The sequence below is a fragment of the Dendropsophus ebraccatus genome, chromosome 7 (assembly GCF_027789765.1).
Source record: "Dendropsophus ebraccatus isolate aDenEbr1 chromosome 7, aDenEbr1.pat, whole genome shotgun sequence".
NCBI classification, from domain to species: domain Eukaryota; kingdom Metazoa; phylum Chordata; class Amphibia; order Anura; family Hylidae; genus Dendropsophus; species Dendropsophus ebraccatus.
In genome coordinates, this window is record NC_091460.1 from 34,455,491 (window position 1) to 34,527,579 (window position 72,089).

Sequence of the window (72,089 nt, forward strand, 5' to 3'; positions counted from 1 at the left end):
CACACCTATGGCTGATACTAATGCTGCTAAGCCTATTTTAAAAAACCAACTTCAGGATGTTGGAATATGAGTTGATCAAGCCATATCGCCCCGTGTACCAACGTGCAGGTCTCCTGGTTCACAAGGGTCCCTACGCTAACTCCACATCGTATCGGTCAGTGACCGCCACCCCCGCAAAGCATGCACATGCAGGGAAGGGAGGCCATGGAGTGGCCCTGCAACCCCCATGTCACAGGACCAAACCCAAAGTGCCCCCCCCAAAAAGTCCCAGCCAGCACCACCGGCGAGGAAGGCTGCCCCCAAACAACACAAGTATGGATATGGTATTACACTCACCAAAAACTGCTGCAGACAGAGTGGGAAAAACATGGAGGTACTGTCGTGTGAGCACGGGTATATGCTCTGCTGACTTAGGTCACATGGGTCTTTCAAAGGGGAGTGCCAGCTGCCTAGAAAGGGGAGAAAAATACATAATCCGACATGGAGATAGAGGAGCGGCTGCACATCACACCTATGGCTGATACTAATGCTGCTAAGCCTATTTTAAAAAAACAACTTCAGGATGTTGGAATATGAATTGATCAAGCCATATCGCCCCGTGTACCAACGTGCAGGTCTCCTGGTTCACACAGGGCAGTGTGGCTTGATCAATTCATACACAAAATTCTGATGTTTTTTATGCAGCTGAGAGGCACTAGTGTCAGCCATAGGTGTGAGGTGCAGCACTCTTTTTCTTCCCTGAACCGTATTTTGTGTCTCTCTTTTCTCAGTGTTTTTGCACTCCTCCTGGTAAGACCCACATGACCGCAATTAGCAGGAGACACCTGAGTGCACATGCTTTTAAAGGACAACTCCGGCGAAATTATATAACTTTGTAATGTGGTTAAATACCCGGTCTGGCCCCCTTCCCCCACTTTCCGACCCCCGACCCCCCACCCCGGAAGTTAAAGAATGTATACATTACCTATTACGGTCGTCACGGTCCTCTTCTCTGGTGTCGGGTGATGTCAGAGCTGGGGGGCGGTCCGGGTCTTCTTCCTCTTCGGCGTCTTCATTGAGAGCCCTGATTGGCTGAGCTTGCTGGAAGCCATGTGATGCGCTCCAGCCAATGAAAAGGCTGCCGGTGCGCAAGCGCACTGGCAGCCTTTCCTCTCTCATGGACCCGGAAGCAAGAGACATCGCTGGACGGCAGACGCAGGTGACGGTGAGGCGGAGGGCGGGCGAATGGAGTGGCGATCGTCACCGGCGGGATGGTGAGTATGGTGTCTGTGTGTGTCTGTGGTTTTTTTTTGGGGGGGGGGGGGTCCCGCCGGAGTTGTCCTTTAATCCATCCTGTTTGTCCCATTCTATCTGCAGTAGCTATGGTGAGCGCAATACCTCATCCAGACTCGTGCTGTTTGGGGGCGACCTTCTCTGCCGGCGGTGCTGGCCAGGTTCTGGCGTGGCATTTTTGGGTCTCGTCCTGTGATATGGGGGTCGCAGGGCCGTTCCATGGCCTCCCTTCCCTGACTGTGCACGCCTGCGGGGGTGATGGCCATTGACCGGCACAGTGTGGACTTAGTGTAGGGACCCATGTGTATCAGATACCTGCACGCGGAACATGGGGCAGTGTGGCTTGATCAATTCATACACAAAATTCTGATGTTTTTTATGCAGCCGAGAGGCACTAGTGTCAGCCATAGGTGTAAGGTGCAGCGCTCTTTTCTCTCCGGTATTGCATTTTACTTCCACACCTAGAATTGCATTACTGTCATTACTCATACCAGGATCTCCTACTGCTATCAAAGACGGTCTGCTTCACCATTTCTTAAATCTAATCCATAGAACCACCTTCCAGTGCAGAATCGATTGCTGAATTAGGCTTCCTGTACCGCATGAAGTCCCTCATGGAAGAAAAACATGAGCAAGTGGACAAGTTAGAACAAACTTGATTCCCCTGGACCACCTAGAAAACTGAACCCCTCTTTTCTCAATGGCTAAATTGCCTCATACAGCTCAAAGATAACTGACCACTGTATACTCACCTCCTCCAACTCCCCTCACCACATGTTCCTTCATTCCACTTTTTTTTTCTTTTTCTTCCTCTTTACCTTTTCATCACCTCCAATTCACATTAGTTAAAGGGGTTATCAAGTGAAAAAAAAATTCTTTCAAATCAACCGGTGTCAGAAAGTTATATAGATTTGTAATTTACTTCTATTTAACCTCTTAAGGACGCATGACGTACCGGTACGTCATGTGTCCGCAAGAGGTGTTCAGAGCGGGGCTGCGCAAGTTGATTTGAAAGAAAAACATTTTTGCTGAACAACCCCTTTAAATGCCCATAGTGGCGACTCTTATTACAGATACTCATTGGTGAGAACATGTTAGACGTCTAGTCCTTGTTCAGAAACACAGATCACCTATAGACCTGGTGGCTTCTTGTCACACTCTTCACCAGGCTACTTGGATACAACAAGGGTCGCCTGGACCGAACATTACTATTCAAACCTATCCTGAAACACCTGTTGACTACCTAACTAATATGCTCATTGTTTGCTTATGCTTCCTTTATACCAATGTTACTCTTTGGGTTTTTGTTATATAAAAAAAAATATATATAGGGGGACATTTATGAAGTCCGGCGTTTTTTACGCCGGACTTATAAATGTCCCCGCATCTCCGGCGCTGACCGCCTCTACATAAATCCCGTGAGCGTCGGTGTGCACAGCCGAAAACCTACGCCACCTAAAAGGTGGAGTAGGTTTTCGGCGTATCATTGCGCCGAAAAAAATGATATATCGCGCGGGCTCTGAGTACGCGCCCCCCGTAACGCCCCCTCTACACCCCCTCCCTGCTCCCCGGCGTATTCGGCTGAAAGTGCCGATATGCGAATATTTTATTCGCAAATCGGCCATTTGCGAATAAAAAAAAGCGCAAATCGGCACTTTCCGCCGAAAATCATCCGTACGCCGGATGATACATGTCGCCCATAGTCTATAAAAATCCTTTTTTCCTCCTACGTTATCTATCAGAGCAGACAGTGGTCTACCAGTCCTACCGAAATGGTCAAGGTCAGCCGACACGTTTAGCCGATATGGGGTCCATAAGAACAATAGAAATTCTGCTATTGTAATGTGGGAGGCAGGTGGAAGTTCTCAGTCTGTAGTGTCACCGTCGCGTTTCACAATCATAAAGTTGTAACAAAGGAACAGAACAGCAATCAAGTAAAATAGACTGAGCGAGAACAAGGACACGCGGGAGAGACTAGACAAACCAGATGGTTCTTAGTTCTTAAAGTAAGCAGCTGCACCAGCAGAGCTATTTCTGAATGTGACAACTATACATAGTATATGCACTGGGGTAAGATGGGGACGTGATGATATTTAAAGCGTATGGTCACCTTTAAACATTATTTTATGGCATTGATATAACGCACCCTCTCCTGTCAGTTGTAATGGAAGAGATCCATGACCATACCAAGGCCTGACTACCTGAAAACATATTCTAATAATATTCACAACCTGTAGGATGCTATAAATTATAATACACACCACAGCTGCTGCAGAACATCATTTACTGACTGAATAACATGAATTATGCCAAACACTGCTATATAACACAATGAGCAGTGTCAAGCCCAATATACTCCTGCTGAGCGTCAGCCACAATGTCCTCTCTACAGTAACAGTCCCAGTTAGATATCACTTACAGATTCCCGTACAGAACAAGACACTAAAACCCGATTCCCTCCATGTTCGCTCGTTGTTTAATTCTACAAGACTGTGGAAAAAAATGATCATCATATACAGTATGAAAAGGTTTTTCCAGATCCCAGTACCCACTGCTAAAAAGCTCTCTATAATGGTGCCTGTTGGGAGGGGGAGTACTTACATTTAAAGGAGTCTAGCGGGGGGCAAATAAATAATTTTGGTCTGAGGCTGGGGGGCACACAATAAAGAAAGTATATTTATCTGCCCTGGTGCCAGCGCATAGTGCGTCACGCTTCTGGATTTCGCAGACAGCCTGCATGACTCCCCCTGCTCCTACATCATGACCTGGCTGAGAGATGCCCTGCTCAGCCAGTCAGTGACTGGGGTGGAATACTGCTGCAGTCACTGATTCACTGAGTAGGCTAAATCCCACCCTTCAGTGACGTAGCAACCAGGTCGTGATGCACCTCACAGCCGGAAGAAAATGGCATTCAGTGGAGTACGGGAGCCAGTCGGGGTGTCGGGGTGACAGGCTCCCGACCCCCCGTTACAGGCCCCTATACTCACCTGATCCCGCCGGGTCCCGCTTCCTGATCCGGTCGGGTCACGGAGATATGAGCGCCCGAAGCCCGGCGCGCTCACAGGAGAGTCCGATGCCCATAGAGAATGATGGAGCATCGAACTCCCCATTCATTCTCTATGAGCGTCGGACTCTCCTGTGAACGAGCGCGCGCCGGGTTTCAGGCGCTGAGATCTCCGTGATCCGACCGGATCAGGAAGCGGGACCCGGCGGGATCAGGTGAGTATAGGGGGCTTTAACGGGGGGTCGGTAGCCTGTCACCCCAGCACGGGGGTGACAGGTCTCCTTTAAAGTGTCACTGTAGTGAATTTTTTTTTTTGCAGGAATCAATAGTCCTGCAAAAATAGACGAAAAATTCATTTTTATCATGAAAAAGCAGTTTGAAGCTCTCCCCCCTGTCTTCATTGTTCTCCTATGGAGAGAGCTAAATAAAAGACCAAAACAGGAAAAAAAAGAGTTAACCTACAAATACCTCACCCGTTATCTCCTCTGACAGTCACCACTGACCTCTCTGAGCTCTGATTACAGCTGTCACCCAGCTCTGTGCCTGCAATCCTCTGTTATCTGCTTTCTGCTGTCGGCTAACTCCCTCCTCCCTCCTCCCCCCTCCCCTCTCTATAGAGCAGACTGGGTACGTCTGATGCAACAAGTCACAATTTCCTGATTTTTTGCAGTGGATGGAAAAGAGGAAGGAGGGGGGGAAACTGGGAAAAGGCTTTTTAAACGCAGATAATGGCAGATTTGGCTAAAAAACCCAATTACAACGTTTCTTAAAATCACCTGGACTATTGATTTCTGCAAAAAAAATAAAAATACGACAGTGACTCTTTAACACTTGTTTAGGTTAAAGGGGTTATCCAGTGTTTAAAAAATGTTTTTTAAACTGCTGGCCTGGTAAGTATAATAAACATGGGGACAATAGAAAATGGACAGGCGCTTCCTGGTGTGGTATGTGCTCATGCAGGCACAACTCTACAAAGCGCATGGATAAAGTGCGGTGCAGCTCTCCGAGGATCCACTACTGGCGATCCAGTCACCAGAGTATGTGCAAATCAAGCAGGGACATGGACCCGGACTAGGAAGATAAAAAAGGACTTCCTCATAAAATGAAAGCCCAACCAGCCAAAAATATATAATAAAAACGCACGTATGCCGCTAAATGTGAATAGGACATAAACATGCATAGCATAAGAATGAATTTAATAAAAAAACATGTTGGGGGACATTTATGAAAGCTGGGCAACTGACGTACACTAGAGATGATCGAACTGGGCCGAGGCCGAGACAGCCCGAGTATTGCCTGGAAACTGAGTATTGCCTGGAGGCGGTACTCGGGCTGTCTCCACCTTCCCCATGGAACGGGAAGGCAGCGGGAGTCAAATGCTGATGGTTCGGGTCCATGTGAACCTGAACCTCGGCCCTGTTCGATCATCTCTAACGTACACCAGGAAGAAGGCGCACATTTGCCCCTTCTCACTGGCGTACGCCATATCTGACGCTTGCCGATGGGTGAGCGGGATGGCACAGCAAGACAGGGAGGAGGTGTGGCCTTCTCCTGTGCCTGATTTACGTCTGCTCACAGCTCCCCTGGGCTGTCCCGTCTCAGCCAGTGATTGGCTGAGAGGGCTGTCACTCCCAAGACAAGTTTGTCTCTGAAGTAGCGGGGCGACAGACAGCAGGGGACCCCGGCGACACCGCTGGATACCCCCTTTACTATGCACTGTGTTGCTGATGGCTTCTTATAGTTATTGCCATTGTTCTTTTTAAAAATGTCTATTGATTGCTCAATAAATAGACATTCCTGTTTTACACAAGGTGCACCTAATAACCCCTGCATGCAGTCTGATAAATAGCCGCATGGTCTTAAACACTACCCAGAATGCAATGCACCAGAACAAGCCATGTGCAGACAGTGAGGCGGCAAGGAACGCAGGGAGATTACAGCTCTGAAGCCTATAAAATTGTGAATGCAGCTCCAGACTGTAAAACACAATGCGACACTGGCGGGTACACTTCAAAAAGAGCTAAAAAGATTATTCTGCAATTTTAATGGCGTCTTTCTGTAGGAAACCAGGGCTATCCACCAATAGACTGCGATTTAGTCACGACTAAGCAAAATTGCTATTCAGGAGCCTGGAAAAGTTGAGTCCAGACCCCTTAGAGCTGCGACTGAAGCTTTATAGTCACCCAGCTTATCCAGGACCAGATATAACTAGGAAACTACATTTTTTTAGCGGGGCAGTAAAGAAAACCCTATTAGCCTACATAGTAGATGAAGAGGTATTGTTATATTGCTTACTCCCCCTCAGTGATTTATTAACCACACTATTTATAGCTTCAGGTACAACAGAACTAAATTAGTAGCCAATTCACTAAAAAACTGAGCCATCATTTTTCCCCCTGCCCGCCCGCTCATCTTTTTATTAGTGAATATGAATTGCCACACACAATAATTAGCCAACGTTCTTATTGGCTGTCGCTCACAGGGCAACGAGCTCCCATTCGTCCGTTTAGCCGTCAGTATTAACTCTAACCCCGCCTACTTTTTCCGTCGGCATCACAAGTCTGTGGGGCGGGTCATTCAGAGCTATCGGGGATTCCTATTGGCTGGGAGAAATTCCTCCACAGAGCTCCTTTCACTGACAGCTGCTCTGAGGCGCCACGCCCACTTTCATTGTTACGTCAGAGAGTTTTACCTGGAGTGTCACACGGCGGAGCCTCGGATTGGAGCGCGCTCGGGAGCAGCCATTGGCTGGCGGATGCGTCAGTCACGCTTGGTGGGTGTGGCTAGGAGTGGGACGATCTGTAGGAGCAGGCGCTGAGCATTAATTGTTTTGCTGCTGAGCTGTCAAGTTGACAGTGTTCGTTTTGGTGCGCCCGCCCTGCGCGTTTTTCCTCTCCGATTATTTTCGCTATTGCTGTGTCACATATCTGGCTGCCCCCTCTATTACCCATGATGCCCAGGACTGTGGGCATGTAGCTTTCAGCTAGTGTTGCCAACCCCTCCCCCCTCCTCTCAGTCCAAGATGGCGGTCCAGGAATCAGCTGCTCAGCTCTCAATGGCTCTGAAGGTTCAGGAGTATCCAACTTTGAAGGTGTGTCATGCTGTCTCTGCTGTACAGGGTGCATGGGTGTCTGCTTGTCTCCTCTGTGCCCCCATACCAGGGCTGGACCTAACATGGGGGCATGTGTGGCTGCTTTGGCTAGTTAATGGTTGCTCACATTAGCCATTTTCCTTTAAAAGACTCTTTAAATAGTCCTAGTGTGGACGATACGCCGTATAACGTTCTGACCTGTTAGTCCAGATCACCAGTATACAGAAATGGCGCATTGCTTTGATTAACCCTACTTTATATTGTGGCCACGCCCCCCTTTTAGGTACATAAAGGCGTCACAAGTGGCGACAGTGACTCGCGGGTATACGTTTGTCTGGTGTGGCTGATTATTGCCGTTTGTAGCTGCAGTAAAATTGTTTCCGGCTGTTAAAACCGTTATCATGTGACCTATAGCGCTCGCCCGTCATGGGACCTATATCGCTCGCTCATCATGGGACCTATAGCGCTCGCTCATAATGGGACCTATAGCGCTCACCCGTCATGGGACCTATAGCGCTCGCCCGTCGTGGGACCTATAGCGCTCGCCCGTCGTGGGACCTATAGCGCTCGCCCGTCATTGGACCTATAGCGCTCGCCCGTCGTGGGACCTATAGCGCTCGCCCGTCAAGGGACCTATAGCGCTCGCCCGTCGTGGGACCTATAGCGCTCGCCCGTCGTGGGACCTATAGCGCTCGCCCATCGTGGGACCTATAGCGCTCGCCCGTCGTGGGACCTATAGCGCTCGCCCGTCGTGGGACCTATAGCGCTCGCCCGTCGTGGGACCTATAGCGCTCGCCCGTCGTGGGACCTATAGCGCTCGCCCGTCGTGGGACCTATAGCGCTCGCCCGTCGTGGGACCTATAGCGCTCGCCCGTCGTGGGACCTATAGCGCTCGCCCGTCATGTGATCCAGGCCCCAAGTGATGTCACTCTTTTCTGACATCATCAGAGAGGTTGTTTTTTTTTGTGTCTGACGCCCCACAGCGTAAAAAGGGGAAAGCTATATCGGTCCTTAACTCCGAAGTCTCCGCTTGCTGTCAGAGAATGAAAATTTTCTTATTAATTTTGAGTCGTATCCAGTTTAGAGCTAAACTACTTGACCCCTTTAAGCTTTACTTAAAATAAGCCAATATTATTTCCTACTGGTTTATCAACCAACTCATTTCAAAAGAGAAGTGATACTCACCTACCCTGATCCTGCACAGCTATGCTCTGATGCTTCTCTCTGGTTCCTGTGATGCGTTGTCCCTGCAGGAACTGACCCTCACAGCCAATCATTGTGTCCCGCCTCATTGGGGCAGTTCTTCTGGGGTCACTGAGGTCATGACGAGCGTAAACCAAAAGTATCAGGGAAGGTGAGTGTTACGTCTTTAGTTTAACACCACCCCAGCCATATATGTAAAACCATTTGTAGGGTTGGCTGATTTTTCTACTGTGTATAATGGCTCATCTCTTCCCTGATGGGGGAGAGAAGGACTGGGCATGTTGGTTTGATCATGTCTGATCCTTTGTTCTCAGGAGAGATTCTCTTCCACCAGAGAGTCTGGCAGCAGCTTTTTCTCCCCCCTCCTGAACATACATGCACATTATCCTGAAACAAGTGTGTATGGGGGGGATTCGGAGCAATAGCCGTCCTGTTGATAGTTGATATGTATATAGTCTACACGCACACCAGCAAGGTCCATCAGGGTATCCCTTGTATCTGATTGCAGTACTTCTCATGTATGATGTATATATTGTGACCACTCAATTATGTTTTTTTTTTTTTTTTTAATATATATTTTCCAGTAATCTTAATAGAATAGATGAGGATATCCCTGGTGTCCTAGAGGTTTAAAGAATCTCTGACTTAGACCCTGTGCTCATCTAATGCAAAGGTGACAAGCTTGTGGCCCTGCAGCTGTTGCAAAACTACAATTCTCATCATGCCTGGACCGCCAAAGCTTTAGCATTTAGGCATGATGGGAATTGTAATTTTGCAACAGCTGGAGGGCCACAAGTTTGACACCCCTGGTCTAATGTATATAGAGAGCTAGGTGACAGGAGAATCAGTTCCCTGCAGCTGCCCATCTCCCAGTAAGTGGCAGCTGCTGGCAGCACTAATGAAGTGTGACTTCCGGCATATTGTGACATCTCTAACTGCTGGCAGTGTACGGATGCAGTACCCACCTATTGTTATAGAAAACAATTGCTTATAAGACAATCCCCTTGTATACCAGCAGCTCAATACACTCTGTATATCCTGTGCCCAGTGTTGGTGACGTGCCAGCAGCGGGTATCTGTAATTGCTTACGATGCTGGATGCCAGCTTGTCGGGCTGTTTACATGGGAAGTGACGGTCTCGCTGTCGGTTTCTGGAGCAGTGTGTTGTCTCCGGCCTCCCGGTGATATCACATCCTCTCTGACTCATTCACTGGAATGTGCAGCTGCTGGAAAGAATTGTCTTCATAGAAAACTTTATATCAGGCGTATGGTCCGTCTTGTGATACTCATGTAGAACCACAAGTCCCAGCAGGCTTATCAATGATCTGTACACTCGGAACAATGCAGCTAGGGCTGTGCTACAAACAGCAGGGAGCCCTCTCCCCTCGAGTGGTTCTCCACTTACCAAGCACCCCCACATAAACTTCCACACTTCACAACTGGCACAGCAGGGGGTTGTTTTTATTCACCTTACTGCCTGAAGCTTCCTTTAAAGTGACTGTACCACCAGGCCAAGGCTGAAGCACTGGAGGCGGGCCGATTCACCCTTAGTGGGAGGAAACCCCAGCCCCTCCATGATAGGGTTCCATTGATTCTAATGGAGTCACGTCATAGAGGGGCTGAGGTTTCTTCCCACTGGGGGTGGATTGGGCCGCCTCCAGTGCTTCAGCCTGGGCCTGGTGGTACAGTCACTTTAAGTGTTACTTACATAAACTATACTAGTATTTATTAACCAACACATTTTAGGCCATTTTCTTTGCTATGTATGGCTGAGAGTGATGTAAAAATAAGTGATACTCACCTACCCTGATCCTCCACAGCTGCGCTCTGATGCTTCTCCGTGGTTCCTGTGATCCATTGTCCTTTCAGGAACTGACCCACACAGCCAATCATTGGCCACAGTTGTGTCCCTCCTAAGTGGTTCTGGTAGTTCTTCTGGGGTCACTGGAACCAGGAGGAAGTGGTGAGGAGTAGGAACCAGAAATATCAAGAGTGCAGGGATCAGGGCAGGTGAGTATTGCCTCTTTATTTTTATACCACCCCAGCCATGTATATGAAAAAAATAGGTAGGACTGGTTGATTATCTACTGCATATGGTGGCCCAACTCTTCACTGATGGCTTGGGATTGGGCATATTTGGTCCGGCCATGCCTGATCCTTTGTTCTCATGAACGATAACCTGCATCATCCATTGAGTAAGGAGGGCCCCTGCTGTATAAGCTGTTGTAGCAGGGGTCCCTCCTTACTCGCTTGGCACGGCAAATTGCCAGCTGCTGCAGCCAATGTGAGATATCTCAGATCGTAGTGGTTAGGGCAGGACTGGCAGTGTCCATACAATTAGAGCGCTGTAATACCGCAGTATAGTGCTTGTCTGCTGCCTGTGTTGTCTTGTTTGGTGCAGGTCATTTAGGGGTTGAACTATTGTCTGTATCCTCAGGAACACAATGTTACTATTACCAGTACAGTAGTTTTTTTTTTTTCTATTATAACTATCCATTGCTGAGCTGTTTTGGACAAAACAAAAAGCCTTGTGATCTGAATGTTCCTCTTGAAAAGAAAGTCCCAGCAGCACAGTAAACAATGGGCACCAAAGCTTAATGGTGACAACACACAAGGTCCTTGACTTTAATGTCTCTAAAACTGTCTGACCTGAACTTTAATATTAAGAAGCTATGTGTGTTGCTGTAGACAAGCCCTAAGAACAATGCGCCATCATTTAGAACCATCAGAATGACCGTTGGCTTTAGGCTGCATTCACACGTTCAGTGTTTTTCCCGGTCCGTGATTGTGGTCCGGCAGCAACCTCCGTGATCCGTGCAAAACAGTCCGTTTTGTATCAGTGTCCGTTTTTTTCACGGATCTGTCTTACAGCATTTTAAATGACATTGATTACATCACATCCGTGTTTTTCACGGATGAACATGGATGTCACATCCGTGTACATCCGTGAAAAACACGGATCTCATTGATTTCTATGGGGAATCCTTTCCGTGCATCCGTTCCGAGTAATGACATGTCCTATTTTTTAACGGAACGGATCACGGATCAGTGAAATCACGGAACATCTGAATAGCCCCATAGAAAGCAATGGGCTGTAAAATTGTCTGTGCGCATGGATCCGTGAGCACGGACAACTTCCCGGAACGTGTGAATGCAGCCTAACACTACACCAAATGGTTCTAGAGGTGAGGGAACTTACAGTTTCGGCACTAAGAGAATCTGCACGCAGCCCGAGGACTGCCTGGAAACATGGATATAGCCTATATACTGTATCCATGTTTTCCAGGACTCCCTAGGGCTGCATCCAACTTTTCCAGCCACCACTAATCTAATACATAGTGTTCAGGATCGAGTGAACCTGAACTTATTGTAGGTACGCTCATCTCTAACCAACAACCATCAGACTGTGCCCATACGGAGTCCATACGCCGTAGACTAAAGTTGACATTTGGTGGGTTTTGCCCACTATCTAAGGTGTGTGAGTATTTCTAGACCCACCTCTCACAGATGAACGCAGTGGGGAGAAGGGTCAGGTGTGTTGGATGTATAGCAACAGGAGAAGTTACTACTGGACCCAGGCCCCCTCCCAGGGAATATTATAACACTAAACATTCCTGCCATCCTTGTTTGGCCCACACTTCCATAGACCAAATCCACAAGTTATGCTCAGGTCACCAACCTGCAACCGGCTAGCCACCAAACTACTGTAGCGGCCCTGGTGGCCCTACTACCTCAGTGATGCCATGCTCCAAGCCCTTCAGCCAGCTTACTCTTTTTAGGAGAGGAATATAAAGGCCCCCTTATACTGTTGCATCAGTTACCAGAGAATTAAGAAGTCCAGTGAAAATTTTTATTAAAGTATTGTATTGCCCCCCCAAAAGTTTTACAAATCACCAATATACACTTATTACAGGAAATGCACATAAAGTGCTTTTTCCCTGCACTTACTACTGCATCAAGGATTCACTTCCTGGATAACATGGTGATGTCACTTCCTGGATAACATAGTGATGTCACTTCCTGGATAACATGGTGATGTCACGACCCGACTCCCAGAGCTGTGCAGGCTGTGGCTGCTGGAGAGGATGATGGCAGGGGTATGCTCAGTGTCCCTCCAGTGCTCTGTGTCCCTCAGTGTCCTCCTGCCATCATCCTCTCCAGCAGCCACAGCCTGCACAGCTCTGGGAGTCTGGTCGTGACATCACCATGTTATCCAGGAAGTGACATCACCATGTAATTTCCCGTCATAAGTGTATATTGGTGATTTGTATAACTTTTTTTTTTTTTTTGTGTGTGTGTGTGTGTGGGGGGGGGGGGGGGGGGGGGGCAATACAATACTTTAATAAAAACAATTGTCACCTGACTTCTCCTTTAGCATTGGCAGCTGACCCAGGACAGGTCACTTATTCTGACACACCGGCCAGTGGGTCAGGCTGGAAATTACATGATCCAGATGCCTTTGTGCTGGAATAAAACATATGGCAAAAATCCAAGAGTGCTTATTTAAAGAGGACCCGTCCCCCCCTAAAATAGTGTGTATTAGGCTAGGTTCACACTGCGTTTTCAGCATCCGTTTAACTGACCCGTTTTTTTTTTTCTTAAAAAAAAAAACGGATTGCAAAAAACGGATGCATTTGTGTGCATCCGTTTTTCCATTGACTTCCATTATATAAAAAAAAAAACTGATCAAAACGGATGCGTTTTTTTTTTTTACTCACAATAAAGTACTGTTAACACTACTTTTTTGACCGTTAAAAAAAAAACGGATCCGTTAAACGGATGCTGAAAATGCAGTGTGAACCTAGCCTTACCGTGTTTCCCCGAAAATAATACAGTGCCTTATATTGTTCCCAAAGAGGCACTCTTATTTTCGGGGGGTGTCCTATTTCTCAGGAGGGGAGATTTGTGAGCAGCACGGTACTATCATTGGGAGGGAGGGGGTGAGCGGTGTTGGGTAGTGGTGGAAGGCCTTACTTTCGGGGTGGGGGTGGGGGAAACATGGTCTTTTTTCGGTTGCATTTTGCTCACTGCAATGTAATTCAAAGGTTCCTACTGAAGAATGTGAGGAGAAAAAAAAAGCCTGAGAGTGTACCTGACATTTTAACTTTCAAAATCTAAACCAACAGTACATGTGATATAAAGCAGGTTTGCAATATACATTCATTATTTCTTTGTTATCATGCTGTAAAACAAAGCTGAACTTACCAGAAATCCAGGTCCAGTCTCCTGAAGGCAGATTTTCTGACTTGAATTCCGGCCAGTACAGAGAGTCACGGCTCAATGTGTCCATCAGTCACATGACTGCCTTCTCTCTGTGAGCGCTCAGATGGCTTGGGATACACTGGACTTCCTGTTTTCTGTTTTGTAAGAAAGAAAAAAGTCAGAAAACAGGAAGTGCTGTGTTTTCCATAATAACTGAAAAAAAAAAAAAAAAAAAGTCATGAATGTAAATTGCAAAATTGCTTTATATCACATCTACTGCTGATTTAGATTTTGAGAGTTGTAATGACAGTGACACTTTAAAAAACCACACACACTGTAAAGTTATAGAGGTAAAGGAAAGTCGAAACGCCATAATCTACATGGAAAAACCCAGCATACACCATTTTAGAGAAACGTTACTGACCTAAAAAAGTCCCCATTCATACGTTCAGTGCTTTTTTTGTTTTTTTGGGGGGGCGGGGGCTGGACATGATCGTGTCCTCAATCCGCTAAATAATCAGTGCATCTGCTATCCATATTTTGTGCAGATTAAAAATAAAAAAGTACAGTGCTTGTTAATAAAGTTCAACTGGTTCAAAAAAGATGCCCAACCCCTAAAAAGGTCACATGATTCCTTTCAGCCTCTAACATCTCTTTAACCTCTTAAGGACGGAGCTAATTTTCATTTTTGAGTTTTCGTTTTTTCCCCTCCTTGTGTTTAAAAGGCCATAGCACTTGCATTTTTCCACCTAGAAACCCACATGAGCCCTTATTTTTTGCGTCACTAATTGTACTTTGCAATGACAGGCTGAATTTTTGCATAAAGTACACTGCGAAACCAGAAAAAAATTCAATGTGTGGTGAAATTGAACAAAATTTTTTTTTTTTTATTTGGGGGATATTTGTTTTGACGCCTTTCGCCCTTGGGTAAAACTGACTTGTTATGCATGTTCCTCAAGTCATTACGATTAAAACGATATGTAACATGTATAACTTTTCTTGTATCTGATGGCCTGTAAAAAATTCAAACCATTGTTAACAAATATATGTCCCTTAAAATCACTCCATTCCCAGGCTTATATCGCTTTTATCCTTTGGTCTATGGGGCTGTATGAGGTGACCTTTTTTGCGCCATGATGTCTTCTTTCTATCGGTACCTTGATTGTGCATATACGACTTTTTGATCGCTTTTTATTACCTTTTTTTCTGGATTTGATGCGACCAAAAATGCGCAATTTTGCACTTTGGGATTTTTTTGCGCTGACGCCGTTTACCGTGCGAGATAAGAAATGTGATTAATTAATAGTTCGGGCGATTACGCACGTGGCGATAGCAAATTTGTTTTTTATTTTATTTACTTTTATTTAAAACCTGGGAAAAGGGGGGTGATTCAGACTTTTATTAGGGGAGGGGGATTTTTACGAATTTTTTTTTTTTTTTACTTATACTAGAAGCCCCCCTGGGGTTAGGGTTATTCCCCCTGGGGTTAGGGTTATACTCAGGGTTATACAGCAAAGATCAATGAGATCGGCACTCGTTTGCTTTCGGCTGCTGCAGCCGAAAGCATCCGAGTGCCGAGCCGGGATCAGCGCCATTTTTGGGGAAAACACCCGGCTGGCATAGATGTGTGGATCGCGATCCACCCCACTAGACACCAGGGAAGTGCTGCATACAGTAATCGGATGCAGCTGTCAACTTTGACAGCTGCATCCCATTACTGAATTAGCGGGCACGGCGATCAGACCGTGCCCGCTAATAGCCGCGGCCCCGGTACGTCATGCGTCCTTAAGAGATTAAAGTATAAGAAAGATGGATGACAGCGTCCAATCGTGCAAACGTTTCTTTTATTCCTCCATAAACAGACAATGTAGTAACGTTTCGACTCGTCTGAGTCTTTTTCAAACTGGAATCTGCGTCCAGAGGGAAGCCAGGTGGGCCCCTGTGGTATTGGAGTGCTACTGAGGACTTTGCTCTTTTTGCTACATAAGAGATTAAAGTGTCACTATCATTTTTTTTTATTTGTGTATTTTTGCAGAAATAGTCCAGGCGATTTTTAAAAACTTTGTAATTGGGTTTATTAGGCAAATATGCCATTATCTGCATTCAAAAAGACTTTCCCCAGCCCCACCCCCTCTCTCATCCACTGCTCATTATCAGGAAATCTCGACACTTTTACATCAATCGAGCTCTGTGTAATCTATGAAGGGGGAGGAGGGAGAAGAAAGGAGGGAGATTAGTCACCAGCAGAGAACAAAGGATTACACAGTGGAAGCTGTGTGAAAGCCTCTATTCAGAGGTCAGAGAGGTCAGTGCTGACTTCAAAGGAGATAGCCCAGTGATGTAGCTATAAATCAACTCTTTGTTGTCCTGTTTTGGTGCCTCATCTCCCTACACACAAGTTTTGGCTGATATTACGTTGGTTATTAAAAGTACACTCAGGTAGCAGTACCATTGCCCTTTTTTTTTTTTTTTTTTTTTTTTTTTTCTTTTGAAACTATGCCCCCTCCTGACACAAAACATGGGAAAACTAGCTAATTTACCTTGAAAAATTTTGCGCATAGAAATAAATATAACTCAAAAAAACAATATTAGCCAAATAATTAGAGGAATTATTTGTTTTTTTAATTCCCAATATCTTCTAACAGGAGAAATCATTGTGTGATTTTTGTGTTGTGCATTGTTTAGTTACTTTTGCTATTGTTTTTTCTTTTTAATTAAACCTTTAGACTTGAGGCTTTTGTGTTGGTTTAATTATGTATGTATTAGCAGAATGAGGGGAAACAAGTAACGGCGCCCCCTAGGGGGTCTGGATATGTCCTAACAGCCTGGTTGCTGGGAGTCAGATTATTGGGAATCCCAGTGATCCAAAGTACAGGGCTTTCCATCCTCTCCTTTTCATATCAAATCTACAAAAATTGTAATTAAAATTGATCAAAAAGTTGCATATGTGCAAGCAAGGTACTGATAGAAAGTACAGATCATGGCACTAATATAGAGCAGTTTTAAGAACATGATTTTTTTTTTTTTTTTTAATAGTCAAATAAAATAAAAGTTATATAAGTTACTGACTTGAGGAACATAGTTTTATTGCCTAAACACACACCAACATCACCCCCCCCCCCCCCCCCCAGATAAAAAAAAAAAATCACCGTGTAAATCATGTTTTCCCAGTTTCAGTGCATATTTTATGGGAAAAAAATGGACCTTACATTGTCGGTCAAGAGTCAATACTGCAGAAGCATATAGCATTGGTTACCTACCTGCCCCAGTTCCAAAAGCACTAAGGGGGAGATTTATCAAACATGGTGTAAAGTGAGACTGTCTCAGTTGCCCCTAGCAACCAATCAGATTCCACCTTTCATTTTCCAAAGAGTCGTGGGGAATGAAAGGTGGAATCTGATTGGTTGCTAGGGGCAACTGAGCCAGCTTCACTTTACACCATGTTTGAAAAATCTCCCCCTTTGGGTCCATTTGTTCTGTCATCCTCTGGCTTCTTCTTGGTAGTTGCTCAGAGCTACAATTCCCAGAATGCATTGCTTTGCATCACAGCCCTGCCTACTTCCCTTGTACAGGACTTCTGCCAGTTCCCCACCCAGAGCCTATGCAGAACATTGCCCTACACAGTAGACTGATGTTCTGCAGTTGGTAAATGTGCAGCACCTGCTGCATTTATTACCTGGCAGCTCCTCTGGATGAGTCTTCATCCATCCCAAGGCAGCATGGCGTAAAGACAGCCCAGTCTCCACTATGTTTATATATGACGGGGAGCTGGTGATGTAGGGATTAGTCTGAGGTAGTGACATCACTCAGAAGGTAGGGCTAGAGCTCAGAGGTCTGATCCAGCCATGTCTACTGAGACAGCAGAGGATGATGCATTGTCTCGGGAGAGAGGGAGCAGCTGGAGACAACACAACGTCAGAAATAAAAGGACTACACAACTTCCTGGCACCCAAAAGTGCCCGCATGCCAGTACTATTAATATTATCTTAGTATGTTACATGTCTTAGGATGATAATTTTATTTTAATATAATTTTCTGATACTGGAGTACCCCTTTAATACGTGGAAATGCCTCTTAAAAAGAGTGTTCTCTACACATAGATAAGATGTCAGTGTGCAGACTGCTTTTATGCCCTGAAAATCCTATGGTATTTAAAGGGGAACTATCAGGAGGTTAGACAAATTTAACCTGCTGCTAGCTTCCTAGTGGGCATGGGGTGTGGCTACCACCCCTCCGAGCAGCGATCTGGCCTGGCCTACTCCATTGATAATCATTAGAAGGGGCAGCCCCACCCCTAGCTGTCCCTCTCCATTGATAATCATTGGGGGGGAGCTGCGTCCCCTAGCCGGCCCGCCCCCTCCAATGATTATCAATGGAGGTGGCCGTCCCCCAGGCCGGATCAGTGCTCGGAGGGGTGGTAGCCACGCCCCCAGTGCTCCTAACTGCTTACCGGACACAACTAACAGCTGGGGAATGGAGCTGAGGATGAAGGTAAGAGACGCACCTTCCACCTCAGTGCCCATTAGGAAGCTACCAGCAGGTTAGATTTGTCTACCCTGCTGGTAGTTCCCCTTTAACCCAGTGATTCTTGTGCTTTTTATTATGTAAAGTGTTGTGATTAGTCCCTGCGTTAACTCTTTACTTCTAGGAGAGCAATTTAGTTAAGCCCCTAAGCGACTGGAGGAGCAAATGAGCGCTGTCAACTGGCGGCAGCGAGCGGGTAAGTGCAGGGGAGGCTGCCTGGGTGATCGCTCGATCGTCCGGGCAGCCCATAGAGGATAGCGGAGGTGTCCACTACAGCCTGTCCTATCCCACGCAGCAGCAGCAGATCACTGCTATCACAGTCATTTGTCTTTCAACATGTTGAAAGACAAACGACTGCAACGATCAGCCGACATTGTTCATGTCGGCTGATTGTTGCCTTCTATTGCATGGGACGATTATCGGCCATATCGGCTAATAATTGTTCTGTGTAGTAGGGCCTTTAGGGTCCATTTACACAGATTATCTGCCAAAGATTTGAAGCCAAAGCCAGGAACAGATTATAAACAGAGATCAAATCATAAAGGAAAGCCTGAGATTTTTCCTCTTTTCAAATCCATTCCTGGCTTTGGCTTCAAATCTTTGGCAGACAATCTGTCAAATAATGTCTCTGTGTGAATGGACCCATAGAGCAGTCCCATCGCTCTCCCACAGATCTAGCACTTATAGGACTGCGGATGGACAGTACATTTCGCAGCATCTCCCACCCATGGGATAGGGTCAAAGCGCACCCGTCATAAAGTACGCTGGACCTGATGGGCACGCAATCCATTTGGCACTTGAAGTTCAGGTATGCATGGAGACCATGCCTTGTTGGTTCTGTGTGCGATCCACGTTCTGATCCAATTGGGGTTTTACATGTTACTGATCCGAAATGGTCCTCGCCAAATGCATTGCACATCATTTGGGTCCAGCGTTCTTGCCAGGTACCATTTAGGCATGTGATGGGAAAATTTACATGACATAAATATGGATAACCGCACTTATGTCCGAGCCTGATAGTTGATGTTACTGGCTGCTATTTTCGGGTCTATGGTCGCTCTTACCTAGACAGCAATATGGTGCCAGGGAAGGGGATGCAATGTTACACCCTTCATTCATAAGATTGATTGGGGTCATAGTGCTACGCCTTCACTTTATGAGGTGGAAGCCCTCATTTTAAGAAATAATATAATGATTAAAGGGGTTGTCCAGCTCTACAAAAACAGGGCCACTTTCTTCCAGAGACAGCACCTGGCACCACTCTTGGACGTAAAAAAATACAAACCATCTAACTTTTTCCACAGGAGAATGCGAATATACCCCTAATGGGGGTATGAAAAAGAGGGATCTGGATAATGCGGCCCTCTAAGGGTGCCTTTACACAGAGAGATTTATCTGACAGATTTTTGAATCCAAAGCCAGGAATGGATTTGAAAAGAGGAGAAATCTCAGCAAAAGATGAGATTAGGTGACAGACCAGCCTTTCTTTCATTGGCTGGCTAATCGCATGACCTGTTATTGGGAATTGGCCTATAGGGCCTACAGCTGCTATCACCTATGGCCAGTCACAATGTATACAGTATATGCAGAACTGGCTTGAGCCCTTTTGGTTTTCTACTTCAGTATCTGCCATCTGGAAAGTTTGTGAAGACCACCATTCACATTGGCCAGCTTTAGGAGTGTGCGTTTCAACAAGTGGTTCCTTCTGGACTGGGTGCCCACTATGGCTGGGGCTTGACCTGCAACCACTACAAATCGTAGTAGAAATTTGGGCCCCATTCTCTATGAGGCTTATGCATGGCCACTGTTTGCTTATATGTACACCATTGTGACCTTTGCACTCCATGTTAGATGAACTCCAACGCTAAAGCAGGATCTTTTTTTCTATTTCAGGTTCCTTATGAGACCCTCAACAAGCGCTTCCGGGCAGCACAGAAAAACATAGATCGGGAGACGAGCCATGTCACTATGGTTGTGGCTGAGCTGGAGAAGACATTGAGCAGCTGCCCTGCTGTGGACTCTGTGGTCAGCCTTCTGGATGGGGTGGTGGAGAAACTAAGTGTTCTTAAGAGGAAGGTAAAATCACACATGGCATGTCGGATGTGGCCGCCTGGGATGTGGGGTCGGATGTGGCCGCCTGGGATGTGGGGTCTGATGTGGCCACCTGGGATGTAGTGTTTGCATTTACTTTCAAATAAGCACTTCAAGAGTTAAAGATCACTCCTAAGATCTCCTGTAATCAGGGGACATAGCTGGTTGAAGAGCACGGTAACGTTCTTATATATCTAGTATATCTCCTGATCACAGAAGACCTCAGGAGTGATACCCAGTGCAATCTTTAATTTTCCCTTTTCATGTATAAAGTTATTTTATTTGACAATAATGCTTTAAATCAGGGGTGGGGAGCCTCTGGCCTGCAGGCCACATCCGCCCCCTAAGCTTTCCTGCTGCATCCCCCAACTCTCCTGTGACGTGCACCACTCTGGTGGGGCAGGAGCTGGCACGCAGAGCATCCTCCTGTGTCTATGAATGCGGCAGCCACCAGACACAGGAGGATGCTGTGCGTGCCGACTCCTTCCCTACCAGAGCGGCGCATGTCTTCTTTCCTCTGTGGGCCGCGTGATGGCGGCATTTCATTGTGTGCCGCCTGAAGGAAAAGATCGGCACAGACTAAGAGAGAGAAGAGGACAGTGGGAGCAGAGGAAAGGGACCGGACTAGGGGGTTAACTAGACTACCAGGGGCATCACTGGGGGGGGTCAACTAGACTACCAGGGGCATCACTGGAGGGGGTCAACTAGACTACCAGGGGCATCACTGGGGGGGGTCAACTAGACTACCAGGGGCATCACTGGGGGGGGTCAACTAGACTACCAGGGGCATCACTGGGGGGGGTCAACTAGACTACCAGGGGCATCACTAGAGTGGTTCAACTAGACTACCAGGGGCATCACTAGAGTGGTTCAACTAGACTACCAGGGGCATCACTAGAGTGGTTCAACTAGACTACCAGGGGCATCACTAGAGTGGTTCAACTAGACTACCAGGGGCATCACTAGAGTGGTTCAACTAGACTACCAGGGGCATCACTAGAGTGGTTCAACTAGACTACCAGGGGCATCACTAGAGTGGTTCAACTAGACTACCAGGGGCATCACTAGAGTGGTTCAACTAGACTACCAGGGGCATCACTACAGTGGTTCAACTAGACTACCAGGGGCATCACTAGAGGGGGTCAACTAGACTACCAGGGGCATCACTAGAGTGGTTCACTATGGTTACCAGGGGCATCAGTAAGGGGTTAACTCTGGATACTGGGCATCACTAAGGATTCACATGAGATACCAGAGGGCATCACAGAGGGCTAACTACAATAGCAGGGGCATTAGGGGAGCAATACTTTGCTTCGCACCAGGTGCTGCCAACCCACACTACATCACTGCAGCGCACAGTATAACATTGAGTGCAGCGGCACTCGAATGATTTTATTAATGCCCGAATGGCCCTCGACAGGGAAAAGGTTCCCCACCCCTGTTTTAAGTCATGTTTGTATGATTGAGTTGTAGATCAGTATAGATATATTATTTACTATCTATATTATATAATAATCTTGCAGTTTTCATTCCGGCCACTAAGCCTAATAATATGCTGACTGTTCTGCACAGACCACTTTTCAGCAGTGTCATACAAAGGATTACAGAGAAGTATGACAGCTGCATGTAGATAAGATGGGACCAGCAGGCCTGTATTTGGAATTCGTGCTGCCCTAGGCACCAAGTGCTGACGCCTCAAACCGACGCCCCTAGGGGAGGCAGGGGTAAGTGTTGCACTGTGTTCCCACATTGCGTTTAAGTTAAAAATGCAATGAGGGAAACAGCCTTTAAACACTTTATGGGTGCTCTGTCACCCTGGGGGGAGGTGTTCCCTTCCTCTACAGTATTCAGTTCCCCCAATGAGATAATAGTACCACCCCCAGTGCCCCCCAGGATATAATAGTACCACACAGTGCCCCCAGGACATAATACTGCCACACGTTGCATAACTAGGATATAACAGTGTCCTCATGTCTTCTGACCTGTCCCCTCTGTGCTGTGGCCTGTACTTATTTGCTCTGCCTGCGGATCTAGGATCACGCGTCGCATGTGAGAAAAGTCGCCTATTTTGTGAATTAAAGTGCTCTGACATGACTCAACACTCCCCTGCCTGTCTCAGTATACAGTCCTAAGTATATACCTCACCCTCCTCTACTCAGTATATAATCCTATGTAAATACCTCACTCCCCTCTGCTCAGTATACAGTCCCAAGTATATAGCTCACTCTCCTCTGTTTAGCATACAGGCCCATATATATACTGTACCTCACTCTCTTCTGTATAGCATACAGTCCCATGTAAATACCTGACTCTCCTCTGCACAGTATACAGTCCCATGTAAATACCTGACTCTCCTCTTCACAGCAGGGGATCATCACCGGCTCGGGCAAGATGGCTGCCCCATAGAAATGTACTATAATAAAATAGTTATACAGAAATATATACATTCACATGGGATGGCTTTCTAAAGACCTGACAGAAGTAGATGATAACGGAGCCGGGGGGGGGGGGGGGGTTCTTAGTTTTTAGGGTAAATACCCTATAAATAGATTATATAGGATATATATTTTGTCTTCATTCGCACATCCCCCCCCCCGTTCTGACATTACTACTTTACACCCTGTGAATGTGAAGCGGCCCGGCATCCAGTTAACAATGTGTGACCGCCATCCGGGGTGCAGTGAATGAAAGAGACATCAAATCAATCACCGTGATTTACATGGATTCTGGTTCAAGCATGTTTGCTTTTCAATCCGGCAGCTGGGAGACATTGATGTATGAGACTATGAGAGAGCGGCCGCCTTCATCCACACTTGTCACCGATGGCTGCTGACTCCATCTTTGTCTCTGCAATTCACAGCACTTTATTGAATCTTCCTCGATGGCGTTTTTTTTTTTTTTTTTTTTTTTTACTTTTTCACCCTGTAAATTACCAATGTTTCATGTTCCGGATGAAATCCTGATGACCCCAACGCTTCTCATAATGATTTGCTGGTAACTTTACATCAATATCAGGCCCGGGCTTGCCCGAAATGGTCACACACATTAAGTGACTACTTTGCCAGTAGAACTGCGCTGGGTATTACTTATGCATACTAAGGAGTCAGGATGGAATGTTCCAGATTTGTTGGTCTTAGATTGATTTTAAGGCCCCGTTCACAAAGCCTGTTTAAATAACATGCTGTCATATATATGTGCATATACTGGCATGGGCCCCATTGACTTTAAAGGGGTTGTCTAGCAAAAATCTTTTTCTTTCAAATAAACTGGTTTCAGAAAGTTATAAAAATTTGTGGTTTATTTCTATTTGGAAATCTCAAGTCTTCCCATACTTATCAGCGGCTGTATGACCTGCAGGAAATGTTGTTGTGTTTTTTTTTCATTCTGATACAGTGCTCTCTGCTGCCACCTCTGTCAATGTCAGGAACTGGCCAGAGCAGCAGCAAATCCCCATAGAAAACCTTTCCTGCTCTGGACAGTGAGCGAGCAGCCTCTTGTGTCCGGAGCCATAATGCTGCCTCCATCCAGAAGAGTAATTGACAGGATGGGGAGCCAATGGCCCCTCATCCTGTCAAACACAGTGCTGCATTTAACTGTATGCACTCCTGCTTAGGATTGCTTACAGTTAAAGGGCCAGACACAGCACCCGACGGCCTGTGTGCTGACGCTAGCCCGGGATCCAGAATTCCAGCCAGTTTCTGGACACGCATCCAAAGCAGTCTGCAATTCCAGATGCTCCGATAGGGTTCTATGGGGTCATCTATTCCAGAATTCTGGGCACAAATAGGACATGTCCTATAATTTCCTGACATATTTTCTGGCATGGAAAAATCCTGAGGGGTGTCCATGCCCAACAGAACCCTTTTGGGTCTGGAAATCTAGCTGGATTTCCTGATTTTAGATAGATTTTCTTGACATGTGCATGGGGCCTAAAGGGGTACTTCAAAGAAAAAGAAAAATGTTTTCAAATTAACTGTTAGAAAGTTATACAGATTTGTAATTTACTTATTTTGTTAAAACCTCCAGTCTTCAAGTACTTGTCAGCTGCTGTATGTCCTGCAGGAAGTGGTATATTCTCATCAGTCTGACACAGTGCTCTCTGCTGCCACCTCTGTCCATGTCAGGAACTGTCCAGAGTAACAGCAAATCCCCATAGAAAACCTCTCCTGCTCTGGACAGTTCCTGACATAGACAGAGGTGGCAGCAGAGAGCACTGTGTCAGACTGGAAAGAATACACCACTTCTTACTGGACTTACAGCTAAGTTCTTCCAAAGAGGAAACTTTTTTTTTTTTTTTTTTTCTGCTCTTCCATGATGTAAAACTTTAGCACAGACTTGTCCCTAGATCGATAGTTCTTTAGCTCTTAGTGTTTCGATTTCTGCGTCCCGTCGCACAGCTTGTCACACAGACCCATTTCCATAATGGAATATCATTCAGCTTTTTATTTTTCACAAACAAATTTTTAAAGCCAAAAGGACGGAATCAATAGGAAAGCAAAGGGAATAAACACCACTGTGCTGACGGAAACATTGAAGAGATTGGAGTTAGAATGAAGCAGAATAGATTGTAGAATGAAATGATAATGTTCCAGACTTTTTTTTTTTTTTTTTTTTTTATATATATCAATTTCCTATATAATTTTTAGTAGAAAAGTTGTATATAAGAATACATTAAGGAGGCACCAATTAATCTTATCACATTTTCCTGTCTTTGGAAACAATATAATATCAGAACATGGCAAAAATCCAGTTCAGTAAAATCCTCGCCCTCAAATGGTGCTTGGCTCCTGTTTCCTTAAAGGGGTACTCCAGGAAATTGTATTGAAATCAACTGGTTTCAGAAAGTTATGTAGATTTGTAAATTAAATGTAGATTTTTATTTAAAAATATCAAGTCTTTCCAATCTTATCAGCTGCTGTATGTCCTGCAGGAAGTGGTGTATTCTTTCCAGTCTGGCACAGTGCCAGACTGGATGTCAGGAACTGTCCAGAGCAGCAGAGGTTTTCTATGGGGATTTGCTACTGCTTTGGACAGTTCCTATCATGGACAGAGGTGGCAGCAGAGAGCACGGTGTCAGACTGGAAACAATATACCACTTCCTGCAGGACATACAGCAGCTGATAAGTATAAGAAGACAGGCGATATTAAATAGAAGTAAATTACAAGTATTCCTTCAATCAGATTTTTCTGGAAATCCCTTCAGTGAAGTACAGAGTGAAAGAGAAGGAGTGTTACTATCCTGCATACACCCAAAGTGACTCCAGTTCATTTTCTCATAAAGGTTTTTGTGTTTTATTTTTTAGGCAGTAGAGTCCATCCAGGCAGAGGATGAGAGCGCCAAGTTGTGCAAGAGGCGGATCGAACACTTAAAGGAGCACAGCAGTGACCAGACGCCCGCTGTTAATATGTGGAAAAAGAAGCGCATGGACCGTATGATGGTGGAACATCTTCTTCGGTGTGGCTACTATAACACAGCGGTGAAGCTGGCCAGGCAAAGCGGGATAGAGGTAAGACAGTTTTTTTACTTAATTTTTTTTGTTGGTCTATTCTGATTATTAAAAGTAAACACATGTACATGATATTACTTATCTTGTATTGGCCAATATTTATGGCCTGTATTATACTCCAGGGCTGCACTCACTGTTCTGCTGGTGAGGTCACTGTGTACATACATTACATTACTTATCCTGCACTGATCCTGAGTTACATCCTGTATTATACTCCGGAGCTGCACTCAGTATTCTGCTGGTGGAGTCACTGTGTACTTTACATTACATTACTGATCCTGAGTTACATCCTGTATTATCCTCCAGAGCTGCACTTGCTATTCTGCTGGTGGAGTCACTGTGTACATACATTACATTACTGATCCTGAGTTACATCCTGTATTATACTCCAGAGCTGCACTCACTATTCTGCTGGTGGAGTCACTGTGTACATACATTACTGATCCTGTATTATCCTCCAGAGCTGCACTTGCTATTCTGCTGGTGGGGTCACTGTGTACATACATTACATTACTGATCCTGAGTTACATCCTGTATTATCCTCCAGAGCTGCACTTGCTATTCTGCTGGTGGGGTCACTGTGTACATACATTACTGATCCTGAGTTACATCCTGTATTATCCTCCAGAGCTGCACTTGCTATTCTGCTGGTGGAGTCACTGTGTACATACATAACATTACTGATCCTGAGTTACATCCTGTATTATACTCCAGAGCTGCACTCACTATTCTGCTGGTGGAGTCACTGTGTACATACATTACATTACTGATCCTGTATTATCCTCCAGAGCTGCACTTGCTATTCTGCTGGTGGGGTCACTGTGTACATACATTACTGATCCTGAGTTACATCCTGTATTATCCTCCAGAGCTGCACTTGCTATTCTGCTGGTGGAGTCACTGTGTACATACATTACATTACTGATCCTGAGTTACATCCTGTATTATACTCCAGAGCTGCACTTGCTATTCTGCTGGTGGGGTCACTGTGTACATACATTACATTACTGATCCTGAGTTACATCCTGCATTATACTCCAGAGCTGCACTCACTATTCTGCTGGTGGAGTCACTGTGTACATACATTACTGATCCTGTACTGATCCTGTATTATCCTCCAGAGCTGCACTTGCTATTCTGCTGGTGGAGTCACTGTGTACATACATTACATTACTGATCCTGAGTTACATCCTGTATTATACTCCAGAGCTGCACTTGCTATTCTGCTGGTGGGGTCACTGTGTACATACATTACTGATCCTGAGTTACATCCTGTATTATACTCCAGAGCTGCACTTGCTATTCTGCTGGTGGGGTCACTGTGTACATACATTACTGATCCTGAGTTACATCCTGTATTATACTCTGTTTACCAATGAAGCCGCAGGGCCCCATAGTAAGAGCGAGTAATGGGACTAGGAAACCCTCAGGGCCCTGTACATGGAGTGATCCCTGCATCTGCCTCTTATACACATAAAGTGACGCTGATATCCAGGATCTATTTTGGTTTCATGTCCTAAATACAAAGCCCCCTGCCGCCGCACACTTCCACGCTCGTGCCGCCACTTCCTCTTACAAGGAATTATCAGATTTTTTTTTTTAAAAGAAAATAATGAGAGGCGAGGTTGTGCTTCAACAGGTGGCGATAGAAGAATCGGCGCTAATCAGATCTGACTATTGAGGTAATTTGCTAATGGTTTCCAGCTCTCTAATGAGGTGATAAACAGCGGCAAGTCACAGGGAGAGAAGCGGCCATAACAAATGATTGTGATGGAGCGGCTATAAAGATGGCTCATCAGAGCCGCCGCCGCTTGTAATGAGCAATGAGTTTATTTTCATATCCTTCTGACCTTGGATTTCACAACCGGAATCAAACGCCAGATATCTTTTCTCCTTTCACATTTTGGTTATCGACTCACATGATCGTAACATCATACAACATATTGGGCAGGCCTGGATCCCATAAACATCTCATATATACATAAGGCATGCTGCATATATTGCGATGTGTTAAAGGGGTGGTCAGGCTTTACTTCTATCGAAACATCTCAAGTCTTCCAATACTTATCAGCTGTTGTATGTCCTGCAGGAAGTGGTGCATTCTTTCCAGTCTGACACAGTGCTCACTGCTGCCACATCTGTCCATGTTGGGAACTGTCCAGGTTTTCTATGGGGATTTGCTACTGATCTGGACAGTCCCTTAGAGACAGAGGTGGCAGCAGAGAGCAGTGTCAGACTGGAAAGAATACACCACTTCCTGCTGGACATACAGCAGCTGATAAGTATTGGAAGACTTGACATTTTTCAATAAAAGTAAATTACAAATCTTTATAACTTTCTAATACCAGTTGATTTGAAAGAAAAGAAAATGCTTGAGTACCCCTTTTAAAGGTCTCTCTCCCCCTCCCTCTCTCTCTCTCTCTCTGTCACATGGTGACCATACATATTGGATAGAATTAAAAGGTTAAAAGGAACATATCGCGCCAATGAATTAAACTTTCTTCACAATCCAAAAAATCTTCCCATATATTGAAGACTCATCGGAATGTGTTTCTCATTCTTTATCCCTTTTAACCCCTTAGTGAACCATTTTGAGCCTCACAATTATCATCACATTCCAAGGCTTCATCCACACATCCACAAGTATAGACCCCATGTGGCCACAGTCCATGCCCTTCACAAATGCACAGTCCGTAGTCGTGAGCGGTACATCTGCGGGCTGCCCGCAATAACGGACCTTGCGATTCAGCCTTGCATATGAATGTGTGTTTTTGTAATTGCTTTGTTTGGTTTTTAAAAAACTAAATAAAATTAAGGGAAATTTATGCATTCTTTAGCAGGGAGATAAGAGGTTATTTTTATTATTTTTTTTTTTTAACCAGTACCTACTGATCACTAGTGCAGTGTATTTTACCTTTTGCTGTTATGCTGGCATATATAGCAGGCCTGGGGGGCTTCAGAAGACCCTCAGCTGTCTTTGATACCCATCTGTTTTGCTTCTTCAGTGTGCTTTATAAGTGTTTTTTTCCCTCTATATACACAGTATTGTATCTCCTTCCTTTATCTACAGCTTGTGTGAGCTGTCCTTCATAGTTTTTCTCCCCCCTATTTACTTCTGTTATCGTCATCCAACATCTGCATTCTTTTAGATGACAAGGTAAAGAATAAACAGTAGTACTTTTCACCACCCTGGTTCCCCACATCTAGTGAGTTCATCGCCCTCAGTGGCAACCAGGTCACTGGGCAGGCCTTACTGAGATGCTTGTCACGGTAGTGGCAACAAACAGGGCCCAGAAGTCGCTGAAACGGGAGCTGCAGGGGTCTGGGTAGGTGAGGATGACTTATTTCACGGCATAATATGAAATGATGGGTAATAAATCTACAGTCTACACAGCCTTACTATAGCAAAATTCTGTAGTTAAAGGGACGGCTGCTTTGCTGTATTCCGTAGCTCGTGGCGAGTTTATTAAGAAGGCAAATACTGTCATTTCAACAGGGACCTAAAGGCATATTGCAAGCCCTCCCTCCCCTAGTAGATGCCCAAGGAAAACAATGACTGGGAGCAGAGGGTGAAGGACTAGGAGAATTACCGGTCAGACACCGACTGCCTGAGGAAACGCAGGATGACAGCTGTCACTGTCCCTGTCTTCACGCATTTGCCATCGACTGGTAAATTGATGGCATTCTCCTAAGATGACACGAAGTATAGATCTAATATATTCATTAACATAAATAGCTATTCCTGTGCACATATGGCCGAACCTAAATAATAGCACAAAGCAACTAAATAAAATACCTTTTATTAATAACTCCTCCTCTTCACAAATCCATTTGAAAATAAAGAAACAATACAAAAGCAAGGAATAAAATGTTGGTGAGGCTGCAACCAAAGTGCATGCAGGGAAATAAAAAGTACAACATACAATCATGCTAACTTAAAGTGAATCTGTCACTAGGTTTATTCTGCCTTAAATGAGGGCAGCATAGACTAGTGATAGAAATGCTGAACTGATCAGTGTATTACTTATATCATTCTATTCAGCCGTTCTCCTAATATGCAGGAGAATAGGATTTTTGCCACACCCCTCCCCGCCCTACAGCTGCATATTGACAGTTAACAGCCTATATATAGCATGGATAGATAACTGCCAATCAGCAGCTGGTGGGTGGAGTTTCCTGTTTCTCATGAATATCCAGGACTGCTGGGCTCATGCACATAATGGAGAGGACTACTTATTGTCCAGATTATTTAGGAGGATATCTCTGAATCAGCTGCCCAGATCAATGTAAGTGATACATCATTCTGCTCAGCTTCTCTGTCACTAGTTTATGCTACCCTGAGATAGGACACCATAAACCTACTGACAGAGTCTCTTTTAAATACATCCATTGGTTTCTATACCTGTATTTAAGTTGGCACAAATGTTCACAAACCATGCTTGAAAAATGGTGCACATGTTGTTTTTGAAATTTTTGCAGTTTGATGGCATAAAAAAAACTTTGAACTTTCACAAACTTGAAGAGTGCTGTGGACTATTTGCTTACTAAAATATATATTACCCATACTGTAGTCAAATTGCTTACTGTGAAGCAAAGTTGGTAAAATCAGATGTGTACCACATACATATATGTGAAGGAGAAAAAATATACTTTAATAAAAAATAAAAAAAAGTAACTTACATGACTGTACTGTTTCTCTCCTCCATGGATTTGATAACTTCCTGGTTTCCTCTTTGCTGTTGCCATGTGCGCTCACTTTCCCACAGTTTCCCCCTGCTTGCAGGCTCAGTGGAGACCAACTGCCAGTACTTCCTGGAAATTGCAGATAAAATGAGCATGCCTGGTTCTATCTTAGTGGGTTGTGACCCTGTAACTCTCAAGCAGGAATGCTTGTACATTTGAAATGTGTACAGTTTCCCATAATGCAACACTTTAGACCTAGTTTGCTCAGTGGCACAATCCCCTTTATTAGGACGAATAATATCCAGACAAATCTAGGCGGTTGCTATACCTTTGAGGAAACAGAGTGTCATGATATTGCATCTCAAACCATACAGGAACTCCTGCCATGATTTAAGTCAACATTGTAGGATTCATTCTCGCGGGGGGAAAAAAGACCAAACAGTAATAAAAAAAAATGCAAATAAAACTAAGAAGTTATATAAAACCCAAAATGGTGCAATTAAAGACCCAGCCCTCATCTGCCTTGCCAGAAAAATAAGATTATGATTTACAAAGGAAAACTTTAGCCAACCAGTGACAGATTGTTGGCATCATCTGGAATGTCACCGGCTGCATTTGTAATGGTTGGAAAATATTCTTTAAAGTGAATGTACCAGCAGTTTACAGTTTGCACATAAATAAAATGGCGCTGGCACAGGGATGCCAGTGCTGTGGTGCCTTTTGTGAACAGTGGCTACGTTCGCACGTTAGGTGACGGTCTATTACTACACACCAGCCCGGGCTGAAGGACTGGAGGTGGGCTAGCCATCCCAGAGGGAGGAAACCTCTGCCCCTCTATGAAGCAGCTCCATTAAAATTACTGGCGCAGCATCATAGAGGGGCGGGGGCTTTCTCCCGGCTTCAGCCCGGGTCGGTGCTCGGTAATAGACCAGCGGCGTTCTATCCATGTTCAAAACTTCAGGCGAATGTAGTGATGGTACATTTGCTTTAAAGAATATTTGTCATCAAATAAAACTTTATCAGAGAGACATGTCAACATTTTTTAATTTGTCTGGAGTGTTCTAGCTCCTTCTCTTGGTCAGTCTCCTAAACACTCGGACCCCTATGTCTCATCAACATGATATTTATTATTATTATTATTATTATTATTATTATTTATTATTATATTTTATTTACATTTTTTTAATATATAATAATTTTTTTATTATTTTTTTTTATATGACAGCGCCCATTTTAAATCTTTTGGATTTTTTGCCAGTTTCTTAAAAGTAAGGAGTTGTGGTGCACAGCCCTATTCTAGAGGGATTTCAGAGTCCCTTTCCTCGAGATTGGGGGGACCCAGCAGTCAGACCCCCACCACAATCTTAGTTATGCCCTATTCTGTGCATACTGTGGATAACCCCAGTTGGGTATACTCCTTTTAAATAATATATAGATTTCATCCACGATGGATCTTTCAGGATGGGATGCTTTCATCCTGTTCCTGGACTGATCACTTATCCTTCGTTTGCTGTCAATGATGACAAATGGCCGGCTTGAACAACTGTAATGGTCAATACAGACTGAAAGGTGTATGGCTACATTTGTGGGGGGAAAAATTAGATCAAACAATCATAATGTGTACCCAGGCCCGCTTCTGCCATGAGGCGGAATGAGCCTTCCGCCTCAGGCGGCAGATTTTGCGGTCCGGCAGGGGGCGACATTATGTCCCCCCTGCTGTCATTTTTGTTAAGTAACACTTAACAAAAATGACAGCGGCCGCTCACCTGTCCCATCGCCTGCGCTCTCCACATCCCGTCAGGTCCCGCGATGTCACCCTGCAGCTGTCACGGACCTCCAGGCTGTGGTGAGTGCCCGGGGTCGGTGGGGGACGCGCTGGGGTGATCGGGTCGCACGGGGCCGCCCTGCGCGACCCGATCACCCCACTCACTCACCACAGCCTGGAGGTCCGTGACAGCTGCAGGGTGACATCGCGGGACCTGACTGGATGTGGAGACAGCGGAGAGCGCGGGCCGGCTGCGGCGTGGGACAGGTGAGCGGCTGGCTGCGAGGGGGGGGGGGTTGCGGGGGGGATGCCGGCCATCACTCGGGGCGGCCGCCAGAGGTTTGCCTCAGGCGGCAGAAACCCCAGAATCGGCCCTGTGTGTACCATAAAGTGTTCCTTTCATTTGCAGTAATTTTTGACATGTCACCTAACATCAAAAGTTACTGATCGTATCGGGAGGAGTGTGCAGCAGAACATCCAACACTTCCTAGCCTATAATGAAATGAATGAGTCTTATTTGATTGACAGCTGGTGAGAGACACCCCACCCGGCAGTATCTCTGGATTGCGGTGGGTCTCGGGAGTGAGACCTAGCATGGTCAGTAATTTTTGACATGTCTGAGAACAATTCCTGCAAATGTCACTTTAAGAGTTTACGGGCAGGATCTGTCTATTAAATCTTGGAACGTCTGACTAGAGATGAGCGAGCCGTGCAGAGGTTCGAGTTGGTCTAAACCCAAACCATTGGCATCTGACTCCTACTATCGGCCTGATCTGTAGGGATGGTGGAGACAGCCCAAGTCATGCCTGGAAAGCATGGATACAGCCTAGGTCAGAGGCTGTATCCATGTTTTCCAAGTAGGACTTGGGCTGTCTCCACCATCCGCACAGAGCAGGCCGATAGTAGGAGTCAGATGCCGATGGTTTGGGTTTGGACCAACTTTAACATTGACGCGGCTCGCTCATCTCCATCTCTGACCAGTAGGCTGCATCTTGTAGGCCATTATTTTCCCTCAACACTATGTAAGCTATAAGGGTCCTACTTTACCCTCCTCTGAAGCTGAGAACCTAGTTGAAAGACCTCCGATCCTGATTATTGGCCGACAGACCTTTCAGCTGTCAACCCATCTCCCGTACGTGTGGCCCCCGTCTCCTCTTTATAAAAGGCCGTTGCGAGATCGACGATCCAACACGTCGATAATCAAAGTCAAGAAACTCTAAACTGGCCAGAAACTTGAAGGCGAAAAAAAAAAAAAAAGTCTCCTGCCCTCATCTCATCTCCACTTTGATCGCTACAAAAAAAAAAAATCAAGGAAAAAAAAAAACAAGAACATTTTTTTCTTCTTTTTAATGTGAATATGAAAAGCATATGCAAATGGAGTCCTTCCATTATTTCACATTGCTCCAGTAAATGAACAAAGTGCTAACCAACTAATTGATACCCTTGTCTGTGTGCTTTGTGTCTTTGTGTAAATGGTTTTATCTCTGCAAAAATCTGTCATTTAATCCCTTTCATGCGGCCCCTCATTACGGATCCTGCGACGTGATGAATAATTCCTGCCTGTGTATTATTTAGTTTTGCTAGAAGCATTTTATTCTGGATGTAAAAGAGAACATTTCTCGGCGGCCCCGGAGGGCAGCTCAAACACTGTTAGATAACACTGCAATTAGCCGGAATCAAAGTAAATATTGCCTGCAAAATCAAATGCTATTAAATGACGGCGACTCCTCTCCCCGACGCTGCCCTCTACCCTTTTTGCGCTCACATAAAAGAGGTAGCCTCCTTCGGCGTCGGAGCTAGTTAAAGCTTTTAAAAAATATGGCCGCTTTCTTCTAGAAACAGCGCCACTAGTGTCCTCGGTTGGGGTTACGCTGTTTTTGCAAGAAAGTAGCAGTTTGTTGTTGTTTTTAACTTTTTTTTCCCTTCAAATCTAAAGGGGTAGTTCACCCCAAACAATTCTTTCAAATCATCGGTTTCCAGAAAGTGCCAGAGATTTGTAATTCTATTAAAAAAATCTCCAGTCTTCCAGTACGTATCAGCTGCTGTATGACACTCAGGAAGCGGTGTATTCTTTCGATCTGTCCCAGTGCTCTCTGCTGACACCTCTGTCCATATCAGGAACTGTCCAGAGCTGTTGCTTATCCATCCCTATAGAAAACCTCTCCTGCTCTCCAGACCGGAAAGAATACACCACTTCCTGCAAGATATACAGCAACTGATAAGTACTGGAAGACTGGAAATTTATTAATAGAACTAAATTACAAATCTCTGGCACCAGTTTATTTGAAAGAGAAAAAAAAAGTTGCTGGAGTACCCCTTTAATACAAGTAGAGACCAATAGCCAAGCCAGCTTGGCAGAAAAGACAGCAAAAACGCAAACTGCAAGGCAGCAATGTCCATGATCAGGCTGGGTCGGCAAAGAAGCATCAAGCCAAGTCAGCAAAAAAAAAAAATCAAAAACCTAGAAACTCCACTTCGCCGCAGGATCCAGAAAGCAGTGACTGCTATACAACCCAACATTTTTTTTTGCCTCACAACCAAGATTTTTTTGTTATGTTGGCTTCTTCATGTTTATTTTGTGGTTCGGGTTTGATGATATACTGAAGGGTTCAGCCATATTTTTTTTGTACTTTTATAGATCTATAAACCCCATGCATCTTGGCGCTTGTTATCTCGATTCTAATCAGTATTCCTTAAGAACATCAATCGGCGTGAACCCTGACACATGTATGTAAAGCAGGCCCCTGTATGTTTGCCAGCCATTAGGGGCACCGTGTGATGAGGTAAATGGAGCAGAGGTTTCTTTCATACGGAATCAAATAAAACAACCCTATGGCAGCGCCGGCATCAAGAAGCCACACCAATAATGGTTTGCATCAATTCACTCTTCTGAAATGGAAAATCACTGGAGGATTTCAGAATAACCTACGTGATGTGGATGATAAGGCAAGCGGAAGGTAATAGAAATTAAGGCTAGCGTGCTTGTAGGGAAATGTCCCTGCTCGTAAGAAGCCGCAGCTGTAGATGTCAGTGTGTGGAGAGTGATCAGAGGAGTGCCCCCTACTGGCAAATCTGGAAACAAAATTAAGGTCTTTAATATGAAGTTGTAAAATATCAGAATTTATGGGATTTCTTGTTTTGCTTAGGAAAAAAAGGACAAATCTTCCTCGTTTGTTACTGCAGTTACTGAACAAGCATATTTTATAAATATTAAAGGGGTACTCTGATGGGTAAAAAAAATACTGGGGAAGCATATTAGGCTGAGAGGGCTGGTCAGAGATAGTGGCATCACTTGAGAGTGGGGTTGAAGACAAGGTCCAGCCAAGCGCTCTGCCTCAGGATTACGTACTCTGATCTGTCCTTCACTCCACTGTTTCAATCCCTCTTACATTGTCACCTACATCTAAACAAAAATGTTTAAAATCCATCCCTTTCTTACTGTGGAATCAGCTAAAACTGATGCCTCTCCTGTGCTAGTCACTAAACTGATGCCCCCTCATGCCAGTCACTACACCGATGCCTCCCCCCTGTGCCAGTCACTACGCTGATGCCTCCCCCCAGTGCCAGTCAAATAACTGATGCCTCCCCCCAGTGCCAGTCACTACACAGATGCCTCCCCCTGTGCCAGTCAAATAACTGATGCCTCCCCCCTGTGCCAGTCACTACACGGATGCCTCCCCCCTGTGCCAGTCACTACTACACTGGTTGAACATTGTTGCTAAGCGCTTCTCTACCTGACTTGCTGCAGAAGACGGACTGTATAATCAGCCTATGGTGCCCATCTCCTGCAACAACCCAGGAAGAGAAGTGCCCCGCTGCATGCTTGTTCCAATAATCGTGGGGGTCTTGTTTTTTTTTTTTTTGTTTGTTCGTAAAAAAAACAATCAGCCCAATTGGGCTGATATGGTTCCCAGGAGCACTGTATAAAGCTCCTGCAGCAGCCGTGGCACGTACTGGCCATGGCTGCACCTGGAGCTTTATACCGAAGAAAAAAGAGTTTTATTCTCCGGCCGCGTGACAGGCAGCGGCAGGGAAGTAGTCATCTGGGCGTCACCGCGCTCTGCCTGTCAGTGCGCTCGGAGGGGATGATTGACAGGCAGAGAGGTCCATTACTGGCCTCTCTGCCTGTCAGTCATCCTGCAGAGCGCGGTGACTACATACGGGCAGGAAGCCGCCCAGATGACTACTTCCCCGTCGCTGCCTGTCACAAGCCGGAGAATAAAACTTTTTTTTTTTTTTTTTTCCTCCGGGATAAAGCTGCTGCAGCAGCCGTGGCCGTTATGTGCCGCGGCTGCTGCAGGAGCTTTATACAGCGCTCCTCGAAACCATATCAGCCCAATTGGGCTTATTGGTTCCCTTTTAAGTGACTGGGATACTTCGGAGACCCTGTTTGGGCCTTAGAGGGCTTTTCCATAAGCAAACCCATCGCTTAGATTTCTGCAGATAGAAATGATTGGAGAATGTCCAGCCGCCACTTCATTCAAAGGGAAGGACTTGAGCCCTCTGCTGTTAATTTTTATAGCGGAGGCACGCGGGCCCTCCTATAGACAGAATGAATGACACTGAGGCAGGCAGGATTCCGCGGCGGAACTCTCTGCTGCTTTTACATGTGAACTGGCCCTTAGTCAAAAAAAAGGGACACAAAATTAACCTCTTTGATCCCTCTCTGCTGCAGTATTAACACTCACTGGGATACTGCTCGTCTCCACTTCCTGGTCCTGTCTCTGCACGCTGTCTGGAAACGCTCATTCAGCAAGTCATTGACCGAGATGGATCACCACTGCGGCCAGTCATTAGCTCAGCAGACATTTTCTTGGTATCAAGACAAGGCCAGGAAGTAGACATCTGGGAACAGCAGCATTGTGGGATCTGGGACTTGATTAATAGGGACTACTTTGGTTTTCAAACTTTTCTCAGTGACAGGTGGAATACCCCTTTAACATGCAGCAATGTCATATATTCAGATTTAGTGTTACAATGTCATTGTTACTAGCGGTTTGGGGCATAATGCTGTGATGACCATGTTCCATGTTTAGTACTTACACCCTATTTAGTGCTGACAATGCCGTTGCCCATATTGCGTCTTTGTTCACCCCGAGGCAGTTCCGGATACCTGTCATATACTGAATGTTTCAATGGTGGGGCTTTCAGTCCTGCGCCTTCGGAAATGCATCCACTTTAAATGTGCTGGAACAGGCTCATTTTTATGTTAATACAAACATTCTCAGGACGGGATTATTGTGTTTGCAGTACATTGAATTGTGCTGCTCCCCACAGAGGAGGGTTTTTTCTCCTCTTCCCTGGAAGAATGATCTGTCACAGCACGACATATTTATGCAGTTCCAAATAATCTCTGTGGATGCCAATTCAGAATAAATCAGGTTCATCGCTTCCTTCAAGACGCCCTGCTTCCCTTCAGTGGAGTCTCGAGAAGCGCGGCACACGTTAGCTGGCGGCATTTAATGTATTTGAAAAGCGCCTTTCTTCATCTGTATATCGGGCTGTCTCCAAGGGGGTTTATAGTCAAGGCAGCCATATTGTTTGCTAAACTGATGTGCAGGTCGAGTCTTCACTTATATACCCTATTACCTAGAGTATTGACTATAAAGCTAGGATCTAATATTGGGATTGCTCTCTCTTTGAGTAACTAATAGAACAGGTCTGATGCGGCTGCTAGTGCACTGCTAGTGGTAATAACTGGTCACTAGAGATGAGCGAATGCTCTGGTTTGTCCAAAACCGAATGCTCTGCATTTGATTACCAAGGCTTAAGAAGTTGGATGCAGCCCTAATGGTGCGTTTACACAGAGATCTATCTAACAGATCTTTGAAGCCAAAACCAGGAGCAGACTATAAACAGGGATCAGGTCATAAAGGAAAGACAGATCTATCCTCTTTTCAAATCCATTCCTGACTTTGGCTTCCAAAATCTGTCAGATAATCTGTCTGTGTAAACGCACCCTAAGGGCCCTATTACACGGAGCGATAGTCGGCCAATTATCGCTCAGTGCAATATAGAGGACGATCAGCAGATGAAACGATCATTAGTTGAATGTTACTTTAGGCCCAAACCTAAAATCATTGTCCGGCGGCTGACAGTTCTGCAAACAGTAGACATTATATCCACGCTCCAGGGCTCCTCGTGCTGTCTGCTTCTTCCAGGTCCCGCATGCTGCAGCTTCAGAGCGACCGGTCTGAGCTGACAGGCCGATCAGCCAATTACTGGCTGGGACCGCCGCAGTCAGTGATTGGCTGAGCAGCTTGTCAGCTCAGACAGGACGCTATGAAGCTGCCGTGCGCGGGGCCTGGAAGAAGCAGACAGCACGAGGAGCCCTGGAGCGTGGATAGGTAATGTCTACTGTTTAAGCAAGGACATCGGTAACTATATCCGACAACCCTTGCCAAACGATTATTGGGCCGTGTAATAGGCCCAGTAAATCTACCAAATCGGCGCTCATTTACAGTATTCATCGGTCCCCCATGGGCCCGTGTAATAGGACCCTAGGGCTGTATACATGTTTTCCAGGACTCCCTAGGGCTCTATCCAACATCTTCAAATGGAGACCATTCAGGTTCGGACAAACCAGAGCACGCTCGAGGTTCGTTCATCTCTACTGGTCAAGCAGCTTTTTCAAGTTTGAGAAGAGGTTGGCACTGCCAACCCAAACAGTATCCACAGTCGACCCTATTTGACTGCAATTCTACGGTGCATATATCAAAATGAGCAAAAGGAGGAGGAGGATTCTCATTTGGAGGAACTCAAGGAAGAAGGATATGCAAAGCAACTCTCTGAAGCCATTGTTTGGAGGTAGTTCTCCTTTCCTATCGGCCTAAGGACATGACTGGGAATGTAAGCCAGGGCAGACAACTCTCCCGAAGGAGACTTTACCGAACTGTAGGTAGCTCTGGCGGACTTTAACTGTTTGGGTTTAACAACGTTATCCGAATGCTTGCCATTTGACTCCCGGCGTCTCGAGAAGTTGGATGCCGCCTTAGAGAGTCCTGGAAAACAGGCTGTATCCATGTTTTCCTGGCAGCCCTATGGACTGCATCCAGATGCTGGGACTCAAAAGGCGAGCGTTCTGGTTTGGAGAGCATCGGCAAACCCGAACAATTTGACAAGTCCGCGTAGGACTAATGAGCAGCTGTCTGCAGATGGGTAACCTCTCCTTGTGGAGGATTGTCTGGCTTCGCTTACATTCCCAGTTATGGCCATCAGAGTCGGACAATGACTTAAAGGGAAAGCTACCCGCAAAAGGTGGCATCAGAGACCTTCCTTGCATATCCTTCTCCCAAAAATGTCCAAAACAGGGGGCAATCAATTTGAACTTTTTTTTTTAATTTTATTTTAGTTAAAATTTTTGATTGTAAAAATTAAAGAATTCAATAGCAAACATTTTGCACTTCTGTTTAATAAATCTAAAAAAACAAACCATGAGTCCTGTATATCAGGAAAACAGACATGAAGATATTTTGGAAATGTTTCTGCTTCTCTTGCCTAGCGTCTCCCCTACCACCACCAGGCCTCGTGTCTTTTAGCTCCTCTTCTCGTAGCTCTGGATATCTGACAAGTGTAGGAGCAGTGAAGCATCTGCAGGCAATGACTCCCCATGTGTATTTTAGGTTTTTGCTTTAGCTTTGCAGTTTTCTTCGCTCTATCTCTGGAATTTGAGCTCTTTGCCAAACCAGGGTGAGTGCCGTGATATTTCCTGTCTCTACTTATTTTCTTCCCGTTTGAACAGCTGTTCTTTATATTGGCTTTTATTTTTGCTGTTAAGATCTGGAACCACCGAGATTGCACTTACAGTATTCTTCTATGTCTACAGCTCTGACGGAAAAAATCCAGTCAAAAGTAGAAAAATAAATCCCCCTATCATGCAGCTACTTTATTTACGGTTTCCTGCTGACATTCAATAGCTCGCTCTTACGTTGGGCAGAGTCTAGTTGTCACATGAAGTGTAAATCATCAGTGTAAGAGCAGGTGGAGTAACAGTGTATGAAATGCATCATGGTGTTATCAACCCTCAGCTGCTACATTGTTGAGATCATACCGTAACATAATAATACAGGGAACACCAAACCTTAAAGGGGTACTCTGAGATCATACCGTAACATACTTATACAGCGAGAACCAAACCTTAAAGGGGGTACTCCGAGATCATACCGTAACATAATAATACAGGGAACACCAAACCTTTAAGGGGTACTCTGAGATCATACCGTAACATACTTATACAGCGAGAACCAAACCTTAAAGGGGGTACTCCGAGATCATACCGTAACATACTAATACAGGCAGCACCAAACCTTAAAGAGGTACTCCGAGATCATACCGTAACATACTAATACAGGCAGTGCCAAACCTTAAAGGGTTACTCTGAGATCCTACTGTAACATACTAATACAGGGAACACCAAACCTTAAAGGGGTACTCTGAGAACATACCGTAACATACTAATACAGGGAACACCAACATTAGTCTGTCCCGCTCACTTGAACCGGCCGTGCTGTAGTTCCCTATCCAGTCAGCTGTGCAGTTGAATAATAATCAAATAAAGGCATCACTACACGAACACCACATCCCCTAAAGGGGTACTCGATTATTTAAAAAAAAAAATAATCTGCTAGTGTTGAACAGATTTGTAAACTACTTCTATTTAAGAATCTCAAGTCTTCCAATACTTATCAGTTGCTGTATGCCCTAAAGGAAGTGGTGAATTTTTTCCAGTCTGACACAGTGCTCTCTGCTGCCACCTCTGTCTGTGTCAGAAACTGTCCAGAGCAGTAAGTATGAGCTGATAAGTATGATCTGATAAGTATTGGAAGACTGGCGACTTTTAAATAGAAGTAATTTACTGATCTGTATAACACAAGTTGGTTAATCTTTATTTTCTCTGGAGTACCCCTTTAATTCATGTTGGAGATGCCAGAGGTTGGATCAGCAATCTTAGTGATACCCCATCAATTTATGAGATGCAGTTGTCTCGTAAAGGCATATGGACACTGTAGTTGGGGGTTCCTTTCTTTTTATGAGAGATATTCCATGTGTAGGAATGGCTTCCATTGTGGTATAATTTGAAGCAATCCTTATAGTTTTAAAAACACATATATAAAGTCTGTAGAACTCCCCCATACAAGACACTACCTGTACTGCTCTAATGTATGGGGAATAAGTATGAGGTTTAAAAACTTCGGGTTCTAGTAGCAAGCTAAAAACCAATAGAGAAACAACTGAACCTCTGACATATTGTAATGTAAAAATTTTATTGTTAAAATTACAAACAAATAACAAAGTAACAAAATACACACACAATGAACCATGGCTGACAAGAAATGTTAAAAACAGAAAACATACAATGAGGGGGCTGCTGCAGGTGGACACAAGTAAATGGATAAATAAATAATTAAATAAATAAATAAATAAATAAATAAATAAATGGTAGGCTAAAGTGCTGGATATAATACCAAGAGAACTATGTGTGGATAATATATATTGGATAAGCCAAAAAAGTGCAATAATTAATTCATGAATCTCGATAAATACAAAAAATTACTAGGTATCCTACCATAAACAATAAGACTCAAAATGTCCACCGGCGGCCCCCACCCCAACGCACGTTTCGGCGTAGCCTTTTTCAAGGGTTCTTATAGTTTTAAAGGCTATCATATTGTGCTCGGTCATGCTCTATGGGTACAGCATGCGTCCTGCTCGGCCTCTTCTCTAGTGCCCAGCTGGTCTGTGCAGGCAGGGTATGAGCCATAATGAAAGGGCTCCTGAAAATGCTGGATCTGGCGGCCAGATCTCTGGAGTCTGACACGTTCTTCTATGGAAACTATTTATCAATATAATATTAGGAGTTTATTAAAAGAATGGAATTCTTACAGCATGGAAAGAAATTTTCCCTTTGAAAGGAGAAGGTCAGCGAAATTAGAAATAACAGTGCTGGCAGGGGGTGGGGGGAACATAATAAAGTAAGTATAGTTACCAGGCCCTGTACCTGCACCGCATCACCAGCCCTCCCGTACACTGCCGGATGTCGTTTTCTCCCGACTTCGGGACTACGTCACGACTCCGCGGGAGAGGGTGGGATATACCCCATCAGCCATTCCGTGAGGGCAGTGGTGTTCAACCCCAGTCACCTACTGGCTGACCCTCAGATAACGTAACAGGGGGGAGAGATGAAGAATGGCCGTGGTGGTCCAGGGCACGGAGAACAGTAAATATACGTTCTTTGATATGTTTCCCTCCCCCCCCCCCCCCCCCCCCCCATACTGACTTTTTCCCCCCCCTGCCAGACTTTTCCTTTAAGGCTATTCTGTCTTGAGTATGTAAAATCCTGTATGCGTCTCTGCTGTTTGGATGTTGTGACAAAGAATGGGCACAGTGATGGCTGGCAATGCCCATGAGAGTCTGTAAAGGTCACAACATATCTCTTGTCTTATTCCGCTGGGAAAAAAAACTAAACAAAACTGTATATTTACCACTAGTCCTGAAATACAGAGAGAAAGAAAAACTATTTATTTCTCCAGTGGTAGGCTCAGAACCGATACCTCGATGACCATTGTAAAACAGCCATGCATCGGGCCATCAGTTCTTGTTACGGTGAAACGGTGCTAAAATAAAATAAAAATGTGAAAAATGTGTTTTGGAAAAGTATAAAAGTCAAAAGCATTTGGACAGCTTTCCTTAATGGAGCTGTCAGGTAAGTGGATGGGCATGGACTGTAATACCAGATGTAACTCATGGACCAAAGCTGTGACCCCATTAACATCCATGAGCATTGACCCCTTAAAGGGCTTGTCCAGTTTAGTAAACCTGCTATCCAGTGTGGAGAGAGAGAGAGAGAGAGAGAAAACTTTCTCTGGAAGACCTGGTCTATCCTGCAACTCATTGAGGTAAATAGGGACCTTGTAATACTTCAGTTACCCTGCGGGGGAGCTGCAGGGAAACTGCACAACGTCTTTTTTTACATCTATAAGAGATGTGTCTGACATGGCTGTGCCTATAAGTTAATATGAATGAATTAAGGTGAAATAATGTCCATTTCTACCCTTGTTCTTGCAGGATCTTGTAAATATAGAAATGTTCCTTACTGCGAAGGAAGTGGAGGAATCCCTGGAAAGACAAGAAACCATGACCTGCCTGGCATGGTGCCATGATAACAAGTCTAGGCTTAGGAAAATGAAGGTAAAGTATGCCGCAGCTCAGTTACTATGAAATGCTGGAAGATTTACCACTCAGGAGTCTGGGAAAGTTTAGTACAGACCCTGTTGAGGGGGTAATGGTGGCCATATATCATAGCGAATGCTTGGGCTGATCTGTGTACGTTCCGGTGAGCTCCGCCGCCCTCTTGCCGCCTCCTTTGTTACACTTGGCAGAGCCCGTTATGATCTGGAATGGATTAAACTCTCCCTGAGCAAAACGACTTTAAAGTGGAATTAAAGTTCTTTTATAGCTCATTACACTGGATCCACATATGACGCTACATGGCAGCATTGCGGTGTACGTGGTTATTAGACGTCTGGGGTGATACATGATGATGGTAGACAGCTGGGGAAGGCTTCACAGCACATCTCACTTCAGGGACGGCATGCTGTCGCATCCTTAAAGGGCACCCAGATAATATTGTGTCCATAGTTCTGTGACGTTCTTTAGTTAGTACTTACGGTTTCACTTTGTTTCTATGGATGTTTCCTAAAAGGGTTAAAGAGTCTGCTTTCTTCCATAAACTGCATCTCTCCTGTCCTCAGTTTGGGTGTAGTTTTGCAGCTCTGTTCCATTGAACTAAATTGTAATACCACACACAACCTGAGAACAGTGGTGGCGCTATTTTTATTTTATTTTTTCTAATTTTGGATAATCCCTTTAATGATTTTGGTTCTGGTTGGTTTGCAGTCATGTCACATAGAGCTGGTGAACGCTAGTGTTGTTTTGAGCCTGGAAGGATGTTTCTGATCTAGTCATTTTTTACCTTTCTCTAGAGCTGCCTGGAATTCAGCCTGAGGATCCAGGAGTTCATAGAACTAATTCGACAGAACAAGAGACTGGATGCTGTTAGGTAAGAACAGACGACGGCTCACATCTGGAAGGCAATGAGTGTTGTATGCAACGTAAATATTCGCTGTAACCAAACATATGGAAAATGGAATACGGTACTACGGCCTGTCAGAGCCCTGTGCCCGTTCCTGTGGATAAATCTGTTGTTCTAAAGGTTTTGCATCCCCTCTTCATGGTACACATCTGGTTGACACTTCATAAAACATGGGTTTTTATGCGCCACTCTATTTTTGAGAGGTAGGTTTAGCTTAAAGCGACTCTGTACCCACTTCCCCCCTCCACAACTACTTATACCTACTTGTAGCTCATGTGAAGTCCATTCTTCTAGTATGTTTGTAGACGCTGGTAGAGTTTTCATTTGGGTGAAAAAAGTTTACTTGTGGAGATGTTGTGTCTAAGAGGCGGGGCCAGGTGAAGCGCCGCCTCTGTGGTCCCGTTCTGCGTCTCCCCCTCCTCTCGTTCCGCCCTTTGTCCGCCCTCACTACTGAAGTAGTTTTCTTGCGCCTGCGCCGTGCCTCGAAACCCCTGGCGCCGTTTCCGTGACGTGAGAGGTCAGCGCCCCCTCGCCCGCCTCCAATGTGTTTGTAATCTGCCTCCCCATGTTTCTGTCCCGCCTCCCATGTTAGTCTTCGTCCACCACGCCCCCCGCTTACGCTGTTTACGTCCCTTCTATCCTCAGCGTCGCAGCGCATGCGCAGTAGAGCGCCGTAGCGCACGTATCCCAGTGTGTGAACATAGCCTTTCTGTGTTTTCAATCCACTACTGGTTATGGTTGCAAAATACTGATAAAAATACTGAGCAAAAATATGTAAGAACATAGCCAAAAGGGGTATTCTTATTTCAACTAATATCTTAATGCTTGTAGGGCTCGTCAAATTAAATATTTTTGCACAAATATATTAATTTAGCAAAATTTTCTTCTTCTGATATCCTGCTCTTTTTCTCCCGTTGTTGACTATAGGCCGGGCTCACACAGCGTAAGACACTGGCCGTTCTGTGACCCGGCAGTGTAACAGAATGGTCGGTGTAAGTGAAGATTATCCAGTACCAGCCGGATGGACTTCATTAATGTTGAATTGAGATGCACGCGCATCCGTGTGCGCCTGCATCCCAATTTACCATTGCACACAGTGGGAAGTGCGGCTTTCCATTGAGTGAACTGACAGTTCCCTGCAGCCACTATTCAATGAATAGCGGCCATACAAAACTGGTGTCCATTTCTCTTGCAACCGCTAGGGGTCTCTATGTGTATACACTGCGGCCAGGATTCCATTGATTTCAGCGCAATGCATATTTTGAATTACTCACAACCGTTGTTAAAAATCGGCCGTGATTAATTAAAAATATACGTGGCCTTAAAGTGTCACTGTCGTTTACATTTTTTTTTTTGCAGAAATCAGGCGATTTTAAGAAACTTTGTACTTAGGTTTATTAGCCGAAAAATGCATTTTTATCATGAAAAAGCAGTTTAAAGCTCTCCTCCCTGTCTTCATGGTTCTCTTATGGGGAAGGGAGGGGTGGGGGAGATGAGGCACCAAAACAGGACAACAAAGTGTTAATTTACAGCTACATCACCGGGCTATCTCCTCTGAAGTCAGCACTGACCTATCTGACCTCTGAATACCAGCTTTCACACAGGTCCCACTGTGTAATCCCTTGTTCTCTGCTCTCTGCTGCTGACTAATCTCCCTCCTTCCTCCTCCCCCCCCTCCCCTCTCCATAGGTTACACAGGGCTCAACTGATGTAAAAGAGTCGAGATTTCCTGATAATGAGCAGTGGATGAGAGAGAGAAGGGAGGGGGGGGACCTGGGGAAAGTCTTTTTGAATGCAGATAATGGCATATTTGCCTAATAAACACAATTACAAAGTTTCTTAAAATCGCCTGGACTATTGATTTCTGCAAAAAAAAAAAAAAAAAAAAAAAAAACCAGTGACACTTACACGACTTGAGGATCTGCTCCCCTGGACTCTTGACTGTCAGCAGAACAAGGGATATATTGTCGTTCATTGCTTACTCAGACACCGCCCTATACATACCAGTGTAGCTGTGTCTCGTGTAGTGGGTGGGAGCTGTGGTACCAGTATACCTGTGCAGATGGGCCCAGTGTAAAGTCACAGACCATCTATTCTTCTGCCAGGGTTCTGGGGATTGGACCACGACCACCCCCTCCAGCCTTGCAATCTATGTAGCACAGCAAATCCCATTTTTCTTGGAGTGTTCCTTTAATAGACATTAGCTGGCAGTCAGAAGCCTCTCCTGTTGTGGAATCTCTTATCCGGATGTCTTTGCTATGAGACTTGGCTCTGTCCTCACAGTGTAACTAGGTCACCTGCCACATAATAGTCAGCCCTGACCATCCACTTCCTTAAAGCGAGGCGGATATTTGTTACAGCACAGCTGGAGCCTACATCTATTAGAAAGCTTTGGTTATGTCCTGCTGAGGTGCCTCACAAGTGACGTCCGGGCTTTTAACACACAATTGAAATGTGTTTTTATTGATGAGCCGGTGGCAGCTTTACATATGATGTTTGCCGGCTAAGTAGCACTTTGAGAGAAGACTATAAAAAGCCTATGTAAAAGATTACAACCATGAGGCCTAATGACTGCAAATGTTAAGTAACATCAAAATGCAATTGATGGTATATGTGCTGGAACCTGATAGTAATATATAGCGTATACAAGCATCTGCAGCAGAAGAAGCCAAGGCTAAGAGGGTTTGTTGCCTTATTTACTACCAGATATCATGGCAGAGCCATCAGCTGCCTTAGAGGTTCTCTGGTGGGTAGAAATCCACTTGTCATTTGAGGCCTACTGATGGGTTTTCTCATCTGTAAAAATTAAAGGGGTACTCTAGTGGGAAAAAATGTTAAATTAAACAGTAAATTATTTCTGTTAACAAATCTCAAGCCTTCCAGTACTTATCAGCTGTTGTATGTCCTGCAGGAAGTGATGTATTCTCTCCAGCCTGACAGTGCTCTCTGCTGCCACATCTGTCCATGTCAGGAACTGTCCAGAATAGTAGCAAATCCATATAGAAAACCTCTCCTGCTCTGGACTGTTCCTGACATGGAAAGAGGGGGCAGCAGAGAGCACTGTGTCATACTGGAAAGAATACACCACTTCCTGCAGGGCATATAGCAGCTGATAAATACTGGAAGTATTGAGATTTTTTTCTGACACCAGTTTATTTGAACACAATTTTTTTTCCCCTCTCGATTAACCCTTTAAGAGCAGTCACTTACTAATGTTCTGTCTGTGGCTGAGATGCATTTGTAAGCCAGTCTTGTATAATCAGTCTCATTCTCCATCTCTGGAGGGATCATGTTTTACAGACGGTGTGATGTTAACAGAGTGTATAAAGACAGTTAGTACTTACAACAGTACCATACACCTTGTAATAGAAGGGCATGCAGGCGTCCGTAATGAGGCAGTGTCTATAAGAAGGAAGCATAGTCATGGAAGCTGTCAATCACGTTGGTAATCCCACACAGGAGTCTCTGGCAGTATCAAAACAAAGGTGCAGCACAGAGCTGTACAGATTCATGGTGGCATCCTCTAGGGAGCATTCAGATAGATTTGGGTATTTTTCAGTATTTACACACGCAGAAAGTTGCTTTAAATGTAATCTAGTGGACAGTAGGGGGCGCTGATGCTTTGAGATGGAATTCTTTTCAATGTGATTGGGTGGCGAACCTTTCGCATTAAACATGGGTATAACCATCTGGATTACGGCATATCTGCGGGATATGCCACAAGTGCCCCGTACATGTTTTCCTGCATATTTTCGGATCAAGGGGTCCCAGCCCCCTCTGTCCTGTTCATATTTGCTGAGGTGCTTGGAAAGACAAAAACAGCCAAAGCCAGTAGGTAACAACATTTGTCTAACTCCTATCGACTTTATTAGGAATTGGCCAAACCTCATAATCCCACGATTTACACTGTTTGCATAAGGCTATGGCTGTTTTCGACTTTCTGACCTTTTCCAGCAGTCACAAACAAGCAGGAGGTGCCGGGGAGCCCCCGATCTGAAGATGGATGCCGGTCCCAGTGGTGGCCGATATACATGAACATTCCCTAACAGAGGGAAGCAGCTGTTATACGTAATTCTTACCTCTTTCCCTACAGACATGCTAGAAAACACTTCAGCCAGGCAGAAGGGAGTCAGCTGGATGAGGTGAGACAAGTGATGGGGATGCTGGCCTTCCCTTCAGACACTCACATCTCTCCTTACAAGGTAAGCGGCCTCTGTTCTAGTCTATCAAAATGTACATCAGTCCTATATCCTTATAGTAGCCAGAGCAGGAACATCTATAATTTTCAGCCTTTAAAGCACCAAAATTATGTAATTTAAAGGGGTTACCCCAAGACAAAAAGTTATTCTGTGTGCATAGAATAGGGGAGAAGTAGCTGATTAGAGGTGGTCTAACTGCTGCTACCCCACTTTTATTACAAGAACGAAGATCCGTTGTCCCCTGGATGCATTGAGCAGCAGTGTACGTGCTTGATGACCACTTCATTCATTCTCAATGACACTTTCATACATTGGCAAGCGTTGAACTCTGCATTTGTTTTTGGGTTTTTTTGTTACTAAAGACCAAATGGCCTTAGTGGGTTAAAAATTTCACTAAAGGAGAAGTCCAGTGAATCTTTTTATTACAGTATTGTATTGCCCCCCAAAAGTTATACAAATCCCCAATATACACTTATTCCGGGAAATGCTTATAAAGTGCTTTTTTTCCTGCGCTTACTACTGCATCAAGGCTTCACTTCCTGGATAACATGGTGATGTCACTTCCTGGATAACATGGTGATGTCACTTCCTGGATAACATGGTGATGTCACGACCCGACTCCCAGAGCTGTGTGGGCTGTGGCTGCTGGAGAGGATGATGGCAGAGGGACACTGAGGGACACAGGGCACTGGAGGGACACTGAGCATCCCCCTGCCATCATCCTCTCTAGCAGCCACAGCCCGCACAGCTCTGGGAGTCAGGTCGTGACATCACTATGTTATCCAGGAAGTGACATCACCATGTTATCCAGGAAGTGACATCACCATGTTATCCAGGAAGTGAAGCCTTGATGCAGTAGTAAGTGCAGGGAAAAAAGCACTTTATAAGCATTTCCCATAATAAGTGTATATTGGGGATTTGTATAACTTTTAGGGGGCATTACAATACTTTAAAGGGGTATTCCTGCGGGGGGGCACTTTTTTGCTGGGACCGCTCAGCCACTCAGTGAAGACGGCGGGATCCGTTTCAAGTCTGCTCAGATCCAGCCTCTGTGGCTGAGCGGACCTGACGTCACGTCACGTCTCGGGCCCGCGTCACACACCCGGAAGCGGCAGGGAACCCGGCACCGGAGCGCTGCGATGCGGGACCCGCCACTGGAACCGGGGAGGTGAGTGGACGTCTTTTTTCCTAGGCCACTTCCTCCCTGGTCCCAGCAAAAAAGTTTTGCCGGACTTCGACTTTAAAGGGCTTGACTGGTTTAGAAAACTTATCAATAGAGAATCGGGAAGCCTCTGTTCAGGAGCCTCATCTCTGTTCATTTGAATGAGCAGCATGTAATGCCTAATTTGCCCTGAAGTGGCGCTGTTGATAGTGTAGCCTAGCTCCCCCAATATTGCACTTTTTATTCTGAGAATTTGAGCCCATTAGTAATTGCCCCCAGTTTTTCTGCCACCAAACACTTGCCCCATTGGGGTTTCCTGAGGACTGGGATTATGAGACGCAAGTTTCAGGTATGCTTTGAGCTGATGGAATCCACTGGGCTTCTCCTATGTTGCTTCTGATGGTATTTCCCTCTTAGCTTGCTACCTGCAGAGAGTTCAGGGATTAATGTTAGAGAAGACATTTCCTGTTCCTAGAACGTCCCCTTTATGTAATAAGTAAATCCCCAAGGTGTATTTGCCCTCCTGACGTTACATCGTGTCCCTGCGGATCACCCAGTAGGGGGGACAGCAGTAAATTACAGGTTATCTCTGCCAGGCTCTAATCCTCATACAAGGCTATACTTTGGATTTATCCTCCCCTCACTAGCAGCTGATCTCCATGTAGATGACATCTTTCTACTATGGTCTGCGATGGGATGGGATTTTATAGTGTTCTGCATTTGTCTTCTGCTCTTTAAAAGGAGAAAGACATGGGGTATCGGGACCCTGTCAAACAGAGCATTGGTACAGAGACCTCACATATGTACTACTGTTTCTCCAAAAATAAGACCTACCCTGAACTTGAAGGGGTAGTGCGGTGTTAAGCATTTATTCACTAAATAACACACAAAACAAAGTTATACAACTTTGTAATGTGTGTTATTTAAGTGAATGCCCTCCTTCCCCATGTTTCCGCCTACCCACACTAGACCCAGAAGTGTGGTGCATTAAACTTACGTATTCGCTGTCGATCCCGGCCGCCATCTTGAGACGATGACGTCATCATCCGGCATGAGGGAGGGCTGGAGCGGTCCGGCCAGCCTCCTAAAGATGACATGATTGTCCCAAGATGGCGGCTGGGGTCGACAGCGAATACATAAGTTTAATGCACCACACTTCTGGGTCTAGTGTGGGTGGGGGGAAACACGGGCAAGGAGGGCATTCACTTAAATAACACACATTACAAAGTTGTATAACTTTGTAATGTGTGTTATTAAGTGAATAAATGCTTAACACCGCACTACCCCTTTAAGCCCTAGCTTCGTCTTACAGGATTTTTGGAGTAGGCCTGAAATATATGCCCTACTCCAAAAATAAGTCCTCGTTACAGTCAGCACCTACAGCACTAGGTTATGTCATGTGACATCACTGAGATGAAGGATAGGCCAACCATCCCAACTGCCTCCCACCATAAAATAAGTCCTAGCCCTTTTTTCAGAAAAAAAATTAATATAAGACCCTGTGTTATTTTTGGAGAAACACCTATATAATGTTTCAATAGAGGCTAAATCATGTCGTAGAAACATCAGAGGTTTCCTTTTGTATATAAGCCCATACACCCACCGCTTACCCTGCTATCCAAGCACCCAGGTGACTCTTCTTCTCCAGATAAGTGATGCTCATACATCAGCCATGTCATGCAAAAGAAGACCTCATTGGCAGGCCAGGCCACCTTCTTTTATTGCTCTAAGCGCCATTTCTTATGCTCCTGTGCCCATCGTGCTTGGTGTGTATAGACTTGAGGCCCATTCCACTCTTAAGCAGAGCCAATCAAAAATGAAGGCGCTTCTTCCCGCTTCATTTTTGTAACTGCTGGGGGTCTCTGCCCCTACAATCAAAACTTATGATTTTCCACCATGACTTATCAAAAGTTTAGAGGGTTGTTCCTTCCTCCTAAAGTAATGGCATATGTATAGTATCCTGACTACTGAGACCCCCACTCGTCCTGGAAATGAAGGGTATGCAGCAATTCTCTATCATTTTCTGTGTCAATGCTCCTGTGTCATTTTCTGTGTCAAAGTCAATGCTCCTGACCTCACGCATCTCCACATAAATCTACCGATTAAATACATTTGTTTGGTTTTTACGTCACTATATTTATTGTCGTATACTGGCTGTGATGGGTAAAAAAAATCCTTGTAATGATCTATTAATCTCTTCTCTAGGATCTCCTGGACCCTGCCCGATGGCGCATGCTTATCCAGCAGTTCCGCTATGACAACTATAGACTACATCAGCTGGGAAATAATTCTGTCTTTACCATAACTCTTCAAGCAGGCCTATCTGCCATCAAAACACCGTATCCTTTACATGCCAGAGACATGAGAACTGTTCTCAGAAAATTATACAGATTTGTGATTTACGTCTATTTAAAAATCTCTAATCTTCCAGTACTTATCAGCTGCTGTATGTCCTGCAGGAAGTGGTGTACTGTTTCCAGTCTGACACAGTGATCTCTGCTGCCACCTCTGTCCATGTCAGGAACTGCCCAGAGCAGCAGCAAATCCTCATAGAAATCCTCTCCTGCTCTGGACAGTTCCTGACATGGACAGAGGTGGCAACAGAGAACACTGTGTCAGATCAGAAAGAGTACAACACTTCCTGTAGGGCATACAGCAGATGATAAGTACTGGAAGGCTTGAGATTTTTAAATAGAAGTAAATAAAATCTATATAACTTTCTGACACCAGTATATTTGAAATAATTTCTTTCACTTGGGTACCCCTTTAACCCCTAGACGACGTTTAAGTATAGGTGACAGGAGTGACTCATGTCACTTAGCGATCGGGACCCCGACAGTTTGACTCCTCTGCGCAGTCCTATCAGCGCTCAGCTTATTGTGTCTGCCACATGCAGGCTCAATGAGCAGAGCGCCTATTACACTGATCAATGCGATGGCATAGCATTGTACCGTGTATGGAATCCCCCAGGTGGACTTTAAAATGTGCAAAAAAAAAAAGTGAAAATGTTTTTAAAGACCCCAAAGCCCCTCCCCCAATAAAAGTAAAATCCGCCCATCCCATAATATAAATAAAACATATAAAAATAAATAAATAAACATAATATACTGTAGCGTGCATAACTGTCCGAACTATTAAAATATAACAATTGCCATCCCGCACGATTTATTTCTTACATTATATATGAAAAAAAAAATATTAAAAAGTGATCAAAACATCCGATCTACATAAATATGGTATAAATAAAAAGTAGAGATCATGGCGCAAAAAATGACACCTCATACAGCCCTGTAGGGAAAAACTAAAACCGTTACAAGAGTCACGATAGACCCATTTTATTAATTAATTATTTATTTATTAATAATTGCAAAAGAAAGGATTTCATTTAAAAAAATATATATATAATATTAGAAAATCTGTGTAAACCTGCATATGGTTGTGTTCAGACTGACCTATAGAGTAATAGTATCATGTCACTTTTACCATATAGTACATTACGTAGACACAGGAACCCCCCAAAAGTTTTCATATTGCATTCTTTTTTCCAATTTCACTAATTTATATTTTCATAAATAATATTTTGGGGTTCCATCATACATGTTATGGTAGAATAAAACACCCCCTTACATGGCCCTGTTGATAGAAATATGAAAGTGCTAGAGCTCTTAGAAGGGAAGGAGGAAAAAACTAAAACGCTAAAATGAAATTTGGCGCCGTCCTTTGGGTCATTTTGGGCTAACGTAATCCTAGTCGTCTGCACATAGTCATTGTAAGAGGTGGACAGGAACTACAAAGCTGCATAAGTGGAGAGATGAGAGGAAATGCTTAAAGGGTATAGGTAAATATGCATCAGTATATTGCCCATAATTTTGCTTCTCCTTAACCACATCACAAACAGACAGTGCTACAAAGAGGAAGGGACTTCCAAAAACCCGGACTGCCCAGTGTGCAGCAAGTCCCTGAATAAACTAGCTCAGCCCCTTCCAATGGCACACTGTGCCAACTCCAGGCTTGTGTGTAAGATTTCAGGAGACGTCATGAATGAAAACAACCCTCCTATGATGCTGCCTAATGGATATGTCTACGGATATAATGTGAGTCCTCCAGCTCGTTCCTATGTAGAGTGTACAGAGTCGCTAGAATCTTATTGAAGAGTCTAAAAAAAGAGCAGCATAACAGTACTAACACCCCCCGAGATGAAGGGTTTCATAACCAGTCTAGGTCCAGATTGTTAGATGCACTTTGGGGCAGATGGAGGGGTGGCAAAAGACCTGGAGAAAATAATTTGCCCTGATTTGAATGTAATTGTGGTTATTAGAACCATTTTTAGAAACCTATCAAGAAACTTATCCCAAAATAGTAGTAAAAAAAGAGATTTTAAAGGGGATTTCTTATCTTCAAAATTTATGGCTTGCCGCTATTGTGTGATTGGTGAGTATCCTGCCATCCAGAGTATATTGTTGGCCCAAAAGATGAGCGTAACCTATTGGAATCAATGGGACAAAGCCAAGCTGCTGCTTTCAATTAGTGATCATTGGGCCCAGTATTGACAATCCCAATTATGGGATAAATCTTGCCAATAAGAAAAGTTTGTGTCCCTTTCACTTAAAAAAAAATTGATGTGTCCAACACCTTTCTGAACTGTACATCCAACAGCATCCATAGGTGTATATCTGTTTGATCACCAAAAGGATACATGAGAAGAACTCTGTGTGGTTGAAACATTGCATGTATACTCTCCATCAAATAAATAGTTGGAGTTTTACACCTATGGATGCTGTCAGATCTCCATTCCTGAAGTCTACAAAGTGCCAAATTTTGGTATTGTTGACCCCATGACAAGCATCCGAACCGATTGACGGTGAGCTTATCCACGTTCTGCCTTAAAATCCCTTTGCATGGTGTCCTAGGGACACGTCAAAAGTTTTAGTTGATTGTAGTCTCGATGTTTAGACTCCTAGGGATGATTAGATACAGCTAGGAGAAGTGGTCACGGTGTTGCCCCCACCCTGGCTAGCTGTGGTCCCCTAGCGGAGCTCCATAGACGTACAATTACCAATACTGGGAATAAAGTTCTTTTCCCACCTCTGTCGGTGAGGGGGTGAACACTCAGATCCTGTCTCATTGAAAATACAAATCTCGCTATAAGTGGGGGACCAATTACATCTCCATAGAGATGAGCACAACTGGAGCATTCTCAAATCTGATCGTTCAGCATTTAATTACCAATGGCTGAAGAAGTTGGACGCAGCCCTTGGGAGTCCGATATATCATGGTAACAGTCATAGACCATAGACTGAATCCATAATTTCCGAGACTCCCTAGGACTTCATCCCACGTCTTCAAATGCCGAACAATCGGACTTGTGCATGCTCGAGTTGCGCTCATCTCCACAAGCAGGATTGGTACTTTTTCTAAGAAAATATATTAACTAGCGCATTTTTCCACTCTTTCTATAGTCACTTCTTTCTATTCGCCAAGATGACAAAGTGACTTGCCCAAGAACCAAAGAAGTCTTCAACTTCTCCCAAGCCGAGAAAGTCTACATCATGTAGACGCCATCCACGTGCCTCCCTAACGCTGCTGAGGATTGGACGGAGGGAGAGATTTCACAGTATTCAGCAGTATCTCACGCACAACAAGCCGATGGGGGGTCAACGGGCGCCCTATTTCATGGTTGCATTTATTCACTTCAATTGCGACCAAAGATTATTAAACAAGCAACAACAACAAGTTAAAACAACAAAGTGCAAAAACTGAAATATTAAAAAAAAAAACTTTGTACTTTTAGGAGATTTCAATTCTTTTCATTGTGAGCATTTTTTTTTTTGTAACACGTCGAGACTGAAGCTTCTGAAGCCTCACGACCGAGTTATTTAATTCCTGACCCTTTCTTACTACACGAGTAGTAATGCCTACGAGGGTTTGCGTTAGTTCTGTGTTAGGTCTTGGGATCATATCCGTACTGCTGCCTTACTCCTAGCTTTCAGAATGTACTACTCACATGATAACACGTAATACAGTCCTTCCTTCCTGCGTTGGATCTCTCTACAGCTCCCGGGACCTATGTTTTTAAGAAGCTAAACCACGAGCCACCAGGAAAAGCCACGGTTCTGTTTTTAGCAGCGCAGGATTCATCTTCACTCACCATTTTAGTCTTTCCGAGTCTTTAGGAACCAGTGCTGTAGAAATTAGTATTTAGTGCTTATTTTTGCATGTTGGTGTTCATTAGCTAATAAACAAAAGATTGTAAATTTGAAACGCGTTGGGAGAATTGTGTTTTTATTTTATGTTCAGAGCGAAAACCAATATGGACGTGGAGCGGAGCCAAGATGTAATTGCACTTGGTGGGGATTATTGAAATAGATTATAACTTGTGCTTCCCAGTTCTTGCCTGGATTGTAAGAATGAGACCTTCCAGTCACATCAGAAATCCTAAGCAACTGTATGGGGGAAAAGATGGTTTTGGGGGGGGCTTAAAGGGGTATTCCGATCAAAAATCCTCTCTGTCTCACTCATTTTTGTCCACTCATTTTTTTTTTCCCTCCCCCTCCCATTGGAGACGTGGATCACAAGTCCTCCGTCTCTGCAGTGGGCTTAGTTTTTTCTAGCATGTAAGCACAATCCCGGCCCACCACCTGTGGGATGGTCCGTGAGCCTATTGCCAATTGAGTGCAGGACTGGGGTGGGTACGCATGTTAGTACCCAGGAAGGGCACTGCATGTTGGGTGAAAGGTCAAAATAATCATAGGGGATCAGCATGTAAGCCCAGTGGTCCTCTGGAGATTTTGGTTGGGGAGGGAATGGGTGAAATACCCCTTTAAAAACGTACTTACTAGAGATGAGCGAACCTGGAGCATGCTCGAGTCAATCCGTACCCGAACTTTCGGCATTTGATTAGCGGTGGCTGCTGAACTTAGATAAAGCCCTAAGGCTATGTGGAAATCATGGATATAGTCATTGGCTGTATCCATGTTTTCCAGACAACCTTAGAGCTTTATCCAAGTTCAGCAGCCCCAGCTAATCCAATACCAAACGTTCGGGTTCGGATCAACTCGAACCAAAACCCGGTTCGCTCATCTCTATTACTTACCTTTCCCTGTGCCCTTAAAGTTCTGTGCCGCAGGATCCGGACCCTACCCCCCCAGAGTCCTGAGAAATGCATGCATGGACCCTTGTCGTTCAGTCACACTAGGACGGTGTGTCTTCAAACTTGGCCCTTCTCACTCCATAAAGCAATATGTAAAGAGACACATACAACTATTTTATTTTAACTTGAAAGCATGTGAGACAATTGATTTTGTGAATTCTTTGAGAAAATTTACTAAAGTGCAACAAGTTGTGTGTGTCTCTTTACTATTGCTTTATGGATAGCAGGCGTGGAGAAGCCTAAGTTTGACACACTTTATACACCCAGTTGCTAAAAGAAACGTCTACACCTTGTATATGTTGGATGTGACTAGAGATGTGGAAATCATGGATATAGTCATTGGCTGTATCCATGTTTTCCAGACAACCTTACAGCTTTATCCAAGTTCAGCAGTCCCCGCCAATCAAATGTCGAATGTTCGGGTTCGGATGGACTCGAACCCGGTTCGCTCATCTCTAGATGTGACCCTTCTCACTCGATCACACCGGGCTCACAGCGTACAATCACACTTGACCTGTGTCACGCAGTTAAACTGTGACCATGTTCCACCACCCTGGCCCATGTATGCGCAATCACACTGGGCCTTTGTTACACAATTCAACTATATTCATGCTGCACTAGAGATGAGTCAATCTACAGTAGAAATGAAGCGATTTGTTCCTATCTGCATTCTGCTAATCGGGCTGCAGGCTTTTAAGTCTGCTCCGCTCCTTCCCGTGTGCTGGGAAAACATGAATCCAGTCCTGGGAAACTGGGAGAAGCCTTTTCTTGTGGTTGCTTCTGCTGAGTAAAGGTGGCCATACACTTTGAAGAACTGTTGGCTGATTATTTTTTGGGTCAATGGTTATTAGATATGAACAATGAGCAGTTTTGCTGCCTTGTTGAAGGTGACTGCAGCCCAAGGACTGCCTGGAAAACATGGGATACAGCCCATGGCCAATGACTCGAGCTGCATCCACCTTCTCCAGACAGCAGGATTCGAAAACTTTCGTCAAGTTCTCTCATCTCTAATGGTTATCTCTCCTGACTACCCCATACACAAGAACATTTGGCATGGCCAAACATTCATGTTTCCTCTATGGGGAGGGCCAAGTATCTGCAGCTCTGTCATTGGTTTATCCTTCTGAGAACAAAAGGGTCAGGTGTTCATGTTTAGCCCATCACACAGACTCTTGTCTGCACCAACCTCATCATAGGAGGCCACTATATATTGTATAGATATAGATGAACCTGGTGGGAGGTTCAGACAACTTTCGGATACTTTTTTTTTTTTTTTGCCTTTTTTTACACTTCATCACAGCTTCGATTATTATTATAAGTACGGGAGCTATGATCTAAAGCAATCAGGGAAAGCATTTGGTTAAAGGGGGTTCTTATAAAGTTGTTCCCCTCTATTGATCCAGAGGAAGACAAACACATACGGCAGTAAATTCTCTATTGTTCTCAAGTGGTTACCAGACTCATCCTCCGAAGAAAGTTTCTGCTTTGGGAAGAGTCTATACTATACTTCAATTATACATCTACTCCCACAGTATACACAGATGAGGTTTTAAGAGGATATGCCATAACTATCTGATGGGTGGTGGTCTACCCACTGATGCCAAGAGTGAGGTACCCAGATCGGTCTGATTAATTACTGTATGCAAGAGCGGATGTCTACTACAGCGAGAATAAACAAGACAAGACTACAAACCACTAAACCACCAGTGAAAATAATATCTACAGTACAGACCTAAAATGAGCCTGAGCGAGGGGGGAGGGGGGCATGAGATCCGCTGTAGGGAATTATATGAAGTTGTGTCAGATTTAATTGCTGGGTCACTCTGATTTTCTATGGTCCTTGGAGGAAGCACGGATATAAAATCCTAAGGGTGTTGCCTTCAGATCCAAGGAAAAGAAATTCACGCAAACGCATGTTCCTGGAGATTTCAACCATTTAGTTTTGGTGCCACCTCCTGGTCTTAAGATTTATAGAAATATAGAAAATATAAAAAAATGTTCATTTTACATCAATAACTTGATAAAATAAAAGATATGAAAATCTATATAACTATTGATATATATTTTTTTTTATTATTCATCTGCACTTACCACCAAGTGAGTTTATATACGTTTGACTTTCCAATGATCCAGAATCTTTAGTTAAAGGAGAAGTCCGGGGATTTAGAAAATCCGGCAGGGGGGAATTTAATCAGGAGTATGAACTTAACTCTCCCTGTGCTCGCAGTAAGTGGCGGGACTGGCCTCGGGACCCCCCATCGGGATATCCAGGTTGTACACATCACGACCCGGCTGATGGACAGGCGTTTCCCCCGAGTTGTGACATCACAACTCTCATTATCATATTCCCCCCGCCAGATTTTCGAAATCTCTGGACTTCTCCTTTAATGCCAACTTTTGCTGGACTTAAAGGGGATTAGAAATTCAGAATTGTTATTTGTTTTTTTAAACGTGCCACCTTTGTCTCAGGTTGTATGCAAGTATTGCAGCTCTGTCCCACTAAAGTGAATGGAGATGAGTTGTAGCACCACATATTGTATAACCTGAAGATAGGGGTGGGGCCACTTTTGGAAGCAAGCAGCTTTGTTTTTCTAATCCTAACTAGCCCCTTTAACCCCTTAAGGACAGAGACAAATTTTATGAATATGACCTGTGTCACTTTATTCATTAATAACTTGGTAATGCTTTTACCTATCCGGATGATTCTGAGATTGTTTTCTCGTGACATATGGTACTTTACATTTCTGGTAAATTGGAGTCGATACTTATAACAAATCTTTATGAAAAACCCCAAAATAACAAGAAAAAAAGCATTTTTCCAACTTTGAAACTCTTCTACTTATACAGAAAATGGTTATGCCACATAAATTATATATTAAATAGCATTAGCAACATGTCTACTTTATGTTGGCGGCATTTATTAAACTATCCTTCATTTTTTTTTAGACAATAGAAAGCTTAAAACATTAGCAACAATTTTCCAAATTTTCTGTAAAGTTTCAAAATCAGATATTTTTAGGGACCTGTACAGGTTTAGGCTGGGTTCACACTATGTATATTTGAGGCTGTATTTGTGAGGCTGTATAGCAACCAAAACCAGGAGTGGATTGAAAACACAGAAAGGCTCTGTTCACATAATGTTGTAATTGAGTGGATGGCCGTCATTTAATGGCAAATTTTTGCTGTTATTTTAAAACAACGGCTGTTATATTGAAATAATGGCAGTTATTTACCGTTATATGACGGCCATCCACTCAATTTCAACATTGTGTGAACAGAGCCTTTCTGTGTTTTCAATCCACTCCTGGTTTTGGTTGCTATGAGGACCTGACTTGAGGACCAAATACTGCCTGAAGTATACAGTGTGTGAACCCAGCCTTAAAGTGTATCCCCCCCAAACTCTGCAAAAGCACATCCAGAAAGTTTTTTTTAATCCTTTAGGGGAGTCACAGAAATAAAAGCTAAGTGTGTAAGAAAATTGAAAATTAAATTTTCTGTGCAGAGATTTTTTTGTAATCCAATATTTTTCATAATTATAAACCTATTACCAGAGAAATGCACCCCAATATTGATTGCCCCGTTTCTGCAGTTTATAGAAATACCCCATATGTGGCCCTATTGCGCTATTTGACGCAACCACAAGCCTCAGATATAAAGGAGCGCTTAGTGAATTTCAACGCCTCCGTTATATTTGGTCATTTTTGACAGTACCACTTAAGGTTGGCAGAGGCTCTGGGGTGCCAAAACATAAAAAACACCCCTAAAGGGACACCATTCCGGAAACTACACCCCTCAAGGAATGTAACAAGGAGTGCAGTGAGCATTTAAACCCCACAGGTGCTTCACAGATTTTCAGAACAATGTGTCGTGAAAAAAGAAAAACATTTTTTTTACATTGAAACATTGTTCTAGCCTTCAATTTTTCATTTTCACAAAGGGATAAAAAGAAAAAAAATGTGTAGCGCAGTTTCTCCCAAGTACGGAAATACCCCACATGTGGACATAAAGTGCCAAGCGGGTGCAGCACGAGCCTCCAAAGGGAAGGAGCGCCAATTGGCTTTTGGAAGCTGGATTTCATTGGAATGGATTTCAAGGGCCATGTCGCATTTACAGAGCCCTCGTGCTGCCAAGACACTGGAAACCCCCCACAAATGACCCCATTCTGGAAACTACACCCCTCAAGGAATCTAACAAGGGTGTAGTGAGCATATGGACCCCACTGGTGACGGGCACAAATGTGGAACAATGTGACGTGAAAGTGAACAATTTCATTTTTTCACTTTCACGGCACAAATGTGCCCGTCATCAAGCCGTCCATATCCTCACTGCACCCCTTGTTAGATTCCTTGAGGGGTGCATTTTCCAGAATGGGGTCACTTTTGGGAAGCTTCCACAGTCTTGGCAACACAGGGCCTTTGTAAATGCGACATGGCATTCACCATCCATTCTAGCCAAATGGCACTCCCTCCCTGCGGAGGCTTACCCTGCACCCGCATTGTGCTTTATGTTCACACGTGAGGTATTTCAGTACTTGCGGGAAGTTGCGCTACACATTTAGGGGGACATTTATTAAGTCCGACATTTTTTACGCCGGACTTAAAAATGTCCCCACATCTCCGACGCTACGGGGATTTATGTAGAGGCGGAATGCCGAAAACCTACGCCAGCTGAGGACTGGAGTAGGTTTTCGGCGTATCTTTTGGCGGAATGAATGGTAAATTGCGCGGAGTCCGCGCCCTCCATTCCGCCACTTCACACCCCCTCCCTGCCCCCCGGCATAGCCGTAGGAAAGTGCTGATTTGCGAATATTTTATTCGCAAATTGGCCATTTGCGAATAACATCATGCGCAAATCGGCACTTTCCGGCGAAAAAAAAATGTACGCCCGTTGATACATGTCCCCCTTAGTGTTTTTTTTTTATCTTTTAACCCCTTGTGAAAATGAAAAAATAAAGACTAGATCAATGATTTAGTGTAAAAATTTTAATTTTTTTTACACTAAATGTTGGTCTAGCCTTGATTTCTACAAGGGGTTAAAAGAGAAAATAAATGCAAAATGTGTAGGGTAATTTCCCCTGAGTACGATAATAATAATAATACCCCACATGTGGACATAATGTGCCATATGGGCACAGGGCAAGCCACCAAAGGGACAGAGCTGTAATGGAGGATGGAGGCCATGTCACATTTACAAAGCCCCTGTGCTGCCAGGACAGTGGGAACCCCCCATTCTGGAAACTACACCTCTCAAGGAATCTAACAAGGGGTGCAGTGAGCATATGGACCCCACTGGTGACGGGCACATATGTAGAACATGTGCTGTGAAGATGAAAAATATATATTTTTTTCATTTTCACGGCACAAATGTGCCCGTCACCAGGGGGCCATTTCCCCGCTGCTTCCCTTGTTAGATTCCTTAAGGGGTGTAGTTTCCAGAATGGGGTCACTTATGGGGGGTTTCTACTGTCTTGGAAGCACAGAGGCTTTGTAAATGCAACATGGCAAGTCTCTTATGGGAATGGCGGCCATACCTATTTAGTTGGGGAAAAGGGACAATTTTTAATTTATTTGGGGATATTAGGCCAATTATTAGTTTATAAGGTTGAAAATGACAGGTGTCCATCAAATTCAACCTGTGTTGATCCAGAGGAAGGCAAAAAACCCTCGTAAGGCAGACGACAGTAGCCTCATCACAGGAGAAAAATTCCTTCCCAACTCCATAATGGCAATCAGAATAATCCCTGGATCAACGTGACCCCTGAAATAGGAATAAGGGACAGAATTTAGATAATGTAGAACTCCAATGACGTGTGGTGCGCCTTGAAGCGATCCTGTATGCGGAGGCCGGGGTGATCAGGACAGGTGTCACACTGGTAAATGGTGTCCTTCCTGATCCCCCTTTTACGGCACACTCTGCACTTCTTTTGGGATCTCCCCTTTTTTCTAGCGTGCGGGACTTCACCTGGAAAATGTTGTCCCTGTACGATGCGGGGTCCTTTATATCCAGAAGCGCTGGAGCCCTCTCCATGGCTGCCGAATATCAGGGCTTTGATCCTGGAATTCAAGGAATTTCCCCGGGTGGCCGGCACATCGGTACAGCACAAAAGCGTTGTACATCGATGTCTGTACCAGATATATACGGCCACCTTTTTGTACCACGTTCTGGTTTTTCTCGAGCCGTTATATGGTTTGAGGACTTGATCTGAGAGATCAACTCCTCCCATATACTGATTGTACTCTAGAATACAATCAGGTTTGGTTACCACGTTTGTGGTACCACGTACAGGGACAGGGGTGACGCTATTCCTGTGAATTTTGGTCAAAATAAGGACATCGCGTTTGTCCTTATATTTGACCAACAACATATTTTCACAGGCATAGGCCTTGCTCGCACCCCTTTGCATCAGTTGTCTAACAGGGTGACTTGGGAGGCCTCTTTGATTTTTTCGGATCGTGCCGCAAGCTACAGTAGCTTGGACAGCGAGTGACCGAAACAAGGGGATGCTGGTATAAAAGTTATCATCGTACAGGTGATAACCTTTATCCAGCAGTGGGAAGATCAGTTCCCAAACGATCTTCCCACTAACTCCGAGGATGGGGGGGCATTCTGGGGGCTGGATTTGGGTGTCCCTACCCTCATATACTCTAAATCTGTAAGTGTACCCTGAGGTACTCTCACAGAGTTTGTATAGTTTCACGCCATACCGTGATCTTTTATTGGGAAGGTACTGGTGGAAATAGAGTTTTCCTTTGAAGCTCAGGAGGGACTCATCTACTGAGATGTATTTCTCTGGGATATACATCTCAGTAAATTTGGCTGAGAAGTGCTCTATGACTATGTACTTTGTACAGTCGGTCATATGAGGGATCATCTCGTGGGGGCAACTTGCATTGGCGTTATAATGCAAGAATTTTAGGAGGGCTTCGAATCGAAACCGTCCCATGGCCATACTGTAAAGTGGGGTATTATACATAATATCCCCACTCCAGTATTGCTGAATTGTGTTTTTTTTATTAGGCCCATGTGCAGCAGGAGCCCCCAAAATTTTGTTATTTCGGCTGCATCAGTAGGGGTCCACGCCATGGGCCTAGCAAAAGAAGAGGAGGGGTTCTGGGCTAGAAATTGGTGCGCGTAATCCCCCTCCCCATCGGTCCCACTGTAGTAATCCCCCTCCCCCTAGTTAATCCCACTGTAGTAATCCCCATCTCCCCATAGGTCACATTGTAGTAGCGCCTCCTCTCCCACACACACGGTAGTACCCCCCTTTCTTCCTTTATCCCACTGTAGTGACCCCCCCGTCATCATAGGTCCCACTGTAGTAGCTCACATCCCTTTGTTAATTCCACTGTAGTAACCCCCATCTCCATATAGGTCTCACTGTAGTAGCTAACATCCCCTCTCCTGTAGGCAGACCCATTCCTGACAGAAAATAAAAAAAACAAATACTCACCTAGTCAGGAGCAGTCACTGAGGACTGCATCTGTGTGCGCCTGCATCCCGATGCACCATTGAGCCGCACACTCCATTGTGTGACCTGTCAGGGATGTGCGGCCGCTATTTAATGGATAGCGGCTGCACAAAATTGACATGCCATTTTTTTGTACGGCCGCTAAGGATTCCGGCCGGAGTGTATACTATGTGTATACACTCCGGCTGGGATTCCCTCAGAATGCAGTGCACATAAGTTGGTATTAATCACAGCTTTCATCTTCTCTCCTGCTCATCCCTGACCCGTGACGTCAGCAGCAGCAGCAGCGTGTGGAAGATAGGAGAGAAGAGATAGGCTGGAGCAGAGTTGTCCCGGGATGGCAGGACGTCACCCCAAAAAGTTAGACGACGGGAGCCAAGATCGACGACGGGAACCGAAGAGAGACGACAGGGATGAAGAGGACGACGATGGACAGCTCTCCAGATGCCTGGTTCTCGTGAGCATGGTGCATCTACACCACACACACCTGCTCTGTACACCTCAAGCTAACTAACTGAGGTGTGCAGACCCAAGAATAATTTTTTTTACACAGATTGCCATCAATCACGGCGATCGGGGCATTGCTGCCATGGCCACTTTTACATATAGGGGAACTCAAGGTAGAGGTTAAAAGAAATGAAACTTCTGCAGAAGCATATAGAATTACTTACCTATCCATCCCAGTTTTGAAACTACTATTTTGGGGGGGGGGGGGGTTGTTCTGTTTTGTGTTTCTACACTTCCTGGTTGAGCAGTTGTACACAGTACTACAGGTTCCAGAATGCAATGCTTTTCCTCAGCTTCCTACACAGTCCTCCGCCCTTCTCAGTCCCCGCCCAAATCTGTTGCAGAACATCTAGGCTGTGTTCACACATTGCAGTTTCATTGTGTTACTGAATTATTTGCAGTAATTTATCATTTCATTGTTGTCCCACCCGCACAGCACGCTGTATTCTCTACCTGTAACACCACACAGCACGCTGTATTCTCTACCTGTAACACCACACAGCACGCTGTATTCTCTACCTGTAACACCACACACCACACTGTATTCTCTACCTGTAACACCACACAGCACATTGTATTCTCTACCTGTAACACCACACAGCACAGCACGCTGTATTTTCTACCTGTAACACCACACAGCGCACTGTATTCTCTACCTGTAACACCACACAGCGCACTGTATTCTCTACCTGTAACACCACACAGCACGCTGTATTCTCTACCTGTAACACCACACAGCACACTGTATTCTCTACCTGTAACACCACACACCACACTGTATTCTCTACCTGTAACACCACACAGTACACTGTATTCTCTACCTGTAACACCACACAGCACACTGTATTCTCTACCTGTAACACCACACAGCACACTGTATTCTCTACCTGTAACACCACACAGCACACTGTATTCTCTACCTGTAACACCACACAGCACACTGTATTCTCTACCTGTAACACCACACAGCACTGTATTCTCTACATGTAACACCACACGGCACACTGTATTCTCTATCTGTAACACCACACAGTACACTGTATTCTCTACCTGTAACACCACACAGCACTCTGTATTCTCTACCTGTAACACCACACAGTACGCTGTATTCTCTACCTGTAATACCACACAGCACACTGTACTCTCTACCTGTAATACCACACAGCACACTGTATTCTCTACCTGTAACACCACACAGCACGCTGTATTCTCTACCTGTAACACCACACAGCACACTGTATTCTCTACCTGTAACACCACACACCACACTGTATTCTCTACCTGTAACACCACACAGTACACTGTATTCTCTACCTGTAACACCACACAGCACACTGTATTCTCTACCTGTAACACCACACACCACACTGTATTCTCTACCTGTAACACCACACAGCACACTGTATTCTCTACCTGTAACACCACACAGCACACTGTATTCTCTACCTGTAACACCACACAGCACTGTATTCTCTACATGTAACACCACACGGCACACTGTATTCTCTATCTGTAACACCACACAGTACACTGTATTCTCTACCTGTAACACCACACAGCACTCTGTATTCTCTACCTGTAACACCACACACCACACTGTATTCTCTACCTGTAACACCACACAGCACACTGTATTCTCTACCTGTAACAGCACACAGCACTGTATTCTCTACCTGTAACACCACACAGCGCAGTGTATTCTCTACATGTAACACCACACAGCACGCTGTATTCTCTACCTGTAACACCACACAGCGCACTGTATTCTCTACATGTAACACCACACAGCACGCTGTATTCTCTACCTGTAACACCACACAGCACGCTGTATTCTCTACATGTAACACCACACAGCACGCTATATTCTCTACCTGTAACACCACACAGCAAGCTGTATTCTCCACCTGTAACACCACACAGCACACTGTATTCTCTACCTGTAACACCACACAGAACGCTGTATTCTCTACCTGTAACACCACACAGCACGCTGTATTCTCTACCTGTAACACCACACAGAACGCTGTATTCTCCACCTGTAACACCACACAGCACACTGTATTCTCTACCTGTAACACCACACAGAACGCTGTATTCTCTACCTGTAACACCACACAGCACACTGTATTCTCTACCTGTAACAGCACACTGTATTCTCTACCTGTAACACCACACAGCACGCTGTATTCTCTACCTGTAACACCACACAGCACGCTGTATTCTCTACCTGTAACACCACACTGTATTCTCTACCTGTAACACCACACAGCACGCTGTATTCTCTACCTGTAACACCACACAGCGTGCTGTATTCTCTACCTGTAACACCACACAGCACGCTGTATTCTCTACCTGTAACACCACACAGCACGCTGTATTCTCTACCTGTAACACCACACAGCACGCTGTATTCTCTACCTGTAACACCACACAGCGTGCTGTATTCTCTACCTGTAACACCACACAGCACGCTGTATTCTCTACCTGTAACACCACACAGCACACAATATTCTCTACCTGTAACACCACACAGCACGCTGTATTATCTACCTGTAACACCACACAGCACACTGTATTATCTACCTGTAACACCACACAGCACACTGTATTCTCTACCTGTAACACCACACAGCACGCTGTATTCTCTACCTGTAACACCACACAGCACGCTGTATTCTCTACCTGTAACACCACACAGCACGCTGTATTCTCTACCTGTAACACCACACAGCACGCTGTATTCTCTACCTGTAACACCACACAGTACGCTGTATCCTCTACCTGTAACACCACACAGCACGCTGTATCCTCTACCTGTAACACCACACAGCACTGTATTCTCTACCTGTAACACCACACAGCACGCTGTATCCTCTACCTGTAACACCACACAGCACTGTATTCTCTACCTGTAACACCACACAGCACGCTGTATTCTCTACCTGTAACGCTGATATTGGAATAAAGAACTTTTTTGATTTTTTTTTTCTTTTCATTTCCACGCACATATTATGATCAAGCATCTTTTATTTTTTAAGTTGAGTCCCACAATAAGGCTCTGATCCTCTCTGCCGTTTAGCATCATTTACTTGTGTTACTGCATCATTTTTGTGAATACGCTGCAGTACTGCAATGACACTCCAACATGTGTGAACACAGCCCTAATTTCACTGCACACTTCTGCACAATCAGCGAAATCAATGCAACACCTGCTTCTGGCTGGTCAGAGATGGTTATTCACTCATGCATTTTGCGTGACTGGATCGTGGACTCTCTTCCCACCATTACTGAAGTCAAGGATACTGTCTTACATCTACTTCACATGGAGAAAATCAATGCATTACATAGTCCAAACACATCTTTGAACAATTTCTTCAAAAAATGGAGGTTAATAATTACTGAGTTGATGTCTCCATCTAAAATTCAAACCTTTATGTCTGACTTTATAAACACGACTTGGTATCTGAAGGCAGATGCTTCTAACACTCTAGGTAAACTTAAAATTCCTGACACCATTACTTAATTATTTATTAATTATTGAGCTCTAATTTCCGACATTAGTACGGGGGTGGCGGGCTGGTCGCGTGTTACGTGTTACATGTTATGCACTCTGTGTTATATGTTAGGTGTCTAGTGTATGTTCCTTTTTCTTTTTAGATAAATTGCTTAGTATCTTGCTTTTTGTTTTCTTTTTCTATCTAATATTTCCATAGTCATAATTAGGATAATGATCTGTATTATAATATGAGTTATCCCGTTTTTATACGGCATACAGTATATATAGTGTCACTGCAGTTAACAAAATTCTGCAGTTGCAGATATTACTGAGACTTTGATTAACATCTACGAACTCTTTCCATGATACATGTACACTAAACATTATTGTATTTTTCTTGACTACACTATAACACTGTAAACCTTCCATGTCATGCTTGGTTTCAACCAATTTATTATTTATTGTTACAAAATGTGAACTACTATTTCATATACAGTATTTCTTTTGTCATGATGCCGAAAATATAATACAAATATTTGAAGAAAAAAAAAAAAATACTCAGCCAGCCAAGTCTCCTGGGACATCACGCCCTGCCCCCTGTCTGCATCATCAGCCTGTCCTCAGCAAACACACACAATGTGAGACAGAGGCATGCAATATTTGCCTCCTAAGGGGGGGGGGGAGAGCAGTGGGAGCAGGAGACAATGTGAATTGGCACAGAGGCCATTTTTTTCCACTTCCTGGACTTCTATCAGCTACCAATGTGGCAGAACCATACAGATACAGTAATACATTGTATAGACACATCTACATAACTTTTAATGTACTTTTAATAGAAAACATTTTCCTTATCCGGAGTTTCCCTTTAAGGTTGGCTGGTCTGAGGGGTGGTATGAGTCATTATGTGGTGGTCATGGTGTGGTGGTTATATTTGTCCCTTATATGTTGGTAATATTAGTCTTGTTTTTTTGGATTTGGTCAGTAGCAGTGTGACTGTATAGTGATAATATAGTAACAAGATAGATATATAATTTTTTTTTGTTATATCCTATATTAGTGCTGTTATGGGGTCACTCCCATACACTGTTCTGGTCTCCCACAAAGCACCTAGGATCCTCCTACTACAAAAGCTGAAAACACTACAACTCCCAGCATTTACTGACAGCACACAGTCCTCAGGATATGATGGGAGTTGTAGTATATCTGAACGGATAATAGCTGGTGCTGTAAATAAATTTATTAATGGATCTTCAGGGCTAATGGTTGTATCAGACTGTAGCCACCAGAAGCCTTTACACAACTATCACTTGTTAAAGGATTGTCCTCTCTGGAACTACAACTCCCAGTATACCCTGAGAGCGTCATATGTGTAGGGCATTCTGAGAGTTCATCCAACATAGAATTGTGTCAGCATGTTGCTTCTCAATGGTTCTTTATTGGTGGGCCCCCAGGATCATTCCCCCTGGTAGCCCAGTCCGACACTGCAGAGACATAATTCCCCTAACAACAGGCAGCGAACCGTAAAATGCAAGGAAGAGTGAAACCAACTTTCTGTTACTTTCGAGTTGCTTTTTTTCTAGGTGGAAGATTTTTTGTTGGTAAATGAGAAATATTAGGAATCACACATATAGTTTTTTAAATGAATAGCGCCCATTTAAATAAAAACCATGCAATGCTTGGTATCGCCTGTGATGGCGCTGCACTTAAATGAAAAGCTTGCTTTTATATACTTGTCAGCTTAACAGAAAAACCTGAACTGAGGTTATTGACAAAAAAAAAAAACCTGAATCAGGCCGACCCGCCTGGAGCTTTTTGTCTACTACCAACAATAGTCAGAATAGGAAAAAGCCTGAGCTGTATATGGGTTTTGGTGACACGTGAGGCTTAGTATGCACTGCCGGGGAGAAAGAGATAGCATCGCTATCCAGCAGTTACATAATAAAGTGCGCCATTACTTACAAATGACTTCAGTAAAAGTAAAATAATCAATAGATCTCCTCAGCGTGGAGAGCGCTCAGTTAATGTTCCCCAGCATTTCCTCTTTATTTACCTCTTCCCCCGCTGCGGTCCCTGCTGAATATTGACTTCCTCACATTGACCATATATCTTCAGCCGTACACTTCCCAGTCCACCTGACTGCACTAAACACTTCCCTCCTCACATGAATCGCTTGTTACATTTCTAGAGGCGATCAATCAGATCTCCACAGAGGTGGTCATGAGACGAGGAGCCGGGCGGCCGTAATACAGCTCTATCATTTATGGCCACAATGTAGTCATTACTTGTCCCCACTCATAAGTCATGGAGCAAATGTTCACTTTATTGTCCTCCTGCCCTCGTGGGCCACTGGCGGTTGTAGTAACTTTTCCCTAAGGCCTCATTCACACTTGCTGACAGTGTTGCAAAATACCCACTAATATCACAGATGGTTAAAAAGGGTGGCTTTATTTTTAAAGGGGTAGTTCACCAAAACAAAATTCCTTTAAATCAACTGGTGCCAGAAATTTGTAATTTACTTATCTTTAAAAAAAATCTCAAGTTTTCTAGTACTTTTCAGCTGCTGGCAGACAGCTGTCAATTAGTCTTGTATATTCATGAGCAGCAGCTCCCTCTGCCCACCGCCCATTGATTGGCAATTGTCAGTCTATAATGTATTAGGAGAACGTCTGAACTGAAAAATGTAAGTAATAAATTGTTCTGTTCAGCATTTCTAGTTTATGCTGCCCTCATTTAAATGAATACTTAAGAAAAAGAAAAATAGAGATAATCCACAGCACTCGTTGGTAGTGAAAAAAGCTTGTGAATTTATTCCATGTGAAAAATATTCATTCCAAACATAGTGTGATCAAAAGCAAGGTGCAGCATACAAAAGAAAAACCGGAGCAACGTTTCAGTGAACAACCTTCATGCTTGAAAATGGCGAAGGTTGTTCGCTGAAACGTTGCTCCGGTTTTTCTTTTGTATGCTGCACCTCGCTTTTGATCACACTATGTTTGGAATGAATATTTTTCACATGGAATAAATTCACAAGCTTTTTTCACTACCAACGAGTGCTGTGGATTATCTCTTCCTATATATATATATATATATATATATATATATATATATATATATATATACTGTGTATCAGCTGGTGGAGGGAGTGGCACAGCATGAAGCACATTCTCCTGCATATTAGGAGAACGTCTGAACTGAATAATGTAAGTAATAAATTGTTCTGTTCAGCATTTCTGTCACTAGTTTATGCTGCCCTCATTTAAATGAATACTCAAGAAAAAAAATAAAGTTTTCTAATGAACTTGTGTCAGAAAGTTAAACAGATTTGTAAATTACTTCTATTTAACCCCTAGACGACCTAGGACGTACAGGTACGCCCTGGCCGCCTGTCACCAGACACCCTGGGCGTAACTGTACGTCTTGAGTCCGGACTCACCTTTTATTCTCTATGAGCGTCAGACTCACTTCTGCAGTGCAATCACCGGGGTGACAGGTTCCCTTTAAAGATTTTTAAATAGAAGTAATTTACAATTCTGTAACAGCCTGAAATTAGTTGATTTAAACATTTTTTTTTCTCCAGAGTATCCCTTTATTGCGTAGATAGCCCCCCCATTGTGCCCCCACATAGTAATTAGGGCTTCTTTTGTGCCCACATAGTAATTAGGCACCTCTTTGTGC

At 44.4% G+C, this 72,089-nt stretch overlaps 1 protein-coding gene across 2 annotated transcripts; it reads left to right on the forward strand.

Moving 5' to 3' along the window:
• The first annotated feature begins 6,966 nt into the window (after window positions 1–6,966).
• On the forward strand, window positions 6,967–56,054 carry MAEA (macrophage erythroblast attacher, E3 ubiquitin ligase). Of its 2 annotated transcripts, none has more exons than XM_069977272.1 (9): window positions 6,967–7,049; window positions 20,189–20,371; window positions 25,690–25,893; window positions 43,406–43,528; window positions 44,323–44,399; window positions 48,526–48,634; window positions 51,999–52,132; window positions 53,692–53,887; window positions 55,253–56,054. In XM_069977272.1, exons 1-9 carry the CDS (start codon window positions 7,032–7,034, stop codon window positions 55,346–55,348), a joined length of 1,140 nt encoding a protein of 379 aa, XP_069833373.1. In that variant the 5' UTR covers window positions 6,967–7,031; the 3' UTR covers window positions 55,349–56,054. The 2 variants fall into 2 exon arrangements, with proteins under 2 accessions (XP_069833373.1, XP_069833372.1); XM_069977271.1 differs by lacking the exon at window positions 6,967–7,049 and adding an exon at window positions 7,058–7,367.
• Window positions 56,055–72,089: the final 16,035 nt, after the last annotated feature.

What these genes read in the sequence shown, in the direction of transcription:
- MAEA (XM_069977271.1), top strand. Translation starts at nt 7,299, where the DNA reads ATGGCGGTCCAGGAATCAGCTGCTCAGCTCTCAATGGCTCTGAAGGTT. An exon ending in AAGAGACTGGATGCTGTTAG is followed by an intron (nt 44,400 to 48,525) that starts GTAAGAACAGAC and finishes CTTTCCCTACAG; the next exon opens with ACATGCTAGAAAACACTTCA. An exon ending in CTCACATCTCTCCTTACAAG is followed by an intron (nt 48,635 to 51,998) that starts GTAAGCGGCCTC and finishes TCTCTTCTCTAG; the next exon opens with GATCTCCTGGACCCTGCCCG.